The 60,948-nt window shown below is 45.9% G+C and overlaps 1 protein-coding gene across 1 annotated transcript; it reads right to left on the bottom strand.

Annotated features, from left to right (window-relative positions):
* Positions 1 to 22,300: 22,300 nt before the first annotated feature.
* Positions 22,301 to 23,734, bottom strand: LOC122931644 (protein ZBED8-like). The gene has a single exon (XM_044285720.1). It carries the CDS (start codon positions 23,732 to 23,734, stop codon positions 22,301 to 22,303), a length of 1,434 nt encoding a protein of 477 aa, XP_044141655.1.
* Between the last annotated feature and the right edge of the window lie 37,214 nt (positions 23,735 to 60,948).

Here is a 60,948-nt window from a genome sequence, read left to right as displayed (position 1 = left end):
GTCAGTCACCAGACGGAACTTTCTCCCCAAAAGATGGCCAGGAACTCTCTCTCCACTATACTGTACCTAGTCTCAGCTGGGGTGAGATTCCAGCTGAGGAAGACAATGGGATGCTCCTCACCGTTGACTTCCTGAGACAGTACAGCACCAAGGCCTACTTCGGAGGCATCAGTCTGTACTATAAACTCCTCTTTGAAGTCGGGCGTCGCTAAAACCGGGGACCCACACAAGGCCGACTTCAAAGCGGAGAAAGCCTTTTCCGCCTGCTCATTCCAGTGGACAGTCACTGACTTGCATCCCTTCAAAAGGCCTGTTAATGGTGCAGCGACTATAGCAAAATTGGGGACAAACCTCATATAGTACCCCACCATACCTAGGAACTTCTTTACTTGCCGAGTAGTGACAGGTCCGGGCCAATTCCTAATTGCCTCAATTTTGTTCACCTTAGGTTACATACCCCAGGTACTTGGTCTGTTTAGAGGAGAGGCTGTCAGCAATTTTCACTGTGGCAGCCGCTTCCCCTGCTTCAGACCGAGGGGCCGAAACCGCTTCCCCTAGGAACCCTGGTCGTGGGTTTCCCTTTCCTTCCATGGCTTCCAGATTCACATGGTACACCTGCTGCAGCTTTCGCCTCCCTGGCTTGTGTACTTTGTAATATACCTCTCCAGTTTTCTCAAGTATCTTGTAGGCCCCCTGCCACCTAGCTAGGAACTTACTGTCTACAGTCTGTACCAGAACCAACACCCGATCACCCAGGTTAAAGATTTGGACACGAGCCTGCTGATTATAGACCCTACTCTGGGCTCGCTGCGCTGCCTCCATATGCTCCCTAACCAGAGGTAACACTGTTTCTATCCGTCCCTGCATCTGGTTGATGTACTCAACAACACTTTTGTGCGGTGGTTGTTCCCACGCCTCTTTGGCGACGTTCAACAAACCGCGAGGTTGTCTGCAGTATAGCAGTTCGAAGGGCGAGAACCCGGTAGAGACCTGGGACACTTCTCGCACTACAAACATGAGATAGAGCAGAAGAAGGTCCCAGAAGCTCCCATCCTTAGACACCACTCTTTTCAACATATTTTTTAACGTCTGGTTAAACCTCTCTACCAGGCCATCCGTTTGCGGATGATACACGGATGTCCGTAATTGTTTTATGTGGAGCAACTTACAGAGTTCCCTCATGACCTTGGACATAAACGGGGTCTCTTGGTCAGTTAGAACTTGCTTAGGCATACCCACTCGAGAAAACATCTCTATTAACTCTTTAGCTATGAGTTTGGCTGACGTATGATGCAGTGTCACCGCCTCCGGTTACCGGGTGGCGTAGTTGAGGATGACCAGGATGTGCTGGTGCCCTCTAGCTGACTTCGGTACTGGGCCTATGAGATCCATAGCGATCCGCTCGAATGGAACCTCAATAATCGGGAAAGGGACCAGGTGACTACAAAAATGTGGCTGGGGGCTGGTTATCTGGCAGGTTGGGCAAGACTTGCACAAACCGGATTCCAAAAAAGTTGGGACACTATACAAATCGTGAATAAAAACTGAATGCAATGATGTGGAGGTGTCAACTTCTAATATTTTATTCAGAATAGAACATAAATCACGGAACAAAAGTTTAAACTGAGAAAATGTACCATTTTAAGGGAAAAATATGTTGAATCAGAATTTCATGGTGTCAACAAATCCCCAAAAAGTTGGGACAAGGCCATTTTCACCACTGTGTGGCATCTCCCCTTCTTCTTACAACACTCAACAGACGTCTGGGGACCGAGGAGACCAGTTTCTCAAGTTTAGAAATAGGAATGCTCTCCCATTCTTGTCTAATACAGACCTCTAACTGTTCAATTGTCTTTGGGCCTTCTTTGTTGCACCTTCCTCTTTATGATGCGCCAAATGTTCTCTATAGGTAAAAGATCTGGACTGCAGACTGGCCATTTCAGTACCCGGATCCTTCTCCTACGCAGCCATGATGTTGTGATTGATGCAGAATGTGGTCTGGCATTATCTTGTTGAAAAATGCAGGGTCTTCCCTGAAAGAGATGACGTCTGGATGGGAGCATATGTTGTTCTAGAACCTGAATATATTTTTCTGCATTGATGGTGCCTTTCCAGACATGCAAGCTGCCCATGCCACATGCACTCATGCAACCCCATACCATCAGAGATGCAGGCTTCTGAACTGAGCGTTGGTAACAACTTGGGTTGTCTTTGTCCTCTTTGGTCCGGATGACATGGCGTCCCAGATTTCCAAAAAGAACTTTGAATCGTGACTCGTCTGACCACAGAACAGTCTTCCATTTTGCCACACTCCATTTTAAATGATCCCTGGCCCAGTGAAAACGCCTGAGCTTGTGGATCTTGCTTAGAAATGGCTTCTTCTTTGCACTGTAGAGTTTCAGCTGGCAACGGCGGATGGCACGGTGGATTGTGTTCACTGACAATGGTTTCTGGAAGTATTCCTGAGCCCATTCTGTGATTTCCTTTACAGTAGCATTCCTGTTTGTGGTGCAGTGTCGTTTAAGGGCCCGGAGATCACGGGCATCCAGTATGGTTTTACGGCCTTGACCCTTGCGCACAGAGATTGTTCCAGATTCTCTGAATCTTCGGATGATGTTATGCACAGTTGATGATGATAGATGCAAAGTCTTTGCAATTTTTCGCTGGGTAACACCTTTCTGATATTGCTCCACTATCTTTCTGCGCAACATAGTGGGAATTGGTGATCCTCTACCCATCTTGGCTTCTGAGAGACACTGCCACTCTGAGAAGTTCTTTTTATACCCAATCATGTTGCCAATTGACCTAATTAGTGTTAATTGGTCTTCCAGCTCTTCGTTATGCTCAAATTACTTTTTCCAGCCTCTTATTGCTACTTGTCCCAACTTTTTGGGGATTTGTTGACACCGTGAAAATTTGAATCAACGTTTTTTTCCTTTAAAATGATACATTTACTCGGATTAAACGTTTGGTCTGTCATCTACGTTCTATTACAAATAAAATATTGACATTTGCCTTCTCCACATCATTGCATTCATTTTTTTTTCACAATTTGTTTAGTGTCCCAACTTTTTTGGAATCCGGTTTGTAATACTCTTCAACCTCTCTGAACACACTGGGCCAGTAGAACCGCTGTAAAATCCGGTCCTTCGTTTTCTGCTGGCCCAGGTGTCCCCAAGAACATGTTGGAGGGCTAAATCCAACACGAGCTTGCGATACTCCTTGGGCACCACCAGCTGCTCAATATGCTCACCCCGTAGTTGATTTACTCGGTACAGCATCTCCTGTTGAACCACAAAACAGGGGAACATAGACTCGGACCCCGATTGTGGCGGCTCAACCACTACTACATTTTCCCAGGCTCGAAATAGAGTCGGGTCCTGGCGCTGTGCTGTACCAAAATTATCTCCGGAGATGTTGAGGTCTGCTAACTCCGGACCCGGCGGCAAGTCCTCCACGTCTCCTACCATCACACTTAGTGGGATTGTCTCCACCGAAGTGGCGGTCACCCCTACCGCTGGCCCTTCGGACTCAGGTTCCCAGGGTTCTGGTCCATGAGCCGGGCCACTCTGCTAGGGTTACATCTGTCTCATGTGTATTGGTGACTCTCGCCTCAGGCCAGAGTTACGGGAAACCGGGGAAGTCTCTCCCAATTATTAATTCGTCAGTGGAGTAGAAGATCGGACCTTTTTTTTGGCGCGTAAGCAGATGGACTCAGAACCAGGATAATATTGATGAAGAAAGGAGTTTTATTCAAAGTCAACGCGTTTCAGGGGCGAACAGCCCCCTTCATCAGGACAATAAAAGCTTATACATAAAACCTGTTTTAGTGTGATCTCATATTTAAAAACTCTGTTTTGGCATGCTGTGTTCGGGTATAGGGAAGGGGGCGGGAGGAGAAGGGAAGCAGTGGCATACAGTAGTAAGTTGGTGGTTCATTGTACGTCATTCACAATGTTCCTAATTCAATGATTCTCTATGTCAGCGCTCAGGTTTGTGGTCTTATTGTGTTACGTGGGGGTCATCTCGTGATGTCACTTTGCGAATGCAGCTGATGTGATAGCTTCTTTTTAGCTGCTGTTAGAGCGGACCTGGAGGGGGACGGAGACGGTAGACGGGAGCCATAGGGTGTGTGCTCATGTTGAGGCTTCTGCCCCCAGTAAGTCTCATATGAGGGTGCAATGTCTGTGGCAGTTCGGACCTAGGAGGGGGTGGAGACAGTTGGCGGGGGCCGTAGGGTGTGCATATCTGTTGAGGGTTCTGCCTCCAGTATGCGGCTGCAATGTCTGTGACAGTTTGGACCTGGAGGGGGTGTAGATGGTAGGCGGGATCAGAGGGTGTGTACTTCGGGCGGGGGTTCCGCTTCCGATAGCTCAGGTACAAGGTTGCGATGTATGTGGGCGGAGTTTGGCAGAGCCAGGGAGCAGTGGGGATGGTAGGCGGGGTGAATAAGGTGTGATACTGGCAGGAGTTATGCCTACCGCATCTACATGTGTGGGGCCGTGACGTTTGTGTGCGGTATATCATAGTATGTCAGATTTGTGCGTTCTCTTGGATGTCCAGTGATCTTTAACCCCTTAAAGACGTAGGACGTACCGGTACGCCCTATTTCCCGAGTCCTTAACTTTAAATAGATATTCTGGCGCTGCGGGGGTTAATCGCAACGGGATGCCGGCTGAAATCATTCAGCCAGCATCCTGTCAACGCCGGGGGGGTCATGTGACCCCCCCCCCCGTAATGGCGATCGCCGCAAACCGCAGGTCAATTCAGACCTGCGGTTTGCTGCGATTTCTGCATTTTCTGATCCCCGCGGTCCCTGACCGTATGGGGTGTTTCTGTAAACTACAGAATGAGGGCCATAAATAATGAGTTTTGTTTGGCTGTTAACCCTTGCTTTGTAACTGGAAAAAAAATATTAAAATGGAAAATCTGCCAAAAAAGTGAAATTTTGAAATTGTATCTCTATTTTTCATTAAATCTTGTGCAACACCTAAAGGGTTAACAAAGTTTGTAAAAATCCGTTTTGAATACCTTGAGGGGTGTAGTTTCTTAGATGGGGTCACTTTTATGGAGTTTCTACTCTAGGGGTGCATCAGGGGGGCTTCAAATGGGACATGGTGTCAAAAAACCAGTCCAGCAAAATCTGGCTTCCAAAAACCAAACGGCGCACCTTTCACTCTACGCCCCGCTGTGTGGCCGTACAGTAGTTTACGGCCACATATGGGGTGTTTCTGTAAACGGCAGAGTCAGGGCAATAAAGATACAGTCTTGTTTGGCTGTTAACCCTTGCTTTATTAGTGGAAAAAAATGGGTTAAAATGGAAAATGAGGCAAAAAAAATCTCAAATTTCATTCCCATTTGCCAATAACTCTTGTGCAACACCTAAAGGGTTAACAAAGTTTGTAAAATCAGTTTTGAATACCTTGAAGGGTGTAGTTTATAGAATGGGCGTTTTCTATTAGGTGGTTTCTATTATGTAAGCCTCGCAAAGTGACTTCAGACTTGTAGTGGTCCCTAAAAATTGGGTTTTTGTAAATTTCTGAAAAATTTTCAAGATTTGCTTCTAAACTTCTAAGCCTTGTAACATCCCCAAAAATAAAATATCATTCCCAAAATAATTCAAACATGAAGTAGACATATGGGGAATGTAAAGTCATCACAATTTTTGAGGGTATTACTATGTATTACAGAAGTAGAGAAACTGAAACTTTGAAATTTGCAAATTTTTTCAAAATTTTTGGTAAATTAGGTCTTTTTTTATGCAAAAAAATTAATTTTTTTGACTTAATTTTACCAGTGTCATAAAGTACAATATGTGATGAAAAAACAATCTCAGAATGGCCTGGATAAGTCAAAGCGTTTTAAAGTTATAAGCACTTAAAGTGACACTGGTCAGATTTGCAAAAAATGGCCAAGTCCTTAAGGTGAAATAGGGCTGAGTCCTTAAGGGGTTAATCGTCCCTTTATGTGTATATGGGGCGTCACTGGGTATTCTATTATATTAAAATTACATCAGTTTAAAAAGTGAGGTTATGAGACTACTTTTTTCTATTTTTATAGTATGGGCATTTTCGGTCATGGTAATATCCATGATGTTTGCATTTATTGTTATTTAGGTATTTATTTTTTTAATTATATGGAAAGGGGGGCGATTTAAACTTTTATATATTTTTTATATTTTTTTTATCTAAAAAATGTTTACATTTTGTGATCATTATGTGCCTCATATATGAGCTTATTACATTTTTTTTTATAATTTTGGTTTATCAGGAATTTATAATTAGCTTATTTTGCTCACTTTTCCTCATTTCCTATCCTGGCCTGCCATCTGGTGGCCAAGATAAGAATTGCAGTTTGAATACTGTTAGCCCATTCAGTAAGGCTTACAGTATTCAGCGCAACTATTTATGCCCGGATTGGACACATGGGGCATAGGTAGGAAGCACAGTAATTAGCCGCAGGTCTCTGCTGTATGAAACAGCAGAGATCTGCCGGCCGTGATGCCTGCTGCACGTGCGAGCGAGCGTCATGCTTACACATCACACCAGAGCCGAACATGTACGGCGTTGGTAGCCTAAGGCCCCTTTCATACGGGCGAGTTTTCCGTGCGGGTGCGATGCGTGTGGTGAACGTATTGCACCCGCACTGAATCCTGACCCATTCATTTCATGGGGCTGTGCACATGAGCAGTGATTTTCACGCATCACTTGTGCGTTGAGTGAAAATCGTAGCATGCTCTATATTGTGCGATTTTCACGCAACGCAGGCCCCATAGAAGTGAATGGGGTGCGTGAAAATCGCATAGCATTCACAAGCAAGTGCGGATGCGGTGCGATTTTCACGCATGGTTGCTAGGTGACAGTCTATTCACTGTATTATTTTCCCTTATAACAGGCATCATCAAACTGCGGCCCTCTAGCTGTTGCAAAACTACAACTCCCAGCATGCCCGAACAGCCTACAGGTATCAGCCTACAGCAGGGCATTGTGGGATTTGTAGTTTTACAACAGCTGGAGGGCCGCAGTTTGAGGATGCCTGCCTTATAACATGGTTATAAGGGAAAATAATAGCATTCTGAATACAGAATGCATAGTATAATAGTGCTGGAGGGGTTAAAAAACAAAACAAAACTCACCTTCTCCTCTTGATCGCGTAGTTCCCGATCTCTTTACTTCTTGAATGATGAGCTGTGTGCTAAAGTACCTGTGGTGACGTCAGATCACATGCTTCATCACCACGGTGATGGACCATGTGATTGGAGCATGTGATCTGATGTCACCACAGATCATTTAGCCCACAGCTAGTAAAGAAGAGACCGGGAACTACGCGATCAAGAGGCGTTCAGAATGCTATTATTTTCCCATGTTATAAGGGAAAATAATACAATCTTCAGAACATCAATCCCAAGCCCGAACTTCTGTGAAGAAGTTCGGGTTCGGGTACCAAACATGCGCGATTTTTCTCACGCGAGTGCAAAACACATTACAATGTTTTGCACTCGCGTGGAAAAATCGTGCATTTTCCCGCAACGCACCCGCCTCTTATCCGGGCCAAAAATAAGACGCCCGTGTGAAAGAGGCCTAAGGGTTATAGAGTGATAGCTACAGCATTCCCATAACAGTGACATCCACAGCGCCCTCATAAAAGTGACTTCCACAGCGCCCCCAGTGGCATCCACACTGCCCTCAAATGCCATCTACAGTGCCCCCAGTGACATAAAGTATCCCTCAGTGCCATCCACAGTGCCCCCAAATACTATACATAATGCTGCAGGAGCGGTCACGTGTCCATGTAGAGGACCGTGGAAACGCAAGAGTTGCGAAGGGTAAGTGTTAGGCTACATGCACACGACCGTATTTTGTTTCAGTGTCCGATCCGTTTTTTTTGCGGATAGGATGCGGACCCATTCATTTCAATGGGTCCGCAAAAAACACGGACAGCACAACGTGTGCTGTCCGGATCAGTATGTCCGTTCCGTTGCTCCGCTTAAAAAATAGTGCATGTCCTATTTTTTTCTAGTTTGCGGACAAGGATAGGCATTATTACAATAGATCCGCAAAAAAAACGGATCCGCAAAAAAAACGGATGCCATACGGAATGTCATCAGTTTTTTTTTGCGGACCGCAAAACACACACGGTCGTGTGCATGTAGCCTTCTTGTAATAATCTTCGCTCCACAGGTTATTTTTAAGGACCAATTTTAAAGTAAGGCATGGAGAACCCATTTAACTTTGGAGATCATTTCATCTTCAACTTGTTTAACTCTTCACAGTAAGGCCTCATGCACACGACCGTTGTTCGGGTCCGCGTCTGAGCCGCACTTTTTGCGGCTCGGGTGCGGACCCATTCACTTCAATGGAGCTGAAAAAAATGCGGACAGAACTCCATGTGCTGTCCGCATCCTTTGCTCCGTTCCGTGGCCCTGCAAAAAAAAAAAATAGCATGTCCTATTCTTGTCCATTTTGCGGACAAGAATAGGCATTTCTACAATGGGCCGCCCTTTCAGTTCCGCAAATTGCGGAAGGCACACGGGCGAATTATTTTTCTTTGCGGACCGCAAAAAATGAAACGGTCGTGTGCATGAGACCTAACAATAATTTTGACCAAACTTTTTTGCATACCACTGTACAGTTGTGTTCAAAATATTAGCAGTGTGTTTAAAAAAAAAAGTTAATAAAGCGCAAAATCCTTTTAATAGCTTTTATTTCCATACACACAAATGCATTGGGAACACTACACATTCTATTCCAAAACAAAACATGAAGAAAAATTATATCAAATTTGTGCTGTTCCTCTAAAAAAAAATTAAGAAAAGTGATTGTTGGCTGAGTCCTTGCCATTTTGGCTATTCTTCTATCCATTCGAATGGTCTTTCAGCTTTTGGTTGCCATTTTAAAGCATTTGCGATCATTTTAGCTGAGCAGCCTATCATTTCCCCAGTCGTCTCCATGACACCACATGCTGAGATCGACTCCCTCCTGATTGGACAGGAAAAACACAGAGAGGTTAAAACCCCCACCCCCTCCTCACATCACCAGTGTTTTTCCTGTCCCATCAGGATAGGAAGCAGAGAGGTGCATGGAGCTCGTCTGGGCTCACCTGGATTCTTTCATCTGCAGGCCGAGGTCGGATCTGCAGTGCAGCTCTCCCACTACAGCTTTGTAGTGGCCCCTGCGAAGATTCCCTCTGCGGCGGTCCCGGAGGGCTTAATGCAGGGGGAAGAAGGAGTGCGGCGGATCGGCACTGTGATGTGTCCCTTCCGTCCGGCAGGCTGATGACGTCAGACGCCGGGGGCGGAGCAAAGGCGCGCTGACGTCATCCACATGCGCCACAGGTCCTGAAGTCAAAGGAGGACTCCATAAAAACTCACAGGACCTGTGGCTCACGTGGACAGCGGAGCATTTCTGGAGCGGTCGGGAGTCAGAATGAGTGCCCCCCTCACGCCGGGCTCTGGAACCGAGCCTGCAGCAAACCCTGGGACCGTGAGTAACCTGTTCTCAGGCACATGCTTTGTATAGGTGGTTCAGTCTGCTCATCCTTTCCTCCCTTACCGTTTCAGGGAGAAAAGGATTCGGCTTCTACAGCTAAAAAAGCTAGGAAGTGTGGTATATGCTGCAAAAGGTTGTCTAACACTGGATCCAAGCCCCTGTGTAAAGAATGTACCTCCAGTGTCATCAAATCTGAGTCGTCTAGTTTAATTGAAGACATTAGGAAAGTAGTTAAGGAAGAGGTCCAGCTGGCCTTAACTGCCAAGGAACCTTCTCCCCCCAAAGCCCCCCTCAGGACGCCCGTAGCATTAAATCGCTTATCCTGGATTCCGACTCTGAGGGGCTGGCGGTCTCAGACTCCGAATCAGTGCAAAAACACCCGGCATCTTCAGACGAAGAGGGTGAATACAAGCGCTTCCTGTTTAATCCCGAAGATATTGATGAACTTATCAGGGCTACCATTCAGATGGAGATACCTAAAGCTCCTAAATCTACCCAACAAGAAATTTTTGGGGGTCTAGGAGAAAGGAAAAAGGCGGTTTTCACAGTTCCAGATAGCGTCCAAAAACTAATTCGGTCCGAATGGGAAAAACCGAATAAAGGATCCTTTATCCCAAGGGGAATCAAGAGGCGTTACCCCTTTAGCCAGGAGGACTGTACGGACTGGGAGACCATACCGAAAGTAGACGCGCCAGTGGCTAAGGTGGCAAAACATACGGCGTTACCATTCGAGGACTCAGCGCAGCTAAAAGATCCTCTAGACAGGAAAGCGGAGAGTCTCTTAAGAAAGACCTGGGAGACTACGGCGGCCCTTCTCAAACCGGGCGTAGCCTCTACATGTGTGGCCAGAACACTAAACCTTTGGCTAGAACAGCTGGAGATACATCTGGTCAATAAGACACCGCAGGATCAAATTCTAGAGAGCTTGCCTCTGTTAAAGATGGCAACCTCCTTTCTAGCAGGCGCAGCAGCCGAATCGGTTAAACTATCCGCCCGTACAGCTGTTCTCTCAAATACAGCGAGGAGGGCACTATGGCTTAAAGCGTGGTCAGGAGATATTACGTCTAAAAATAAATTAATTGCACTTCCCTTCCACGGTCAGTACGTTTTCGGAGAAGATTTGGATAAAATCCTAGAAAATGCGACAAATAAAAAGAGGGGTTTTCCAGAGGAGAGATATAAACGAAAAAGGCAGCCCTTTCGTGACCGATTCTTTCAGCCCGAGAATAAAAAAGATAAAGGGAAGACTGGGAGGTGGAGCTATGCGAAGGGAGGCAGGGGGAGAAGTTTCCTCTTCAACCCAAACCGGGCTGAAGCCTCCACATCCAACAGCAAGCAATGACGCCATACCAGTGGGGGGAAGACTCAGCTCCTTTCTGGGATCTTGGGAGCACGTAACAAACAGCCGGTGGATTTTAAGTATTATAGAAGAGGGTTACTTGATAGATTAACTCTCTTCCCCTCCACAGAAATATGTGATCACTACCCTTCCCCCATCTCAAACTACTACCTTAAAAAACGACATAAAGAACTTGTTAACCTTGGCCGCCATAGAGCCCATTCCAAAAGATCAGACAGGGCTGGGATTCTATTCCCGTCTCTTCATTATAAAGAAACCAAACGGGAAATCCAGAGTGATTATAAATTTGAAACACCTAAACAAATACGTGAGATATCAAAAATTCAAAATGGAGACCCTGAAGTCAACAGTGAAGCTCTTAAAGAAGGATGCAGTGATGGCGACAATAAATTTAAGCGACGCCTATTATCACGTCCCAATTCACAGGTCGTCAAGGAAATTCCTAAGGTTCGCGATAGAACTGGAGGGAAATATTCAGCATTTCCAGTTCAAGTGTCTCCCCTTTGGGATCTCGTCTGCCCCAAGGGTTTTCACCAAAATAATGGCGGAAGCCTTGACAACCCTGAGAGAAAAGGCAATTTGTGTCATCCCCTATCTGGACGACCTACTGGTAGCGGCAGACAACATAGAGACCCTGGAAACCCATCTCAGGTTAGTCCTGGATCATCTACAGAACCTAGGTTGGCTCATCAATTGGGGGAAATCGGATTTAATCCCATCCAAACGGAAGGTTTATTTGGGCATAACTTTAGACACAGTTTCCCAAAGATCCTTTCTTCCACCCCAAAAGATAGTAAAACTTCAAACAGCCTTGAGGAAATTCAAGAAGGAGAAGTTCTGTTCAATAAGACAGGCCATGAAGGCGTTAGGGAGTCTTTCAGCCTGCATCCCAGCAGTAGCCTGGGCACAGTTCCATCTAAGGCCGCTCCAGAAGTTCATTTTAGACAAATGTAACAGATCACAATTAACTCTAGAGAGGAAAATATTTCTAGATGCGGAGACCAAAAAATCACTAAATTGGTGGCTCAGCAAATCCAACCTAGAGAAGGGGATCTTTTGGGCACAAGATCTCCCCCTAGTCATTACGACAGAGTGATTTGGCGCCTGGTACGTGTTTCAAACTTTTTTTCACGGGTGTGAAGGGCTTTTCTTCATTTGTCCTCTCTACACCACCTATATCTCTTCACAAGTGGACAAGGGTAATCCTTGATCCACTGAAACACTTGAGCTGCCTATCTTGTTCCATAACTTCAGATGAGCATAACTCCTATATTGTTCTGTATAGAACCCTTCTCTGCCCCCTGGCGCCTCTGATAGCCTCTACTCTAGGTACCTATTTTGCGACTCCTGGTGCACTTTTAGACCAGGGAGTTCAAATTGTACCATAATCCTCTTTTTGTATTTCTACATTCTGCTTTACATTACGACAGATGCCAGCCTTCACGGTTGGGGAGCGGTCGTCCAGGGAAACTCTTACCAGGGAACATGGGGGAATTATGTGAGACAACAATCCTCGAATTTCAAGGAGCTGAGGGTAGTGTGGGAAGCACTGAAACGCACAAGTCAGTTGGCGGAAGGTCGTCACGTACTAGTCTACTCGGACAACGCTACAGCCGTGGCCTTCATCCAACACCAGGGAGGCACAAGGCACCGCCTACTACAGAGCCTGGCAAACAAAATCTTTTCCTGGGCAGAAGACAATATACAATCTCTTTCAGCGGTTCATCTGAAGGGAGTTTTAAACATTCAGGCCGATTACCTAAGCCGGCACAGTCTAGACCACGGGTGTCAAACACAAGGCCCGCGGGCCGAATCCGGCCCGCCAGACCTCGTCATGTGGCCCGCGTAGCCGCCGCCGGCCTTCACCTTTTATTATCACTTCCTGCAGGCGGCCCCTGCAGGAAGTGATAATAAATCGCATAAGGAGCGCTGTGTATTACCGGTACTTACAACTACAAGCGCTCGCCGAGAGGAGGGAGGAGGGAGGCTGGGAGGATGGGTGCTGGCAGTGTGAGTCATACGTCACGCGCCTGCGCCGCCCACTTTATGAATGAAGCAGGCGGCGTGGGCGCATGACGTATGACTCACGCTGCCAGCGCATGTCCTCCCGGCCTGCCTCCTCCCTCCTCTCTGCCTACCGAGCGCTTGTAGTTGTAAGTACCGTAATACACAGCGCTGATTATGCGATTACATACAATTAACTATTAGACATAGGATTATACAGTGAGCCCGTGTAGTAGAATACAGTCACTGCACGGGCCCCGCTGTCATTATAAAAGCAGATGCCGGCCCCTAGCCTGTGTATTGAGGGTCATTCACTACAGGGACACTTATGGAGGGGATCTGTGGATGACACATAGCATAAGATGCTATATATGTGTCATACACAGATCCCCCCATAAGAGCCACCACAGATCCCCATAAGAGCACCCACAGATCCCCCATAAGAGCCACCCACAGATCCCCCATAAGTGTCACCCACAGATCCCCCATAAGTGTCACCCACAGATCCCCCATAAGTGTCACCCACAGATCCCCCCATAAGTGTCACCCACAGATCCCCCATAAGTGTCACCCACAGATCCCCCATAAGTGTCACCCACAGATCCCCCATAAGTGTCACCCACAGATCCCCCATAAGTGTCACCCACAGATCCCCCCATAAGTGTCACCCACAGATCCCCCCATAAGTGTCACCCACAGATCCCCCCATAAGTGTCACCCACAGATCCCCCATAAGTGTCACCCACAGATCCCCCATAACAGTGTGTCACCCACAGATCCCCCATAACAGTGCGTCACCCACAGATCCCCCATAAGTGTCACCCACAGATCCCCCATAACAGTGCCATCCACAGATCCCCCATAACAGTGCCACCCACAGACCACAATTAGTTCAAAACCCACCAAAAGCACACCTTTTGGTTCAAAATATTTTTTTTCTTATTTTCCTCCTCAAAAACCTAGGTGCGTCTTATGGGCCGGTGCGTCTTATAGGGCGAAAAATACGGTAACCCTTACAGTTCTGGAATGTGTTGGATAACACTGACAGCATTATGTCAGTGTTATCCAACACATTCCAGAACTGTAAGGGTTACATAGCATCATAAATCAGTATAATGCTATGTGACCCCAGTCAGCGCTTGCAGGTCAAGCTTTCAGAGCTAGTTATTACTTACATTATTACAAAAAACAGTAATAATTGAATGCAGTGACAATAATTTATGATAATAAAGAGTGGACACATAGTCCTACAGATACAACCGGCCCTTTGAGGGTGACCAAACTGCTGATGCGGCCCCCGATGAATTTGAGTTTGACACCCCTGGTCTAGACCCAGGGGAATGGATGTTAGCACCAGAAACCTTCCACCTGATCACAAAGAAATGGGGCAAGCCGACGATAGACCTGTTTGCATCCAGGAGAAATCATCAACTAAACCAATTCTTTTCCCTCATCCCCAGGGATCATACTCGGGCAGTAGACGCCTTCAACCAGAGCTGGACAACAAACTTAGTCTACGCGTTCCCCCCATTTCCGCTTATCCCCAGAGTACTACAGAAGTTCCTAAAAGAAAAATGTACACTAATCCTGATAACCCCCTTCTGGCCCAAGAGAAGCTGGTTCTCTCTCTTGAAAGCCCTCAGCATGGAAGCTCCTCTCCCTCTACCTCGGAGGCCGGACCTTCTAAGTCAGGGGCCTATCACTCACCCAGACCTAAAAATACTAAAATTAACAGCCTGGATTCTGAAGAATCCAACTTATTAATGTTTGGTTTATCTAAAAAAAGTAGTGAACACCTTACTCCTTAGCAGGAAACAGAGTACCAATGACAAGTATCTAAAAATATGGAAGAAATTTGCTGATTGGTCTGGAACCGCCTTCAACCAGTTCAGAGCCAACATCTCGCTAATCCTCGATTTTCTTCAGGAAGGGCTAGATTTAGGTCTATCCCCCAATACCCTTAGGGTCCAGGTATCGGCTCTAGGAGCACTCTATAATACCAAGCTAACAGAACATCCCTGGATATCCAGATTCCTTAAGGCAGCAGATAGGATCAGACCTACAATTAGAAACATGGTGGCACCATGGAACCTCAATACAGTACTAGGGGGTCTAACCTCCGACCCGTTCGAACCTCTGGACTCTACCCACATCAAATGGCTTACCATTAAAACTATTTTCTTGGTGTCAATAACCTCATCCACAAGGGTCTGTGAGCTACAGGCCTTGTCCATCCAAGAACCATTCCTTGCAGTATTTGAGGACAAATTAGTTTTCAAACTAGATCCGACTTTCCTCCCCAAGGTAGTTTCGACATTCCATAGGTCTCAGGACATCGTTCTTCCCTCATTCTGTGACGACCCTGAAAAATGATCAGGAAATCACTTACCATACACTAGATGTTCGGAGAGCGGTCTTAAAGTACCTGGAAGCCACCAGTCATTGGAGAATAGACAAAAATTTGTTTGTCCAATTTTCAGGTCCTAACAAGGGGAAGAAAGCGGCGAAAAGTTCCATCTCCAGATGGATTAAGATGGCCATCTCCGAAGCATACAAAGCTCAGGGGAAAGAGGTCTCTGCTTCCCTAAAGGCACATTCTATGAGAGGCATGGCCGCCTCCTGGGCGGAAAAAGCTTCAGCCTCCTTACAACAGATTTGCAGAGCAGCAACCTGGAAAAGAGTTCATACCTTCACTAAGCACTACAGGCTAGACTTAGCCGCTAATGATGACCTAAGATTCGGACGTAAGGTCCTGTCGGCAGTCGTCCCCCCTTAATGGTATCTTTGATATTATCTCAGCATGTGGTGTCATGGAGACGACTGGGGAAATGAGTATTACACTCACCGGTAATCCGGTTTCCTGGAAGTCTCCATGACACCACATACATCCCACCCTTTTTGTTTTTTCTGCTATTAGCTATTATCCTTTCATCCTGGGGTTCTTCGTTAAAATACACTGGTGATGTAAGGGGGGGTGGGGGTTTTAACCTCTCTGTGTTTTTCCTGTCCAATCAGGAGGGAGTCGATCTCAGCATGTGGTGTCATGGAGACTTCCAGGAAACCGGATTACCGGTGAGTGTAATACTCATTTTCTGCACTTCTTTATATGTTTTCCCCTCTCAAATCAACTTTTTAATCAAGTTACGCTGTTCTTCTGAACAATGCCTGGAACGACCCATTTTCCTCAGAATTTCAGAGAGAAATGCACTGTAACCAGCATGTACAACATTTGCTGCCTTGCTTCCTTAAATAAGGGCAATAATTGCCACCTGTGTGTCAAAGAATGAATGACCTCACTAATTGAACTCAACACTGCTATTATTTTGAACATGCCCCTTTCAATTAGTGATTCAATTACACAGAATCAGCATGTCATGACTGTTGGGTCTGTTGGATTTATATTACTCTACTACACCTGCTAGTAAATTATTTGCCATGTAGAAATATAATTTACAATAACAGTGAATGGTCAGGTTAGTGGTGTCTGACTGCTATTATTTTGAACACAACTGTATGACTGCTTTAGGTTGGCATCATTTTGTATGTCATTTTTTAGAACGTTAGAAGCTTATAATTTTTTAAGTGATTTTTCAAATAAGGCCCCCCAATACATCATCATGCCGCCAGCATCATATCTGTATTATCCAATACTGCCAGCATCATACTTCTGATTACCCAGGTTCATACTTTCGTCCTAGAGCTTAGAAATCAGGTTGTTGGGTCGCCCCTATGTAGAGGGGATTTAATTTTTGGTATTTATTTCCATTTAAAATAATTTAAATAAAAGGTGTATTTTTTTAACTTAGATTTTTGTATTTTTATTTAATAAAACTTTTTTTTTATCATTTAACAGTCCTACAAGGGGATTTAGATAGGTGGTCATTTGATTGCTTCTATAATTTTCTTGTACTGTTTAAGCAGTACAACAGAATTACACTGTCAGTGCTATACTGACAGTCAGCAGCAGGCTGTGCCAGAGAGGCAAAGTCTGACAGAATACACAGCAGACAAGCAAGCCTCGAATAGACTTCAGACTGTCGTGCACAGGCATCGGTTTGCAGGGTGCCGTCGGTATACTACTTTTCATTGATATCATTTTGCTAAACACCTTTTGATCACTTTTTGATAAAAAAAAAAGCAGCAATTCTGTTATTGTTTTTTATTGTTCACCATATGGGATTCACTACATTATAATTGTGTAGTGCGGGTCATTACTGACACGGTAATACCAAATGTATGAAGGGAATTTTACTTATGCATTTTTTACATTGAAAAGCGTTTTTTCCAGTGCAATGTATATTTTATTTTACTTGGATTTTTTGTTTATTTGATCAAACTTTTTTATTACTTTTACTTTTTTTTTTACTATTTAACCCCTTACGGACAAATGGCGTACCGGTACATCATGGGTTTAAAACGCGATTGCGGCGCCGGGGGTTAATCATTCAGCGGGCATCCTGTCACAACACCGGGGGGGGGGGGGGGGTCATGTGACCCCCGTATCGGCGATCGCAGAAAACCGCAGGTTAATTCAGACCTGCGGTTTGCTGCGTTTCCGATCCGTTCGGGTCTCCGGTGACCTGATGAACCAGAAAGACTGTGATCGGTGGTGTGATTACAGCGTTTGATGACCGTGGGAGGGGGGCTTATAAAGCCTACACCCCTCCCACAATCATAGGCTGCAACAGCCTTGACAATTATGGTCGTGGCTATGGATACTGGAGCTATCGAAGTGAACCCAGGAAACCTGAACGTATCTTATACTAAGTAGGCCTGGATTGTGCCCATAGCCGTGAAACGTGGGTAGCCTATAAGGGGCCAAAAAGCAAGGCAAAAGGTAGATTTTGTATTTATTGAAGGGTACATGAATTACAAGGCTAGTTTGCGGGAAACGTCTGATATTTCCTGATGTGGATTGGGAATGTACCTGGTGAAGCAAGATGACTCCCAACGTCCCATCTTCCGAATTATATGACTGGGAACGTTATGCTTGGAGGCTGCGGAAGCCACCCTGATCCGAAACGAGTGACCTGAAATGGTTTTGGGATCTACACCTAGGCCGGTGACTAAAAGGCGAATATGTGAAATGAATTTCGCGGTCGTGAGGGGCTTGGATTTGAAGGGTAGCAGCGGACTGTCCGGGGAGGAATGACCTAAGGAGCTGATTAATTGGTTGAACACCTGGACTGGGCACCATTTGTTGAAGGACCTGAAGTACTTGACTGGGACTGGGGGCCCTGGATGAAATTTTTTAGAAAGCTGTTCCAACCGGTTTTATAGTTTCTAGCTGTGTTAGGTGATAGTGATTTTTGTATGAGGGATTTGGCGGATGAAACGATTTGCGCTAGTCCATGCGTAGTGTGTTGAACTCCGGAGGGGACAATCCTGCTGGATCCGCCTCTGGCATGACGTGGAAAAAACAGTTTAAATGAAAGCGTGACAGTGCATCAGCTGCGGAGTTCTGGACACCCTGGATATGTCTGCATGAAATTTGAAAGTTGTACTGTTGGGAGAACCAAACTAATTTGTGGACGAAAGGCATGATGTGGCGGGATTTGGACCTACCTTTGGTAATGATATCCACTACCGACTGATTGTCCGTAATGAACGTCACCGGGGAGTTTGCCCACTGCCTGCCCCAAACTTTTGCGGCCGCTACGATTGGGCAGATCTCTAGGAGGGGGGAGGATCTGAGGTACTCGCTGAGCGAAGAAATCCTGGGGGGCCACTGGCCCGCGAGCCACTGGGTGATGTAGATGGCAGCGAAACCCCTGGAGGCAGCGACGTCGGAAAAAATCATGGGAGAAGAGGGACACCATTGAGGGACGAATAGGGAGATCCCATTCCAGCGGGTCAGGAAGGAATTCCACATGGCTAGATCCGCCATCGCGTGTGCGTCCAGGATAATCGGGGAGTCCTGCTCTGCGGCAGTTGGTAGCAGATCCAGGAGTCTGGACAAGAAAGCCTTGCCCTGGGGCATGATCCTGGTGGCGAAGTTCAGCATGCCTAGCAGGGATTGTAAGTCCTGCTTTGAGACGACTCTGCAACCCACAAATCTGGGAATGACCTCCGTGATCTTTGACAGCTTGTCCTCAGGCAACCTCGCTTCCATCTTGCGGGTATCTAAGAAAATGCAGAGGAAAGTGATGGTGGTTGAGGGTCCTTCGATCTTGGTAGGGGCGACAGGGATGTTGAGATTGTCGAAAAACCTGGAGTAGGCCATCAAGTTTGCAGGGCAGAACGTCTGGTTGCTCTATTAAGAGAAAGTCATCCAGGTAGTAGATAACCATGGGGCACCCGCAATGGTTGACCAGGACCCAGTGGAGGGCCTGGGCGAACTGGTCTAACAACCACGGACTATTTGGAGCCGAAGGTGAGGCGATTGGCGAAGTAGTACAAGTTGTCCCATTTAATGCCGTAGAATTATCAGAGTTGTGGATTGATGGGCAGCAGCTTGAAAGCGTCCGCCAGGTCAGCCTTGGACAGTAAAGCCCCCTGGCCTGCCAGAAGGATGAGAGCGATGGCTTCGCTGAGAGAAGAGTACTTAATCGAGAATTCCTCAGACGGAACCAGGGAGTTGAGGCTGGGAATGTGGGAACCATGAGGAGCTGAGAGGTCGTAAATTAATCTTTTTTTATTGGAAAATTTTTTGGTAACGATGCCGATAGGGTTTATCCTCCAGTAGTCAAACGGGACGCTGGAGGAAAGGCCGATGAGAAAACCCTTCTCCAGTTCCGCCTGGACCAGAGGACCCACTGAAGCGGCATCAGAAATGGCTGTCACGGCTGAGGATGGGGGAAATCCTCAGCCGTGCGATGTCGGAGGATGTCCGGTCGCTACTTGGCCAGGACCACAGAATTAGGGAGCAGGTCACCTGCTATTGCGTCCCTAACGCTGACCCTGTCTCCTGTCAGTATGAGCCGACCTTGATGGTAGGAGGGCTCATACGCTGGAACCTTATAGTCCCTACAAGCCCTCAAGTCGGCCCTGAACTAGAGAACAGAGTAAGATAACCCACTCCACCAAGACACGGAGGAGCAGGAGTCTCACTGGCCAAGCAGCATGAAGAAGGGAACATCAACAGGCCTATGGATATGAAAGGTGCTGCACTAGTTCCAGCCACCTGCCACAGCCTTCCTGACTGGGTCCGTGTGTAGGCAAGCTGGAGTCCACAAACAATACAAAAAGAACTCAGCACACACACATCCACACACAGGAACCCAGATCCATAGCTGCACACACACAGGAACCCAGATCCATAGCTGCACAGAATAATAAAGGAAAACATAAACTGAACATCACACAAACTTAAACCTATGACCGGAAGGGTGGCCCTTACAAGAAGGAGGAAATCACAGGAGGCTGCTACAGCAAGGCATGACTGAAGCAACCTACTGAGCCATGGTAAAGTGAGAGGCTTTAAAGGCCTAAGAGGCCACACCCAAGGGTCAGACACACCCAGTGCCTCACACACACACACTGGGAAGGGAGTTAACCCTTCCAGCACCAGAGAAGGGAAACACCACTTAAAGGAAAAGTGTCCAACAGTACCAACACACTGTGGTTGTTGCCGCTGGCAACGACATGGGTGGCAACCGTGTCCTGGGAGATAGCCCGGGGGCCGGGACACTGCCACCACATGTACAGACAGCCAAACGTTGCCACGGGCAACCACAGTGCAGGAAAAGTGTCAGTGCACACAACACACTACACAGAGTGCACACAGACAAACAACACAGTGAACACAATACACACACACCTAACATAGGGGTTGCTAGGTGCAACCGCATGCACAGCAGGAAAGCTGCCACATACATAGCGTTGTCAGCGGCAACCACAGGTGAGGCAAATACCACTGCCCTCGCCTGTGATTGACAACAAAACCAAATCGCTGACAATCTCATGCGGTTGAAGAGTCACGGTCATAACCATGGCCGTGACAATGGCGGACCTGAGGCTGGGGCCTTCCCAAGATGATTGAGGAAGGGCCACGAGACCAGTGTGGAATCCTTCCTTGAAACCGTCGATGAGGAAGCGAACCTGGTTGGGATTGGGATGGTCACGGAGAAGTGCGGCTAGTAGGTCTACGTTGACCACGCCTAGTCACTTATTCCTGGCAGATCTATTTGGGCAAACTGACAGTGGGTGGGCCCTGAAACAAGTGGAGCAGACGTGGAGTGTTCTGCACTGGTTGTAGTTGCAGGTAGCAAAACTGTAGTTGTTCCATACCTGACTGTTTTCTAGGAAGACTATGGGTCGACCCAGCTTGTCGGTCACCGAGTTGTGTCTAGGCTGGGCCCCCGAGGAGCCTGCCGCAGACCTGGGCACAGACGATGGAAGGCTAGGGTTTGGGCACCAGTCTGAAGCATGCAGAATGGACTGGCATGACGTGTAAGCGGGGGCTTTGAGACCGAGAGGTGGTGCTGGCCACGGTGCTGAATGCCGCTGTCCAGGGTGCTGATTAGTGCAGGGAGAGAGGCGCGAGATTCAAACTTCCAGTGCTCCTCTCTCCCCTCCTCTTCCTGTTCAGCACCTGCACCCTGCAGCACCGTCCTCACCAGGCTCCTGAGATCCCCCTGATTGGCACCCATCACCCTCCAAGTAGGTTAGGGTCAGTGAGGGAGAGGCACCGTTAGGCAGAGATAGAAGGGAAAAGTTAGTTAGGAACAAAAAAAAAAAAACTGTATCTAAATTTATTGTTTTTTAGCTTTGAGACCCTAGACCCCCCTGCCACTTAGCCCCCCCACCAGCCACTTGTCATCCGCATCCTCCTCATCATCATCTGATAACGATGAGCCCCAAAGGCGGCGGAGACGCCGCCAGGCGGAGCCAGGGGCCCCACATGCTAGGGACCTTGTGGCCCACCCTAGTACGAGCAGCCCTGGGGCTCGTACTGGTTTCCCGGCCCACCAAATAAGCCCACTGGAGCCCCCTACCGGTGAACTTAGCTGGTGTCCCCAAGTGGATTTTGAGCCCGAGATTCCAGATTCTCACAGTGGAGTTTACTGAAAGGGACTTTGTTAGTTTTTTTTTTCAGTGACCCATTTGTGAATCTGATGGTGGAGCAGACGAACCTGTACGCCCAACAGTTCGTTGCTCAGCACCCAGGCTCCTTTTTGGCTAGACCCGGTGGCTGGACGCCGGTCAGTGCAGCCGAGATGAGGACATTTTGGGGCCTTGTGCTGCACATGGGTCTAGTGCAGTAGTTCTTAACCTTGTTGGAGGTACTGAACCCCACCAGTTTCATATGCGCATTCACCGAACCCTTCTTAATTGGAAAAATTAAATATGATTTTTTCAAATTCAAAACATAGGTATATATTTATACATAGGTGCACAACGTGAATAAAACCATTAAAGAACAAAACCATAAAGAACAAAGAACAAAACCATTAAAACATGATTTTCACACAAAAATAAAAACATAATAATGAATATTTACTGCAAATCAGTGTGACTTCTGCTGTTGTCTTTCAGAGACCAGGTCAGAAATGCGCGGCTTTACCTTGGCAAGTGCCACTCTCATGTCATTTTCGCAACAAAGTCTGTTCCTTTTCTTCGTTTTTATGTCCAGCATCCTTGAAAAGGATTGCTCGCAAAGATATGTTGTAACAAACGGTATGAAAAAGTCCAGAGCTTTCTTAGCAATAACAGGGTACGTTACCATTTGTTGACACCAAAACGTTGAGAGCGTTGTTGTTCTGAAGAGTTGCTGTTGAACCTGGCTCTGCTGAAGTTCAATGATTTCATCAAGGTATTCATCATTGACATCTGTTGTCTCAACACTAAATGTGAACGGCTGTCTCACCCATGCTGGATATGACTCTCTTGTAGGGAAGTATCCATCAAGAGACGTTGCAAGCTCAACTAAGTGCGTGGCAATTGCTTGCTTCAGTTCCGTGGGTACAGAAATGTCTCTGATTCCAGATACATCTTCGATCTTACTTACACAGTCGTCTAGCAGGGGAAAGTTTGCGAAGTTATCGTTCTCTATTCGTCGTTTCCATAACGGTAGCTTTTTTTGAAAAGCCTTCAGGTTTTCTTCCGCTTCGATGATGTTGACTCCACCGCCCTGCATCTGTTGATTGAGATGATTTAGAGCTGCAAAGATATCAGTCATGTACGCTAAAATGAGAATGAACTCAGAATCTTTGAAGCAATCTGCATGACAATGTTGGTGCTCTTGCAAAAACAGGGCTAATTCCACACGCACGGCAAAAACACGATTCAACACCTGTCCCCGGGATAACCACCGAACGTTGGAATGGTACAGAAGTAACTCAAATTCAGATCCCATTTCTTTACACAGCTCCCTGAAGATGCGGTGCCTCAGAGCACTATTTTGCACATAGTTCACACATTCCACTACAATTTTTAATACTTCTGCCAGTTTTGGAGGCAAGGTTTTTGTTGCCAATGCATGCCTATGCAGAATACAATGCGTAACAATGATGTGTGGTGCATCGGCTTTCACTAGCGCACCAAAACCAGACTTTCTTCCCAGCATGGCTGGAGCTCCATCCGAACAAACTGCAGAAACCATATCCCACGAAAGATTGTTGTCTTTGAAGAAGTCATACACAAGTTTCTTCACATCGGCTGCCTTAGTTGTTGTTGTAAGAGGCTTACAAAATAAAAACTCTTCCTTTATCACGTCGTCTTTCACATAGCGCACGAATACTGCAAGCTGGCTTAGATTGGAGACGTCTGTGGTCTCATCGAGTTGAAGGCTGAATTTTGCCGGGCTTGAAATCAGATCTGCAACTATTTGAGCCAAGATGTCTTTGCTCATGTCCTCTATTCTGTCGCTGATGGTGTCATTTGAAAGAGGAATTTGGGATAACTTAACTTCAGCCGCTTTTCCCAGCATGATATTCGCCATCTTCAACACAGCTGGTTTCACCAATGGTGTGGGGTTTGCCCTGCTTTGCGATCAGGTAAGCAACTTCGTACGATGCTATGAGGATCGGTTTGTTGATGGGTACAAAGCCGAGAACAGGCAGACTAGCCTTTTCATCGAATCTGGCTCTCCTCACCTTGAATTCAGCCAGCGTTGTGTTCTTGTATTTTCCATCTCCATGCAGCTTAAGGAAGTGTTCTCTTAGTTTTGCCGGTGCTAGACTAGAATTGCTCAACTTGGCATTGCAAATCATACAGTTAGGACGCTGACTCCCATCACGTTCCGTTACACATGTGAATCCATATTGTACATATTCGTCCGACCACTTTCTTTTTTTGCTCGACATAGTTAGTATGAAGGGATAGGCCAAGCGATGTTGCGTGATCACCTGCAGCCAATGATGGACAAGCGGGGCGAGTCGGGTGTGTGTCTTGACCTCCAGGGCCGGACTGGGGATACAAAGCAGCCCTGGAAAAAAAATCTGTCAGCCCCATAAGTCACTGCGCCTAATATACTACTGCCCCCCTCTCCACTATCTAATACACTGATGATCCCCCTTCCCCTAATACACTGATGATCCCTCCTTTGCCTAATACACTGCTAACCCCCTTCCCCTAATACACTGCTAACCCCCCTCCAATACAATGCTGACCCCTTAACCACTTCAGCCCCGCTAGCTGAAACCCCCTTCATGACCAGGCCACTTTTTACACTTCGGCACTACACTACTTTCATCGTTTATCGCTCGGTCATGCAACTTACCACCCAAATGAATTTTACCTCCTTTTCTTCTCACTAATGGAGCTTTCATTTGGTGGTATTTTATTGCTGCTGACATTTTTACTTTTTTGTTATTAATCAAAATGTAACAATTTTTTTGCAAAAAAATGACATTTTTCACTTTCAGCTGTAAAATTTTGCAAAAAAAAACGACATCCATATATAAATTTTTCGCCAAATTTATTGTTCTACATGTCTTTGATTAAAAAAAAAATGTTTGGGCAAAAAAAAAAATGGTTTGGATAAAAGTTATAGCGTTTACAAACTATGGTACAAAAATGTGAATTTCCGCTTTTTGAAACAGCTCTGATTTTCTGAGCACCTGTCATGATTCCTGAGGTTCTACAATGCCCAAACAGTAGAAAAACCCCACAAATGACCCCATTTCGGAAAGTAGACACCCTAAGGTATTCGCTGATGGGCATAGTGAGTTCATAGAACTTTTTATTTTTTGTCACAAGTTAGCGGAAAATGATGATGATTTTTTTTTCTTTTTTTTTTTCTTACAAAGTCTCATATTCCACTAAGGCCCCATGCACACTGCCGTGTTTCACAGCCATGTGCGGGTCGTGGAACCGCGGCCTGGATCCCTCCTGAGAGCAGGAGCGCACGGCGTCACTAGTTGCTATGACGCCGTGCGCTCCCTGCTGCCGCCGCAATACAGTAATACACTGGTATGATCTATACCAGTGTATTACTGTACTGTGTCGGCAGCAGGGAGCGCACGGCGTCATAGCAACCAGTGACGCCGTGCGCTCCTGCTCTCAGGAGGGATCCAGGCCGCGGTTCCACGGCCCGCACATGGCTGTGAAACACGGCAGTGTGCATGGGGCCTAACTTGCGACAAAAAATAAAAAATTCTAGGAACTCACCATGCCCCTCACAGAATACCTTGGGGTGTCTTCTTTCCAAAATGGGGTCACTTGTGGGGTAGTTATACTGCCCTGGCAATTTAGGGGTCCAAATGTGTGAGAAGAACTTTGCAATCAAAATGTGTAAAAAATGACCGGTGAAATCCGAAAGGTGCACTTTGGAATATGTGCCCCTTTGCCCACCTAGGCGGCAAAAAAGTGACACACATCTGGTATCGCCGTACTCAGGAGAAGTTGGGGAATGTGTTTTGGGGTGTCATTTTACATATACCTATGCTGGGTGAGAAAAATATCTTGGTCAAATGCCAACTTTGTATAAAAAAATGGGAAAAGTTGTCTTTTGCCAAGATATTTCTCTCACCCACCATGGGTATATGTAAAATGACACCCCAAAACACATTCCCCAACTTCTCCTGAGTACGGCGATACCACATGTGTGACACTTTATTGCAGCCAAGGTGGGCAAAGGGGCACATATTCCAAAGTGCACCTTTTCGGGTTTCGCCGGTCATTTTTTACACATTTTGATTGCAAGGTACTTCTCACACATTTGGGCCCCTAAATTGCCAGGGCAGTATAACTACGCCACAAGTGACCCCATTTTGGAAAGAAGACACCCCAAGGTATTCCGTGAGGGGCACTGCGAGTTCCTAGAATTTTATTTTTTTTGTCACAAGTTAGCGAAAAATGATGATTTTTTTATTTTTCTCTTTTTTCCTTACAAAGTCTCATATTCCACTAACTTGCAACAAAAAATAAAAAATTCTAGGAACTCGCCATGCCCCTCACAGAATACCTTGGGGTGTCTTCTTTCCAAAATGGGGTCACTTGGGGCGTAGTTATACTGCCCTGGCAATTTAGGGGCCCATATGTGTGAGAAGTACTTTGCAATCAAAATCTGTAAAAAATGACCGGTGAAATCCGAAAGGTGCACTTTGGAATATGCGCCCCTTTGCCCACTTTGGCATCAAAAAAGTGTCACACATCTGGTATCGCCGTACTCAGGGAGAAGTTGGGGAATGTGTTTTGGGGTGTCATTTTACATATACCCATGCTGGGTGAGAGAAATATCTTGGCAAAAGACAACTTTTCCCATTTTTGTATACAAAGTTGGCATTTGACCAAGATATTTTTCTCACCCAGCATAGGTATATGTAAAATGACACCCCAAAACACATTCCCCAACTTCTCCTGAGTACGGCGATACCAGATGTGTCACACTTTTTTGCTGCCAAGGTGGGCAAAGGGGCACATATTCCAAAGTGCACCTTTCGGGTTTCGCAGGCCATTTTTTACACATTTTGATTGCAAGGTACTTCTCACACATATGGGCCCCTAAATTGCCAGGGCAGTATAACTACGCCACAAGTGACCCCATTTTGGAAAGAAGACACCCCAAGGTATTCCGTGAGGGGCACTGCGAGTTCCTAGAATTTTTTATTTTTTTTGCAAAAGTTAGCGGAAATTGATTTTTTTTTGTTTTTTCTCACAAAGTCTCACTTTCCGCTAACTTAGGACAAAAATGTAAATCTTTCATGGACTCAATATGCCCCTCAGCAAATACCTTGGGGTGTCTTCTTTCCAAAATGGGGTCAGTTGTGGGGTGTTTGTACTGCCCTGGCATTTAAGTGGTCTCCGCAATCATTACATGTATGGCCAGCATTAGGAGTTTCTGCTATTCTCCTTATATTGAGCATACAGGTAATGAGATTTTTTTTTACCGGTTTGTCTCTGCCACAACTAAGTCTAAGAGCTCCGCAGTCAAGAACAGCTCAAAAAATCCCAGGGCCGAACCGATCTGAGCTGTCTCAACCCGAACTCCAGACTGGGCGGTGAAAGGGGGAACTACAGGTGCGGCTGAAGTTGGGGACTGCCAATCAGGGTTTGCCAGCACCTCTGGGATTCTAGGGGCTCTACGGGCACGTCTTTGCGGTGGCTGCGACGGGGTCACTACTGCACGTGCCACCGTACCAGCTTCAACTGCCCTTCTGGTGCTCGCTACTTCACCATGTTCTACAGCAGTGCTGGTACTAGGTCCAGGAAGGGCTGGGCTGCTGGTGTATGCCTCACCACGTAATCCGACAGCACCAGCCCCACTCTGCTGCTCTTGAAGCGGATCCTGCGCAACCTGCGGTCTAGCGACACGGGGCCGGGTACGCCTGCTGCTATCAGGGACCTCAGCCTCCTCGTCCGAACTTTGGGTCAGAGAGCCACTGCTTTCTACAGGTTCGTATTCTGACCCGCTGGATTCATCAGATGAGGGTTCCCACTCCTCATCCGACTGGGTCAGAAGCCTGTAGGCCTCTTCAGAGGAATACCCCCTGTTAGACATGTGGGCAACTAAATTTAGGGGTATTCCCTGAGACTACCCAAGAAAAAAAAAGCAAGCCTGTCTTACAAATGGGAGGCTAGCGAAGTACCGGAGGCCGCTGCGGTTGATAAAAAATATCAAAACTGATTTTTTTATCGTCGCAGTGCGTGTAAAGTGAATGTGCAGCGATCAAAAAAAAAAATTTTTTTGTCACTGCGGTGGGGCGGGTGTGGGCGAACGCACGTGTGGGCGACCGATCAGGCCTGATCGGGCAAACACAGCGTTTTGGGTGGAGGGAGAACTAAAGTGACACTAGTACTATTATAGATCTGACCGTGATCAGTTTTGATCACTTCCAGATACTATAAAAGTACAAATGCTGATTAGCGATACGCTAATCAGCGAATAACGGACTGCGGTGCGGTGGGCTGGGCGCTAACCGATCCCTAAACTACCTAACCAAGGGGCCTAAACTATACTGAAACCTAACGGTCAATACCAGTGAAAAAAAAAAGTGACAGTTTGCACTGATCACTTTTTTCCTTTCACTAGTGATTGACAGGGGCGATCAAAGGGTTAATTGGGGTGATCTGGGGCTAGTATGTGGTGTAGTGGGTACTCACAGTGATGTGTGCTCCTCTGCTGGAACCAACCGACCAAAAGAAGGAGCAGAGGAGCACAGCAGCCAAATAACCCCATCATATTTACTAATATGTGGGGTTAAATGGCTGCTGATTGGATTTTTTAAAAATCAGCAACCTGCCAGCCAATGATCGTGGCCGGCAGGCTGCTGACGAAATACTGTGCTGCGAAAAGCCGGCCCGCGATGCGCATGCGCGGGCCGGCTGTGACGTAATCTCGCGTCTCGCGAGATGACGCGCCGATGCGTCCAGGAGGAACAAATCAACCACCTCCCGGACGCATCGGTGCGTTAGGCGGTCGGGAGGTGGTTAAATACAATACACAATAGGTCCTCCAAGCCCCTTTACTCTTACTGTAGTACAACAGGTCAGCTTAGCTCAGTAATGCCGGTGTCTGTGTGCAGGAGGGACAGGATGCCGCCGCCGCCACCATGCTGTGCAGTCACTAGATCCGCCGCCGCGCAGCCGCCGGATATGATGTCATGTCGTCATATGCCGCTCACATCCGGCAGCTGGCGGAAGCAAAATCATTGCGCTCGCTCGACTCTTCTGATTATGAGCCGCAGCGGGCGCAAAAGGAGTCTGAGTAACAGGAAATAAATATTTTCCTGTCTTGTGGCAGCCACCTATCAAAGCGGCCCCCCAGGGCCGGCGGCCAAACCCGCGAGACTGACTCACCGAACCCCTGGGGTTCGATCGAACCCAGGTTAAGAACCACTGGTCTAGTGCAAAAGCCCACTTTAAAGTATTGCCATGACATGCTCCCGGTTTGAGGCCATCCGGAAATGTCTGCATTATTTAGATAATGCAGCATGTCCCCCTCCCAGGTGATCCTGCCTATGACCGTCTGTATAAGATACGGCCGGTCATCGATCACTTCGGGGCCAAATTTGTACAGGCCTACGTACCTGGAAGGGAGGTTGCGGTTGATGAGTCTCTCGTTGCGTTCAAGGGGAGACTCAGTTTCCGCCAATACATTCCCACTAAGTGGGTGAGGTATAGCGTGAGGCAGTCCTCAAGGACCTGTTTTTTTCAGACCGGGAAAGAGCAGGTAAGAGTACTTTGGGAATTGGAGGCGCCCGGATCGTCCCTGGCCAAAATTTTCCAGGTGTGGTCCCCCATACTGGAAAGAAGGGACGAACCCCAAAAAGATGCAGACTGTGTCACAAGAGGGGGATACGGAAGGACACCACCACTCAATGCGACACGTGCCCCGATCATCCGGACCTCTGAGTTATCGATTGCTTCAGGGAGTATCACACTTACATGGAGTACTAAATTTTTATAACCCCCAACAGTCCCCTAAAAACTATGGCTCTCAGACTTTGGAGACATGGAAACAATTTTTTTTTTTCTCCAAAAATATTAGTTTTAGTGCAGGCATCCTCAAACTGCGGCCCTCCAGATGTTGTAAAACTATAACTCCCAGCATGCCCAGACAATCTACAGCCATCAGCAGGGCATGGTGGGAATTGTAGTTTTACAACATCTGGAGGGCCGCAGTTTGAGGATGCCTGCTTGGTGTCTCTAAAGTCTGAGAGCCATACATATTGGGCATCGCCGCGTCCGTAAAAATCTTCTCTATAAAAATAACATTTAACCCCCCCCCTCCCGATGAACAGCGTTAAAAAAAGAAACGTGTAAAAAAAAAAGCAATTTTTTGTCACCTAACATCACAAAAAGTGTAATAGCGAGCGATCAAAATGTCATATGCCCCCTCAATTAGTGCCAATAAAACCGCCATCTCATCCCGCAAAAAATGAGCCCCTACATTAGATAGTCGCCCCCCCCAAAAAAAAAAAAATGTAGCTCCCAGGCTATGGAGATACTGAAATAATTTTTGGGGGTTCCTAAAATGATAATATAGTGTAAAATGTAAATACATTTTAAAATGTAGACATATTGGGTATCGCCGCGTCCGTAAGAATCTGCCCTATAAAACTAACATTTGACCAAACCCCTCGGATGAATAGCGTTAAAAATATAAAATAAAAAGAGTGCCAAAACACCAATTTTTGGGCAAAATTTCCATTTGAATACTTTTTTCCGGTTATGAAGCAAGGGTTAACAGCCAAACATAATAATAAATATTTATTGCCCTGATTCTGTAGTTTGCAGAAACACCCCATATGTGGTCGGACATGGCTATATAGCCACACAGCAGGGCATAGAACGAAGGGAATGCCATATGGTTTCTGGAAGGCAGATTTTGATGGACTGGTTTATTTACACCATGTCCCATTAGAAGCCCCCCTGATGTAGCCTAGACTAGAAACTCCAAAAAAGTGACCCCATCTAATAAACTACACCCCTCAAGGTATTCAAAAGTTACTTTACAAACTTTGTTAACCCTTTAGGTGTTCCACAAAACTAAATAGCGAATGTAGAAACAATTTTAAAATTTCAATTTTTTGTTACCTTGCCTCAAAAAAGTGTAATATAGAGCAACTAAAAATCATATTTACCCTAAAATAGTCCCCAAAAAACAACCATCTTATCCCGTAGTTTCCTAGATGGGGTAACTTTTATGGAGTTTCTACTGTAGGGGTGCATCAGGGGGCTTAAAAGGGTACATGGTGTAAATAAACCAGTCCAGCAAAATCTGCCTTCCAAAAACCATATGGCATTCCCTTTCTTCTATGTCTTGCTGTTTAGCCAAATAGTAGTTTACGACCACATATGGGGTGTTTGTGCAAACTACAGAATCAGGGCAGGCTGTTAACCCATTTTTTCCAATAATAAAGTAAGGGTTAAAATGGAAAATTTTCCAAAAAATTTAAATTTCTAAATTGTTTCTCCATCTGCCATTAACTCTTGTGGTACACCTAAGGGGTTAACAAAGTTTGTAAACCCAGTTTTGAATACCTTGAGGGGTGTACTTTCTTAGATGGAGTCACTTTTTGAAATTTCTATTCTAGGGGTGCAACGGGGGGCTTGAAATGGGACATGGTATAAACAAAACCAGTCCTGCAAAATCTGCCTTGCAAAACCCATATGGCGTTCCCCTCCTTCTATGTCCTACCGTTTGGCCAAACAGTAGTTTACGACCAAATATGGGGTGTTTCTACAAACTACAGAATCAGGGCAACCCATATTGAGTTTTGTTTGGCAGTTAACCCTTGCTTTGTTCATGGAAAAAATTGATTATATTGGAAAATGTAAAAAAAAAAATTGAAATTCTTACATTTTATGTCCATTTGCCATGAAGTCTTGTGGAAAACCTAAAGGGTTAACAAAGTTTGTAAAATCAGTTTTGAATACCTTGAGGGGTGTAGTTTCTAGAATGGGGTGGTTTCTATTATGTAAGCCTCACAAAGTGACTTCAGACCTGAACTGGTCCATAAAAAGTGGGATTTGGAAAATTTCTGAAAAATTTCAAAATTGGCTTCTAAACTTCTAAGCTATGTAACATCCCCAAAAAATAAAATATCATTCCCAAAATGATACAAACATGAAGTAGACATATGGGGAATGTAAAGTCATCACCATTTTTGGGGGTATTACTATGTATTACAGAAGTAGAGAAACTGAAACTTAGAATTTGCTAATTTTTCCAGTTTTTGGGTAAATTTGGGTTTTTTATGCAAAAAAATTAACTTTTATGACCCAATTTTAGCAGTCATGAAGTACAATATGTGATGGAAAAAAACTATCTCAGAACGGCCTGGGTAAGTAAAAGCGTTTTAACGTTATCAGCACTTGGACACTGGTCAGATTTGCAAAAAATGGCCTGGTCTATAAGGTGAAATAGGGCTGTGTCCTTAAGGGGTTAACAGTCCAAGAATGGGACTTTAACCACCTCAGCCCCCCCTAGCTTAAACCCCCTTAATGACCAGACCACTTTTTACAATTCTACACTACACTACTTTCACGGTTTATTGCTCGGTCATACAACTTACCACCCAAATGAATTTTATCTCCTTTTCTTCTCACTTTATTTTTTTTTTCCTTACAAAGTCTCATATTCCACTAACTTGTGACAAAAAATAAAATTTTACATGAACTCGCCATACCCCTCACGAAATACCTTGGGGTGTCTTCTTTCCAAAATGGGGTCACATGTGGGGTATTTATACTGCCCTTGCATTTTAGGGGACCTAAAGCGTGAGAAGTAGTTTGGAATCCAAATGCGTAAAAATGCCCTGTGAAATCCTAAAAGTACTCATTGGAATTTGGGCCACTTTGCGCACCTAGGCTGCAAAAAAGTGTCACACATGTGGTATCGCCGTACTCAGAAGAAGTAGGGCAATGTGTTTTGGGGTGTATTTTTACATATACCCATACTGTGTGTGAGAAATATCACTGTAAATGACAACTTTTTTACATTTTTTTATACAAAGTTGTCAATTTATTGAGATATTTCTCTCAACCAGCATGGGTATATGTAAAAATACACCCCAAAACACATTGCCCTACTTCTCCTGAGTATGGCGATACCACATGAGTGACACTTTTTTGCAGCCAAGATGCGCAAAGGGGCCAAATTCCAATGAGTACCTTTAGGATTTCACAGGGCATTTTTACGCATTTGGATTCCGTGAGGGGTATGGCGAGTTCATGTAAGATTTTATTTTTTGTTACAAGTCAGTGGAATATGAGACTTTGTAAGAAAAAACAAAAAAACAAAAATCAATTTCCGCTAACTTGTGCCAAAAAAAATATCTACTATGAACTCACCATGCCCCTCAAAAGTGATCTTTATAGCGCTGCATTGATTTTACGGGGTTTTTGCAGTGTTCAGAAAATAAAAATTCTGTCACTGCGGTGGGGCGGACTAAACGCAAGTGTGCGCACAAGATCAGGCCTGATTGGGCTAACATTGCATTTTTTGTAGACCCTATAGAACAAGTCCTATTCTTGTCTGCAATTGCGGACAAGAAAAGGCATTTTCTATATAGTTCTGGCAATGTGCGGATCCGCAAAATGCGGAAAGCACATTGCCGGGGTCCGTGTTTTGCGGATCTGCAAAACACATACGGACGTCTGAATGGAGCCTTACAGGGGAGTGATCAATGACGGGGGGGTGATCAGGGAGTCTATATGGGGTGATCAGGGGTTAATAAGTGACAGGGGGGGTGTAGTGTAGTGTGGTGATTGGTGCTACTTACAGAGCTGCCTGTGTCCTCTGGTGGTCGATCCAAGCAAAAGGGACCACCAGAGAACCAGGTAGCATGTATATTAGACGCTGTTAACAAAACAGCGTCTAATATACTTTTTTAGGGTTAAAAAAACAGGAATACAGGAAATCTCGCGTCTCGCGAGATGACATGCCGTCGCGTTAAGGAGGAATAACCCGGCCACCCGCAGGACGCATCCCTGCGTTAGGCGGTCGGGAGGCGGTTAATAGGCAATCATTTGATTGCTTCTATAATTTTCTAAGTGTTATACTGACAGTCACCACCAGGCTGCGCCAGAGAGGTGCTCCTGCTAGAATACATGGCAGGTAGGCTTGAGCGAATCAAACTTCGGATCATAGATCAACTATCAGCAATAATTCGTTCAAACACGTTTTATTACTGTACGAAGACTTATCTACGATCCAAAGCTCGATTCGCTCAACAATAGATGCACTAGATGCAACTGTCACTATGTTGTCTAAGGGGTTAAACAGCCCTGATCAGCGCTTCTGCCTGTCCGGGCCATTATAGCTGGAGGTGGCTCTCATGGCAGATCTGCGCCCCTGCTTTTTCCTGCACAGGAGACCAATGCACTTCTTAGACTGGGATGCCATAAAAGCCCAGCCTAAGGCCCCATTGAGACCATTGTAAAACTATAAAAAGGCATATTGGTGGTCACTAAGGGTTTACTATTAACAATATCGTTGGAAACCAGAATAGCCTATATAGAATATCTTGACCAGGGGTGTTGCTAGGGTCTCAAAAGATCCGGGGCACAAGCCCCAATAAATATGTCCCCCCGCCCCCCCCCCCTTCCCCGCACTACAGCAGCACTTACCTGTCACATCCAGGGCCTCCAGGTGACGTCTCCTCTCTGTCATTATCTTCTCCACTTGGTCTGGACAACTTCTCTCAGCCGCAGAGTGTGACACACAGACATCTTAGCTTCCTCACATTCTATCATTATCCCCCAACTGGAGTCCCCACAGTGTTATCCTGCTGCTTGCTGTGCCAAAACCTCCCCCCCCCCCCAAATACTATCCTAAAGAAACATTACTGTCCCCCATAGTAATAGTGCTCCTCATAGTCCCACCAATAGTAATTCCCTTCTAGAATACCCTTATTAGTAACACTGCCCCAACCGTGATAATGCTCCTTAACCACTTCAGCCCCGCTAGCTGAAACCCCCTTCATGACCAGAGCACTTTTTACACTTCGGCACTACACTCCTTTCACCGTCTATCGCTCGGTCATGCAACTTACCACCCAAATAATTTTTACCTCCTTTTCTTCTCACTAATAGAGCTTTCATTTGGTGGTATTTTATTGCTGCTGACATTTTTACTTTTTTTGTTATTAATCAAAATGTAACGATTTTTTTTGCAAAAAAATTACATTTTTCACTTTCAGCTGTAAAATTTTGCAAAAAAACACGACATCCATATATAAATTTTTCGCCAAATTTATTGTTCTACATGTCTTTGATAAAAAAAAAATGTTTGGGCAAAAAAAAAAATGGTTTGGGTAAAAGTTATAGTGTTTACACACTATGGTACAAAAATGTGAATTTCCGCTTTTTCAAACAGCTCTGACTTTCTGAGCACCTGTCATGATTCCTGAGGTTCTACAATGCCCAAACAGTAGAAAAACCCCACAAATGACCCCATTTCGGAAAGTAGACACCCTAAGGTATTCGCTGATGGGCATAGTGAGTTCATAGAACTTTTCATTTTTTGTCACAAGTTAGCGGAAAATGATGATTTTTTTATTTATTTTTTCTTACAAAGTCTCATATTCCACTAACTTGCGACAAATTCTAGGAACTCGCCATGCCCCTCACGGAATACCTTGGGGTGTCTTCTTTCCAAAATGGGGTCACTTGTGGCGTAGTTATACTGCCCTGGCAATTTAGGGGCCCATATGTGTGAGAAGTACTTTGCAATCAAAATCTGTAAAAAATGGCCTGCAAAATCCGAAAGGTGCACTTTGGAATATGTGCCCCATTGCCCACCTTGGCAGCAAAAAAGTGTCACACCTCTGGTGTCGCCGTACTCAGGAGAAGTTGGGGTATGTGTTTTGGGGTGTCATTTTACATCTACCCATGCTGGGTGAGATAAATATCTTGGCAAAAGACAACTTTTCCAATTTTTTTATACAAAGTTGGCATTTGACCAAGATATTTCTCTCACCCAGCATGGGTATATGTAAAATGACACCCCAAAACACATTCCCCAACTTCTCCTGAGTACGGCGATACCAGATGTGTCACACTTTTTTGCAGCGTAGATGTGCAAAGGTGCCCAAATTCCTTTTAGGAGGGCATTTTTAGACATTTGGATCCCAGACTTCTTCTCAAGCTTTAGGGCCCCTAAAAAGCCAGGGCAGTATAAATACCCCACATGTGACCCCATTTTGGAAAGAAGACACCCCAAGGTATTCAATGAGGGGCCTGGCGAGTTCATAGAAAAAAAAATTTTGGGCATAAGTTAGCGGAAATTGTTTTTTTTTTGTTTTTTCTCACAAAGTCTCACTTTCCGCTAACTTAGGACAAAAATTTTAATCTTTCATGGACTCAATATGCCCCTCAGCAAATACCTTGGGGTGTCTTCTTTCCAAAATGGGGTCAGTTGTGGGGTGTTTGTACTGCCCTGGCATTTGAGGGTCTCCGCAATCATTACATGTATGGCCAGCATTAGGAGTTTCTGCTATTCTCCTTATATTGAGCATACAGGTAATGAGATTTTTTTTTCCGTTCAGCCTCTGGGCTGAAAGAAAAAAATGAACGGCACAGATTACTTCATTCGCATCGATCAATGTGGATGAAAAAATCTCTACCCAAAAAAAAAAGGAGGGGAAAGGCGTCTGCCAGGACATAGGAGCTCCGCCCAACATCCATACCCACTTAGCTTGTATGCCCTGGCAAACCAGATTTCTCCATTCACATCGATGTGGATGAATAAATCATTGCCGGGATTTTATTTATTTTTTTACATACAAAGTGTTTGCCAAAGCATAGGAACGCCGCCTCCTCCTCAGCTCGTATGCCTTGGCAAACGTATCTGTTACTGCAGAGTAGAAATCTCATCTTGCAGCGCCGCATACACCGACTTGCGTGTAATCTGACAGCAGCGCAATGCTTCTGTCAGAATGCACATCAGTGCTGCAGCTGGTCGATCGGTTGGTCCACCTGGAAGGTAAAAAAAAAAAAAAAACAGGCCGCAACGCAATAATTTTATTAACTTTGCAACAGAACATATAAACGTTAACTTTTTTAACTGAACATTAACCTTTTTGCTTACTGGTGTTTTTTTTAGTTTTTTTTTTTTACCTTTATAGAACAAACCTCTCCTTCCCCATGGGTCAATGTGCAAAGCGCAAATCGCCCAAAGATGTGGCGAAGTGCGTTATGCACTTTGTCCCATGTGAAAGGAGACGTTTGCAGCAGCTGTGTGAGTGAATGGGCCCTAATAGCCCTGTGTGCCTGTCCTGGTGAGATGATCCCTATGCTAATAGTGTACCTGTGAGTGGTACTTCTGGAAACACTCTCCAAAGCATAGGGCAGGGTGGTCAGGACAGTCAGGACAGAAATAGCGGGTGTCACGCCTTATTCCACTCCTGCTACAGACACGACATCTTTTTCGGGGTGACGGTTGGGTTGAGGTACCAGGAACGACATTGGGGAAATGTCGCTCGTGTAGACGGCTAACTACATTGGTGGATGGGGCCACGGAACCTCCTGGATACAGGAGGTTCTCGATGATCTCTTCCTGAAATTTGAGGAAGGATCCAGTTCTCCCAGCCTTACTGTAGAGAACAAAACTATTATACAGAGCCAATTGAATTAAATATACAGACACCTTCTTATACCAGCGTCTGGTTCTGCGGGAAACTAAATACGGAGACAACATCTGGTCATTGAAGTCCACCCCTCCCATGTGAAGGTTATAGTCGTAGACTGAGAGGGGCTTTTCAATGACACGGGTTGCTCGCTCAAATTGTATTGTCGTGTCTGCCTGAATGGAGGAGAGCATGTAAACGTCACGCTTGTCTCTCCATTTCACCGCGAGCAGTTCTTCGTTACACAGTGCGGCCCTCTGCCCCCTTGCAAGACGGGTGCTAACGAGCCGTTGGGGGAAGCCCGCGCGACTAGTTCGCGCGGTACCACAGGCGCCAATCCGTTCTAGAAACAAATGCCTAAAGAGGGCCACACTTGTGTAAAAATTGTCCACATAAAGATGGTACCCCTTGCCGAATAAGGTTGACACCAAGTCCCAAACTGTCTTCCCACTGCTCCCCAGGTAGTCAGGGCAACCGACCGGCTCCAGGGTCTGATCTTTTCCCTCATAGATCCGAAATTTGTGGGTATAGCCTGTGGCCCTTTCACAGAGCTTATACAATTTGACCCCATACCGGGCGCGCTTGCTTGGGATGTATTGTTTGAAGCCAAGGCGCCCGGTAAAATGTATCAGGGACTCGTCTACGCAGATGTTTTGCTCTGGGGTATACAAATCTGCAAATTTCAGGTTGAAGTGGTCTATGAGGGGCCGAATTTTGTGGAGCCGGTCAAAAGCAGGGTGGCCTCTGGGACGGGAGGTGCTGTTATCACTAAAGTGCAGGAAACGCAGGATGGCCTCAAAACGTGCCCTGGACATAGCAGCAGAGAGCATGGGCATGTGATGAATTGGGTTCGTGGACCAATATGACCGCAATTCATGCTTTTTAGTTAGACCCATGTTGAGGAGGAGGCCCAGAAAAGTTTTAATTTCGGAAACTTGGACTGGTTTCCACCGGAAAGGCTGGGCATAATAGCTTCCCGGGTTAGCGGTTATAAATTGTGTGGCATATCTGTTTATTTCGGCCACAACTATGTCTAAGAGCTCCGCAGTCAAGAACAGCTCAAAAAATCCCAGGGCCGAACCGATCTGAGCTGTCTCAACCCGAACTCCAGACTGGGCAGTGAAAGGGAAAACTACAGGTGCGGCTGAAGTTGGGGACTGCCAATCAGGGTTTGCCAGCACCTCTGGGATTCTAGGGGCTCTACGGGCACGTCTTTGCGGTGGCTGCGACGGGGTCACTACTGCAAGTGCCACTGTACCAGCTTCAACTGCCCTTCTGGTGCTCGCTACTTCACCAGGTTGTACGGCAGTGCTGGTACTAGGTCCAGGGAGGGCTGGGCTGCTGGTGTATGCCTCACCACGTAATCCGACAGCACCAGCCCCACTCTGCTGCTCTTGAAGCGGATCCTGCGCAACCTGCGGTCTAGCGACACGGGGCCAGGTACGCCTGGTGCTATCAGGGACCTCAGCCTCCTCGTCCGAACTTTGGGTCAGAGAGCCACTGCTTTCTACAGGTTCATATTCTGACCCGCTGGATTCATCAGATGAGGGTTCCCACTCCTCATCCGACTGGGTCAGAAGCCTGCAACTAAATTTAGGGGTATTCCCTGAGACTACCCAAGAAAAAAAAGCAAGCCTGTCTTACAAAGGGGAGGCTAGCGAAGTACCGGAGGCCGCTGCGGTTGATAAAAAATATCAAAACGGATTTTTTTTTTATCGCCGCAGTGCGTGTAAAGTGAATGTGCAGCGATCAAAAAAAAAAAAATAATTGTCACTGCGGTGGGGCGGGTGTGGGCGAACGCACGTGTGGGCGACCGATCAGGCCTGATCGGGCAAACACTGCGTTTTGGGTGGAGGGAGAACTAAAGTGACACTAATACAATTATAGATCTGACCGTGATCAGTTTTGATCACTTCCAGATACTATAAAAGTACAAATGCTGATTAGCGATACGCTAATCAGCGAATAACGGACTGCGGTGCGGTGGGCTGGGCGCTAACCGATCCCTAAACTACCTAACCAAGGGGCCTAAACTATCCTAAAACCTAACGGTCAATACCAGTGAAAAAAAAAAGTGACAGTTTGCACTGATCACTTTTTTCCTTTCACTAGTGATTGACAGGGGTGATCAAAGGGTTAATTGGGTTTCAGGGGGGTGATCTGGGGCTAGTGTGTAGTGTTGGTGTACTCACTGTGTAGCCTGCTCCTCTGCTGGATCCAACCGACGAAAAGAACCAGCAGAGGAGCAGGCAGCCATATAACAGATCATATTTACTAATATGATCTGCTATCTGGCGCTCTGATTGGATTTTTAAAAAATCATCAGCTTGCCAGCCGCGATCATTGGCTGGCAAGCTGATGACGATTTACTCCCTGACGAAATGCCGGCCCGAACTGCGCATGCGCGGGCCAGCATAGCGCGTCATCTCGCGTCTCGCGAGATGACGCGTATATGCGTCAGTCTGCGCAGCGATGCCGCCTCCGGACCGCACATCTGCGTTAGGCGGTCCGGAGGCGGTTAAAGGGAACCTGTCACCCAAAAAACGGATACTTAACTGTTAATAGTACCTTATAGTGCTGCAGAGTAGTTTCCTAATGCACTTTTTCATCGTTTAGCCGCATCTAGCTTCCTTGAGAAATCAATGTTTTATTCAGCCGCTGCCCCCTGCTTCAAGTCAGGTTTGAAGTCAAGGGGGCAGCGGCCTAGGCGTCTCGAATGCTGCTCTCCCCGCCTCCTGCTGCCTTTATTGACACGCCGGATCTCAGTGCCGGGACCGCGCTCCCAGCCCGCATGCGGAGTAAAGGGCTGCTGTAGCGCGATCCCGGCTCCGGCTCATACACTCAGCCGGCTTCAGTTTCTACTGTGCATGCGCCCGCCAGCCTTACATACTAGCGCAGTTACAGGAGATGCCGGGCGCATGCGCAGTAGCGAAACAGAAGCCGGCTGAGTGTACGAGCCGGAGCCGGCTGAGTGTACGAGCCGGACCCGGGATCGCGCTACAGCAGCCCTTTACTACGTATGCGGGCTTGGAGCACAGTCCCGGCACTGAGATCCGGCGTGTCAATAAAGGTGGCGGGAGGCGGGGAGAGCAGCATTCGAGACGCCTAGGCCGCTGCCCCCTTGACTTCAAACCTGACTTGAAGCAGGGGGCAGCGGCTGAATAAAACATGGATTTCTCCAGGAGGCTAGATGTGGCTAAACAATCAAAGAGTGCATTAGGAAACTACTCTGCAGCACTATAAGGTACTATTAACAGTTTAGTATCCGTTTTTTTGGTGACAGGTTCCCTTTAACAATGCCCCCATTATTAGAAGAGCCCTCCCATATTAATAATACCCTCACAGAGTCCCCAGTAGAAATAAGGCCCCCTATTGTTCCCCCAGTGGTAATAAAGCTCCCTACAGACCCCTCAGTAGTAATAAGGCCCCCATAGTGCGCTTAGTAGAAATAAGGCAGCTCTATAAGACCCTCCTATAGAGCCCCCAGTAGTAATAAGACCGCCTATAATGTCCCCTGGATTTGCAGTGCCCCCTGCAGTTGTAATCCTCCCTCCACCATACAGTCCCATGTAAATAACATCAACTTCTCCCCAGCCGCCTCCAACGCACAATCCCATGTAAACATCACCCCCTAAGGCTACTTTCACACTTGCGTTCGTGCGGATCTGTCCTGTACTTGTACAGGACGGATCCGCACCGATATAATACAAACGAATGCATCCGTTCAGGACCAAATCGTTTGTGTTAGATTTGAATTTCTAAGTCCCAATACGGATCCGTCCCGACTTACATTAAAAGTCAATGGGGGACGGATCCGTTTACAATTGAACCATTTTGTGTCAAAACAAAGGGATCCGTACCCATTGACTTACATTGTAAGTCAGGACGGATCCGTTTGGCTCCGCAAGGCCATGCGGACACAAAAACGCTGCTTGCAGCATTTTGGGGTCCGCCTCCAAAATGGAACGGGGGACCGTACGGAGCCGAACGAATGCATTCTATCTTTCAATAAATCTTTATTGATTTTTTCATATATCAAAGTAAAACAATGGACAAAGGAATCGTACATATTACCCGCACATCGGGTCATATTGAATTAGTGTGTACATTATTCGTAGGAGCAAAATAGTAACAAGTACTCCAACATTGCATCCAAATGACAATTGGTATAGCCTCAGTACAATCCAATGGCAATGTCTAATATAGTGAACACGGGGATTAACCAAAATGAAAAGAAAAGGAAACGAAAATGGCAGAGATTACAGAGAAGGCCAGAACCTAGGGGTGTACATCATAAACGGCAATCCGTACAAGCATTCCAGTGTGTACTCTTCTAGCGCCCATTCATAGTGTACTGGTGACTCTTAGTCAATCCTTGGATGGGTTGGTCCATTGCGCCCACTCCCTTTCAAATCTGCGAAGCGCAAAGCCTTTGTGTGCAATCATTTTTTCAAAAGACCTAGTGATGTCTACTGAGTTGATGATTTCCTGTACAGTCGGGATCGTTGTGCTCTTCCAATACCTAGTAATGGCCAACTTTGTGGCCAGGAACAAATGCATAGCTATGGTCCTAAATTTGTACGGAATCTCCGTAATGTTAATAAAAAGTAAGGCCAAAGCTGGGTCCTTGTCTAGCTTGCGGCCAGCTACTTTTACCACTAGTTGAAAAATACTAGACCATAAATTATTTAGTAAGGGACAGCTCCATAGTATGTGTATAAGAGTCCCCCTACTACCGCATCCCCTCCAGCACAGTGGCTCCACACCAGAATAAATACAGCTCAATCTCTGAGGAGTAAAATACCATCTAAGTAGGGTTTTTGAGTAAGCTTCAAGGTGGGATAAACATTTCAATCGTTTAGTTGCATAAGTGATAGCTGTGGACCACTGCGCTGGGGGGATAATGCGATCCAGGTCGTGCTCCCATGCGATGATGGGCGATGTTTTTAGAAAGGAGTTTTTGTTGCCCAGGTACGTATATAGAGGGCGAACGAATGCATTCTGAATGGATCCGCATCCATTCAGAATACATTGGGGTTAAACTGATGCATTTGGGGCTGCTTGTGAGAGACCTGAAACGGATCTCACAAGTGGATCCCCAAACGCAAGTGTGAACGTAGCCTAAACATTAAGTCCCATGTACATAAACATCATTCCCCCCCACCATCCACTTTCAACATACAGTCCCATGTAAATAACATCCCTCCCTCCCCCAGCCACCTCAAGCACACAGTTCCATGTCAATAACATCCCTCCCTTCAGCCCTAAAATACATCCCAGTTAAATAACTACAACTCCCAGCATTGCTCTGCCTCTCCCTTCACTTACCTCTCCTGTACAGACATCACCATTAGGCTCCTTCTCCTCTTCACTTCGGTGTCTAATCCTGCACTGGTCACATGATGGTGACATCATCCAGGTCATCCTATCACAGCCTGTTTTGCTGATCACATGACCTGTGATGTCACCACAGGTCCTTCACCTCTTCCCAGTGTAAGATTCAATTGTATTGCCGTTCTGTGTACGACAATACAGTTGTATCTAGCAGGCAGTACATTCGGGGCATGGGACAAAACATCCGGGGCCCAGGCCCCGAATGTTTTAACCTAGCGACGCCCCTGATCTTGACTATTTAAAGATGTTTATTGTCAACTAGACTATAATTAACCCTTTGAACCCCGGGCCAGTTTTCACCTTCCTGCACAGGCCATTTTTTTGCAAATCTGACTTGTGTTACTGTCAGTATGGGATCTGCATCTCCACGGCAGGGTGGCAGATCGCTGTCTACACATTGCATCACTATGGGTCCCACTATTGGCTTACCTTGTAGGAGACGCAGGTGCCCGCCAGCATACCGCCACATCCGTCCTCTTTGCCAGGTGTCATCTGATGAGCTATAGCACGCGCGCGTGCACCTCTCCCTTTCTTATAGGAGTAGGCAGCTGGTTCCTGATTACCATCCCCACCCGGAGGCGGGACTTCTTTGTATTTAAGGCAGCTTCACTCATCATGAAGTGCCCAAGCGTGGTTGTTGTACCTCTTGACTCCCGCTGAAGCATGCCACTGTGTCCGTTTATTGGATTTCCTGGATTCTGACCTCCGCTTCATTTGACTACGCATCTGCCTGCTGTCTGTTTATTGGACCACCTGGATTATAGACCTCTGTACTGCCTGACAACGAGACCGCTTATATCTGCACTGCCTGATTACGCATCTGTCCATCTCCTCCTGTAAGTCTGCCTGGATCCAGACCCTGCGCTGCCTATGAGACTGCTTATATCTGCATGCTATATTGCTCTGAACTTTGTGTTGCCTGTACCTGTCAAGTGACTTTTGAATACTGTCTGCCAGTAAAGACCATCTGTTCCTTTATTCTGCCTTTGTTGGACTCTGTTCACACTACTGCAGGTAGCTGCATTCAAGGTAACAGGTGCAGACACCAGGGTCCTGTCTCTGAGAGTCAGCAGTCAGCAATATTGGACTAATTCCAGTCCTCTATCAGCTGACACAGAGGATCCACATCCTCTGGTCGTAACAGTACGCTTGGACCATGGATCCCGCTGGCTCTAAACCAGGAATGTCTGAAGTACTACATGAACTTGAACAACAGCGTACCACCCAGAAACAAGTGATAAATTACTTGCAGCATGTAGCTGCTCGCCTGGACTCCCTTGCTACAGCACAGTCTGCACAGGCCCCTACTGCTCCTGCTGTCCCTGTTGCGGCTGCAGCACTGCCAAGCGTTTCCGGACCACGATTATCTGCTCCGCCCCGTTACAGCGGCAACCCAAAAGCCTGTCGTGGATTTCTTAACCAGTGTACAATTCACTTTGAACTGCTTCCTCATCACTTTCAATCAGACCGCGCTAAAGTGGCGTTCATTATCTCTCATCTCGAGGGTGAGGCTCTGGCCTGGGCGAATCCAATATGGGAGAGATCTGGTCCTATCACCAATAATGTGGCACTATTTATGGGTTCTTTTAAGAGGGTGTTCGAGGAGCCAGGTCGAGCTTCTTCTGCGGCCTCCTCTCTGCTGCACGTCCGTCAAGGGAGCTGGTCGGTGGACCAATATGCGATTCAGTTCCGCACCTTAGCGTCTGAAGTTTCGTGGAATGAGGCTTTGGTGGCGGCCTTTTGGGAAGGTTTGTCGGGACGTATTAAGGATGAACTTGCAGGTCGTGATGTGCCTACCTCCCTTAAGGCTCTAATCTCTCTGGCTATTAAAATCGACATACGGTTTTCAGAGCGAGCTCGGGAGGCCCGTCGAGAAAAAAGACTTCCACAACAACTGTTTAAGTCTAATATGTCTCAACCTCCATTACGCACCTCCTTTTCGGATCCTGAACCCATGCAGGTGAATTCCACTCGGCTCTCGGATGAGGAACGTCGTCTTCGCATGTCTTCTGGACTCTGCCTCTACTGTGGTGGTCCGGGTCACCGTGTCCGCAACTGTCCCCAGAAGTCGGGAAACTCCAATGCTTAGGGTCTTTGGGAGAGGCGGCCCTAGGCGAAAACTGTTCCACTCTCCAAATTCCTGTGACTCTGGTTCTTGGGGGCATCAAGGTCTCCATATCTGCTTCCTTGGATTCCGGGTCTGCGGGGAACTTCATACACCAAGCTATGGTGAGTCAATACCACATTCCTGTACGCCTGCTTAAAAATCCCCTGCTGGTGACTGCCGTCAGTGGACAAGTACTGACTGATCCAGTCCGGTTCATCACTGAGCCGTTGGAACTGTAGGTAGGGTGGTTACATGTTGAAAAGATTTCTCTATATGTGCTCCCTGAACTGTCCCATTCCCTTTTGCTGGGGTTGCCCTGGCTTAGGATGCACAATCCAGTAATCGAGTGGAGCTCTGGAGAGGTTCTTCAATGGGGTCAGCTGTGCCAAGGCAAGTGCTTATGTTCTATTCAACGAAGGGTCCCTATATCCCTCCCTAAAAACCTGGAGGCCTTGCCGGTGGTCTATCATTCCTTTGCGGATGTGTTCGATAAAAAAGAGGCTGAGACACTACCTCCCCATCGCCCCTATGACTGCCCAATTGATTTACTATCTGGGACTTCTCCTCCTCGGGGTCGTGTTTATCCTCTGTCTCCTGCTGAATCGCAGGCAACAGCAGATTACATTAAGGAGAACCTTGAGAGGGGTTTCATCAGGAAGTCTTCCTCACCTGCAGGGGCAGGATTCTTTTTTGTGAAAAAGAAAGATGGGTCTCTTCGCCCCTGTATAGACTACCGTGGTCTGAATAAGATCACCATCAAGAATAAATACCCTTTACCGTTAATTTCTGAATTATTTGATAGACTCCGTGGGGCTCGGATCTTCTCTAAGCTGGACTTGCGGGGGGCATATAATTTAATACGGATTCGTGAGGGTGACGAATGGAAGACAGCCTTTAATACCAGGGATGGCCATTATGAATACCTTGTGATGCCCTTCGGGCTCAGTAATGCCCCTGCTGTCTTCCAGGAGTTTGTCAATGACATTTTTCGAGATCTGCTCTATTCTTGTGTTGTTGTCTATTTGGATGATATTCTTATTTTTTCCAGAGACATCAGAACTCATCGCAGGCATGTGCAGATGGTCTTACAACGCTTACGAGAGAATCGTCTGTACGCTAAATTGGAAAAGTGTGTCTTTGAAAAGTCGTCCCTGCCCTTCCTGGGGTACATCATCTCGGATCAAGGTCTCAAAATGGATCCTGGAAAGGTGGCAGCAGTGCTCGACTGGCCCCGTCCCTCCGGCCTGAAGGCAATACAAAGGTTCCTGGGTTTTGCCAATTATTATCGTCAATTCATCCGTAATTTTTCTACCCTGACAGCTCCTATTTCTGGCCTGACCAAGAAGGGTGCCAATCCCAAACTATGGTCCCCTGAAGCAGAGACCGCATTTTCCTCCCTCAAGCAAGCCTTTTCTTCAGCTCCAGTCCTTAGACGCCCAGAACCCAACAAACAGTTCTTCTTGGAGGTGGACGCATCCTCCGTGGGAGCCGGGGCCGTCCTGTCACAGAAGAATGCCTCAGGTCGTATGTCTCCTTGTGGTTTTTTTTCTAAGTTATTTTCTGCTGCTGAAAAAAACTATTCTATTGGGGACAGGGAACTCCTAGCAATTAAGTTGGCTCTAGAGGAATGGAGATATCTTCTGGAAGGTTCTAGCCTACCGGTCATAATTTACACCGATCATAAGAACCTCACCTATTTGCAGACAGCTCAACGACTTAATCCTCGTCAGGCCCGTTGGTCTCTCTTCTTTGCCCGATTTAATTTTCAATTGCATTTTCGGTCTACTGACAAAAACATCAAAGCGGACGCTCTCTCCAGGTCCTTTGAAACCACAGATTCAGAAGACGAACCCCAGTTTATCATTGAACCAACTAAAGTAGTCCCAAAGGCTCCAGTTAACCTGTCCAAGGTTCCCCCAGGTAAGATCTTTGTTCCGGAATCTAAACGAAGGAAGGTTTTACGGTGGGGGCATGCATCCAAGATTGCCGGCCATCCAGGTCAACGGGGGACCTTGAATCTCATCTCCAGACATTACTGGTGGCCATCCATAACCGCGGATATTGTAGACTTTGTGGCTACCTTGTGTGCCCAGAATAAGTCTCCCAGACTGAAACCTGCAGGTTTATTATTGCCTCTTCCGGTGCCTGAGGTCCCCAGGCAGCATATTGGTATGGACTTCATAACCGATTTACCTGTCTCTGAGGGCTGTACAGTCATTTGGGTTGTCGTTGACCGTTTTTCTAAAATGTCGCACTTTATTCCGCTTCCAGGTCTGCCATCTGCTCCTCATCTTGCTGAGCTATTCATTTTACATATCTTCCGCCTTCATGGATTTACCCTCCATATCGTCTCGGATAGAGGAGTACAATTCACCTCCCGGTTCTGGAGATCTTTATGTAAGTCTCTGAATGTCTCTTTGGACTTTTCTTCTACCTATCATCCACAGTCTAATGGCCAGGTGGAACGCATGAACCAAATATTGGTCAGCTTCCTGCGACATTTCACCAATGCCCATCAGGATGACTGGGTGAAGCATCTTCCCTGGGCGGAATTTGCTCATAACAATAGAGTCAACCAAGCCACAGGTAAATCTCCATTTTTTGTGGTCTATGGACGACATCCAAGTGTTCCTCTTCCCGTGCGGCCTTCTTCTGGAGTTCCTGCGGCAGATTCCTGTGTGGAGCAGCTGTCTCGGGTCTGGTCTGACACTAAAGTATCGCTTCGGAGAACAGCGGACCAGATGAAAAGGTCTGCGGATAAGAGGCGCAGACCTCCTCCTCAGTTTGCCATTGGAGACAAGGTATGGCTTTCTTCTAAGAATATCCGTCTCAGACTTCCCTCTTACAAACTGGCTCCGCGATTCTTGGGACCTTTTTCTGTGATCAAGAAAATTAATCCTGTTGCCTACAAGCTCAAACTACCTGCTACCTTGCGGATTTCCAACTCATTTCATGTTTCATTACTTAAGCCAGCTGTCTTTAACAGGTTTTGCAAAGGCACTTCACAGAACCCTCCTCCTGTCACTATGGATGATGAGTTTGAAGTTAAGGACATTCTAGACAGGAGGATTATCAGAGGTAAGACCTTCTATTTGGTGGACTGGAAGGGCTACGGGCCTGAAGAAAGGTCATGGGAATCTGCTGAGACTATTCATGCCCCTCTGTTGCTGAAGAAATTTCTCTCCAGGTCAGCCGTGAGGAGGAGGGGGCGTAAGAGGGGGGGTACTGTCAGTATGGGATCTGCATCTCCACGGCAGGGTGGCAGATCGCTGTCTACACATTGCATCACTATGGGTCCCACTACTGGCTTACCTTGTAGGAGACGCAGGTGCCCGCCAGCATACCGCCGCATCCGTCCTCTTTGCCAGGTGTCATCTGATGAGCTATAGCACGCGCGCGTGCACCTCTCCCTTTCTTATAGGAGTAGGCAGCTGGTTCCTGATTACCATCCCCACCCGGAGGCGGGACTTCTTTGTATTTAAGGCAGCTTCACTCATCATGAAGTGCCCAAGCGTGGTTGTTGTACCTCTTGACTCCCGCTGAAGCATGCCACTGTGTCCGTTTATTGGATTTCCTGGATTCTGACCTCCGCTTCATTTGACTACGCATCTGCCTGCTGTCTGTTTATTGGACCACCTGGATTATAGACCTCTGCACTGCCTGACGAGACCGCTTATATCTGCACTGCCTGATTACGCATCTGTCCATCTCCTCCTGTAAGTCTGCCTGGATCCAGACCCTGCGCTGCCTATGAGACTGCTTATATCTGCATGCTATATTGCTCTGAACTTTGTGTTGCCTGTACCTGTCAAGTGACTTTTGAATACTGTCTGCCAGTAAAGACCATCTGTTCCTTTATTCTGCCTTTGTTGGACTCTGTTCACACTACTGCAGGTAGCTGCATTCAAGGTAACAGGTGCAGACACCAGGGTCCTGTCTCTGAGAGTCAGCAGTCAGCAATATTGGACTAATTCCAGTCCTCTATCAGCTGACACAGAGGATCCACATCCTCTGGTCGTAACAGTTACTTTATGTGGTAATTCTGAGATAGCTTTTTCGTCACATATTTTACTTCATGAAAGTGGTAAAAGTACCAAATTTACCAAAAATGTTGAAAAATTAGCAAATTTCAATTTCTCTACTTTTATAATAGTAATAACTTCAAAATTAGTTATTACTTTACATTTCCTATATGTCTTCATGTTTGGATCATTTTGTGAATGCCATTTTATTTTTTGGAGACGTTAGAAGACTTAGAAATTTTGAAGCAAATCTTGAAATTTTTCAGAAACTTTCCAATACCAACTTTTTAAGAACCAGTTTAGGTCTGAAGTCACTTTGTGAGGCTAACATAATAGAAACTATACCCCCTCAGGGTATTCAAAACTGATTTTACAAACTTTGTTAACCCTTTAGGTGTTTCGCAAGAATAAATGGAAAACTGAGATGAAATTTCAGAACTTCACTTTTTTGGCAGATTTTCCATTGTAATAAAAAAAAATCTGCTAACAAAGCAAGAGTTAACTGCCAAAAAAACTCAATATTTATTGTTTTGATTCTGTAGTTTACAGAAACACCCCATATGTGGTCGTAAACTGCTGTACGGGCACACGTCAGGGCGCAGAAGGAAAGGAACGCTATATGGTTTTTGGAAGGCAGATTTCACTGGGATCATTTTAAGCTGCCATGTCACATTTGAAGACTCCCTGATGCACCCCTAGATTAGAAACTACAAAAAATGACCCCATTTTGGAAACTACGGGATAAGGTGGCAGTTTTGTTGGTACTATTTTAGGATACATATGATTTTTGGTTTCTCTATATTAGGGTATTTTCATACTTGCGAGTGAAATAAAGTTAAAAAAAATATACATCTATAGCAAACGTATTACTAAAATGTCCAAAATTCCCCAGGATTAGTACCTTAGGGGTTTGACATAAATAAGTCACTTTGAAAGAGTTTTTAATATTTTGGCACCAAATAGGGTCTAAGGTGCCCCATGAAAAATAATATCAAATACATGTAAGTTATCACACACATTAGTTATACAAGATGCACAGGACTATAAGACGCACCTAGGATTTGGAGGAGGAAAATAAGAAAAAAAAGACCTTAGAGCAGACCCCCAATCATCATCAGACCCCCAAATCAGATCCCCATTCTTCATCAGCCCTGAGATCAGACCCCAAAATCAGATCCCCAAGCTCCATCAGCCCTCAAATCAGACCCTCAAGATCCATCAGCCTCAGATCAGACCCTCAAGCTCCATTAGCCTCAGATCAGAACCCCCCAGTCTACATTACTCAGATCATATCTGAGATCAGACTTAAAAAAAAAAAAATCTTACCTCGCTTGCTCCGAATGGCACTGCCACTCAGTCAACGCTCCCTGTTCTTCTTCCGCCCTATACAGCACTTTAACCTGACGTTGCACAGCGTCAGTTCATAGTGTGCATCTACATGCACTACATCCTGACGCAGGACACACTGCAAAGCGGGACCCGGAAGAAGACCAGGGAGGGTGAGTAAAGCCATGCAGCCCTTCCCTCATCGCTCTCAGCATGCTGATAACAGCTTCCATTAGCAAATTGCATTGCCACTTTAACTTCACTTTTGGGAGGTAAAAAGTGTGTCTTATAGTGTAAAAAATATGGTTGATAGGCCCATTGCTAAAACTGAAAAATTTGCAAGGTAAGGAAGGCAGGTGAAGCGGTTAAAGAAATTTTGCCAGTAATTGCACTTACACTACGTTCCAAATTATTCTGCACAATGGATTTAAATATCATAAAGATGAATTTTTTTTGTTTTTCATTCAAACTCATGGATGGTATTGAGTCTCAGGGCTCTTTGGATCACTGAAATCAATCTCAAAACCTGTGATAATTAGTTTGCAAGGTGAGCCCAATTAAAACTACTTAAAGGGGTTATCCAATGACTAATGTGAAAAATGAAAATCAGGCATCATATAAGACATGACAACCTCTTTCTAACAAAGCTAGAGGCAGCCCTGTACCTCACATGGATCCAGAGATCTCCACATTCATTGCTCTCTTAGGCTACATGCACACGACCGTATGTGTTTTGCGGTCCGCAAATTGCAGATCCGCAAAAAAAACGCATGGGGTTCCGTATGGCATCCGGTTTTTTTGCGGACCCGTTTTTTTTTGCGGATCCATTGTAATAATGCCTATCCTTGTCCGCAAACTGAATGGGTCCGCATCCTATCCACAAAAAAAAGGAACGGACATGGAAACAAAATACGGTTGTGTGCATGAGGCCTTAGATTTATATCAAGCTGAAAGCTCAAGTGGAGTGTCTATTCTGCTGCAGATAAGGGGGCGAGTCTCAGATATCCCTATCACAGCTCAGAAGGCAGTTGTAGGATGAAACTGAGCATGTGCGGCCTTCTCAGTAAGCAGGTCAAAGAAATAAGAAAAAAACTAACAGCAGGTGACGCTATACAGATACATTTTATTAAATAACTCTGTTGCTATGCAACATTTTTAATTACAAGCAATAACAAGAGTATTCCGATCAGATATTTTGATATTTCACAAAAAATTAAGCGTAATCATTATACTGTGGAGAGATTTGTGGCAGATTCAGAGCACAGACAGGTTTGTGCAGATAAAGGCATAATGAGGAAGGTTTCTGCCAGACATATTCATCGGATTAAGAAAGCAAACAGGCATTTGAAGCTGCTGGTGCCTCTGGAGTTCCACAAACTATTTACAAACTAAACCTCGCAGCTCGTTTATAGACGTAATCAATAACAATTAATTACATTTAGTCACATGATCACTAAACGTCTTTTTTACACATGCTCTATTATTAAAACTTAACTTTTAATTCTGAGCTGTAAATTAAATATACAAAAAGATATAACTTGTGAGACTAGGGGTGCACCAAAATTCCGGCGGCCGAAAATGGGCCTAATCCATTTCGGCCGATATTGGTACATATCGGCAGAAAATATGGTTGGTTATATACGTTCGGGCGGCCGGCCGGCGGCGCCCCTCATGCTGTGCCTCCTAAACGCTTGCCGCTCTAAAGAATCTCCGGCTCAGTGCTGCGCAGCCTGCTGTGTCTGCTCTGTGCTACTGCTGTTGTTAGTGTAGCGTGGCCGAGCTCTGTTCGTTCCGCGGTACAGGAGCTTTTGTTTCCTGTACCCGGCCGGACTGACAGGAAGTGCTCACTTAGTGTGCACTTCCTTTCAGTCCAGCCGGGTACAAGAAACAAATGCTCCTGTACCGCGGACCGAACAGAGCTCGGCCACGCTATACAGGCTACACTAGAGGTGACAAGGGAGGGGGAGGGGGGGTGTAAAATGAGAGTGACAAGGGAGGGGGGGTAGAATGAGAGTGACAAGGGAGGGGGGGGTAGAATGAGAGTGACAAGGGAGGGGGGGAGTAGAATGAGAGTGACAAGGGGGGTAGAATGAGAGTGACAAGGGAGGGGGTAGAATGAGAGTGACAAGGGGGGGTAGAATGAGAGTGACAAAGGAGGGGGTAGAATGAGAGTGACAAGGGAGGGGGGGAATGAGAGTGACAAGGGAGGGGGGGGGGAGAGAGTGACAAAGGAGGGAGGGGGAGAGTGACGAGGGAGGGGGAGAGTGACAAGGGAGGGAGGGGGAGAGTGACAAGGGAGGGGGGGGGGGGAGAGTGACATTTATTTTAAAATAACCACTTTGGGTGGCATTGTGTGTATAATATCTATGTATCTGTTTAACTTTATATTTTAATTCACTTTCCTTTTTTTTTACTTAAAAAAAGTATTTTAAAAGTATTTGGGCAAAAAGGCAGTTTCGGTTTTCGGTCAAGGGCATCCTGAATTTTCGGTTTCGGACCAGAATTTTCATTTCGGTGCACCCCTATGTGAGACCATTAAAAATCTCTATCTAGCGGAACAGTACCCTACACTCTATTTTAATATATACAGTGTACTGAATCGCTGCTCATTTCTCTGCAGCGATGCAGAAATAAGGCACAAGTGTAGCCAGCTAGGTGCGCACTAGTGCTGGCCACATATTGCCTACAATGTTGCTATTAGTATCTTGTGTGGGAATTCGCTCTGGTAGTTAGGATAAGCGGGAGCAGTAGAGAGACAAAATACAAGTTCGTAAATTAAAACTTCACTGTTTATTCACACATGGTGTTACTTCACACCCAATGGCAAGTTAATATAACAAAAGTCACCTTGGTGGTAGTTCTGCCTCAGAAAGTCCAAATACAGGCTTTAGGCGGCCTGTTCCCCTGACACACGGATCTCAGCTCTCCAGCCCAGCACAGGCCTCAGATCTCAGCACAAAGACATGGTTTCTGAGCCCAGTTACCTATTTAAAGACAACCAGGTGCTGCCAAAACCGTGAATGGCACTTAAAATCCAGTCCGGTATCTAACCTCACCTTGCTGTAAATCAGCCCAGCAGCACATGCTAGGAGAAAAATACCTGTTTTCCCAGACCAAACCTCTCACTGTGTCACACTTGTTAGCTGGTTCTAGAGTAAACTACGTCCTCTACTGAACTTAAAACAAACAGACAAACACACTGCCTCCCATGTTCTCAGGGGGGATAGGGCAGATATGCCTGTGGGGGCGGGGACCACTCTTTATTAGGTTGGTAGGTGATATCAGAGCATATGGGACCATTGGCGTTATGTCTCTCTCCCGGTATCTGCCAGGAGTGAAGTAAGGCTGTCAGTGATTCGTTCATCTTCCCCTGATATGCCGCCCATCTATATGACTCATATCTGCATCTCACCAGCTGAATCGCTCCCTCCGGAATCTAACAAGATACTAATAGCAACATTGTAGGCAATATGTAGCCAGCACTAGTGCGCACCTAGCTGGCTACACTTGTGCCTTATTTCTGCATCACTGCAGAGAAATAAGCAGTAATTCAGTACACTGTATATATCAAAGAGTGTAGGGTACTGCTCCGCCAGCTACTGAGTTTTTTAATGGTCTCACAAGTTATATCTTTTTGTATATTTCATTTACAGCTCAGAAATAAAAGTAAAGTTTTAATAATAGAGAGCGTGTAAAAAAGATGTTTAGTGGTAATCATAGGTGTGCCGGGTGTGCCTTGGCACAGCCTAATTAAGCCTTCTGGCCAGTGAATACTAATGAATCGCTTCTATTTTGGAAGCACTCATTAGTACCAGAGGAACAGGAAGCGGTGAACGCTATGTACTTACCGCTTCCTGGTCCTCGGCTGTCGGCTATGCAGGGCTGCGCACAGCATGAGGCTCTTTGTGATGTCACACTGTGCGCGCCAGTTCAGAGCACAGCCGACAGCAGGAGGAAGAGGATTTTGGGCAGCGAGGAGTGGCGGCGTACAGGAGCAGAGAGGTAATTGTTTTTTCATTTTATAAAAAATGAGGCTGCTGGGGGCATAATGGAGGCTAATTAGGCACATAATGGGGGCTAATGAGAGGCACAATGGGGGCTAATGAGAGGCATAATAGGGACTAATAAGGCATAAGGGATGATAATCGGGGCTAATGCGGCATAAGGGCTGATGATGGGGGCTAATGAGAGGCATAATAATGGCTGCTAATGGGGGCGAATGTAATAAAGGATATACAGTCAGGTCCATAAATATTGGGACATCAACACAATTCTAACATTTTTGGCTCTATACACCAACACAATGGATTTGAAATTAAACGAACAAGATGTGCTTTAACTGCAGACTGTCAGCTTTAATTTGAGGGTATTTACATCCAAATCATGTGAACGGTGTAGGAATTACAACAGTTTGCATATGTGCCTCCCACTTGTTAAGGAACCAAAAGTACTGGGACAATTGGCTTCTCAGCTGTTCCATGGCCAGGTGTGTGTTATTCCCTCATTATCCCAATTACAGTGAGCAGATAAAAGGTCCAGAGTTCATTTCAAGTGTGCTATTTGCATTTGGAATCTGTTGCTGTCAACTCTCAAGATGAGATCCAAAGAGCTGTCACTATCAGTGAAGCAAGCCATCATTAGGCTGAAAAAAACAAAACAAACCCATCAGAGAGATAGCAAAAACATTAGGCATGGCCAAAACAACTGGTGAGCTCAGCAACACCAAAAGACCCGGAAGACTACGGAAAACAACAATTCTTTCCCTGGTGAAAAAAACACCCTTCACAACAGTTGGCCAGATCAAGAACACTCTCCAGGAGGTAGGTGTATGTGTGTCAAAGTCAACAATCAAGAGAAGACTTCTCCAGAGTGAATACAGAGGGTTCACCACAAGATGTAAACCATTAATGAGCCTCAAAAACAGGAAGGCCAGATTAGAGTTTGCCATACAACATCTAAAAAAGTCTTCACAGTTCTGAAACAACATCCTATGGACAGATGAGACCAAGATCAACTTGTACCAGAGTAATGGAAAGAGAAGAGTATGGAGAAGGGAAGGAACTGCTCATGATCCTAAGCATACCACCTCATCAGTGAAGCATGGCGGTGGTAGTGTCATGGTGTAGGCATGTATGGCTGCCAATGGAACTGGTTCTCTTGTATTTATTGATGATGTGACTGCTCACAAAGCAGCAGGATGAATTCTAAAGTGTTTCGTGCAATATTATCTGCTCATATTCAACCAAATGCTTCAGAACTCATTGGACGGCGCTTCACAGTGCAGATTGACAATGACCCAAAGCATACTGCAAAAGGAATTAAAGAGTTTTTTAAGGGGAATAAGTGGAATGTTATGCAATGGCAAAGTCAATCACCTGACCTGAATCCGATTAAGCATGTATTTCACTTGCTGAAGACAAAACTGAAGGGAAAATGCCCCAAGAACAAGCAGGAACTGAAGACAGTTGCAGTAGAAGCCTGGCAGAGCATCACCAAGGATGAGTTTTAGGTTATTTTTTTTCCTTTTTTGACCTCACAGTACAAGTTAACGTTTTAGTATTTTAATTAACTAACTCGTGGTCACTCAGGACCTGTTTTTGGATCATGTACTGTCTTATAAAATTAAAACTTCACTTGTATTTGTTATTTTTAACATATATATAATATTATTACACTTAGAACATAACTGCTAAACTATAGACATTAAAACTCTCAGTGATGCGGTCTTATTCACTTTGTTCTACCTATATGCTCTGTATTTCACTGTTATAGCTGGCTTGTATCAATGGACTGAACAGCAGAGGGGTTGGAACTTGGGGGGGGGGGGGGACTGGAGGGGGTGAAGGATAGGGAATTGTGACGGATAGTGAATATAAGTGAGGTCCTTCATAAATAAGTTTATAGGTGGTGTTGCTTTCACTTTCGTTTGTGATTATTACAGCACCTGCCGCTCTTATTTTTCCTCCTCCTGCTCAGCTGCTACTCCTATTTCTCCTTTTCCCTCTCTACTGTTATATCACCTGTCCTATATTTTCTGATATTGCCGCCTGCTATATAACTTTGTCGATATGCCCATGTATTTGAGCGTGCTGCCGCTATGTCACTGCCTAACACCTCCTACACTCTGCTTCCCGACATGTTTCGCTGTGTAACCTTATCTTCAGGGGATAAAGCATGTGCGAGTGTTGGGGCGTGAACCGTCATAGAGTTTTAATGTCTCTAGTTTAGCAGTTATGTTCTAAGTGTAATAATATTATATATATGTTAAAAATAACAAATAAAAGTGAAGTTTTAATTTTATAAGACAGTACATGATCCAAAAACGTAAACAGGTCCTGAGTGACCACCAGTTAGTAAATTAAATCACCAAGGATGAAACCCAGTGTCTGGTGATGTCTATGCGTTCCAGACTTCAGGCTGTAATTGACTGCAAAGGATTTGCAACCAAGTATTAAAAAGTGAAAGTTTGATTTATGATTATTATTCTGTCCCATTAATTTTGGTCCCTTAACAAGTGGGAGGAACATATGCAAACTGTTATATTTCCTACACCGTTCATCTGATTTGGATGTAAATACCCTCAAATTAAAGCTAACAGTCTGCAGTTAAAGCACATCTTGTTCGTTTCATTTCAAATACATTGTGGTGGCGTATAGAGCCAAACATTTTAGAATTGTGTTGATGTCCCAATATTTATGGACCTGACTGTATATACATATACAGGTCCTTCTCGAAAAATTAGCATATTGTGATAAAGTTCATTATTTTCTGTAATGTACTGATAAACATTAGACTTTCATATATTTTAGATTCATTACACACCAACTGAAGTAGTTCAAGCCTTTTATTGTTTTAATATTGATGATTTTGGCATACAGCTCATGAAAACCCAAATTTCCTATCTCAAAAAATTAGCATATTTCATCCGACCAATAAAAGAAAAGTGTTTTTAATACAAAAAAAGTCAACCTTCAAATAATTATGTTCAGTTATGCCCTCAATACTTGGTCGGGAATCCTTTTGCAGAAATCACTGCCTCAATGCGGCGTGGCATGGAGGCAATCAGCCTGTGGCACTGCTGAGGTGTTATGGAGGCCCAGGATGCTTCAATAGCGGCCTTAAACTCATCCAGAGTGTTGGGTCTTGCGTCTCTCAACTTTCTCTTCCCAATATCCCACAGATTCTCTATGGGGTTCAGGTCAGGAGAGTTGGCAGGCCAATTTAGCCCAGTAATACCATGGTCAGTAAACCATTTACCAGTGGTTTTGGCACTGTGAGCAGGTGCCAGGTCGTGCTGAAAAATGAAATCTTCATCTCCATAAAGCTTTTCAGCAGATGGAAGCATGAAGTGCTCCAAAATCTCCTGATAGTTATCTGCATTGACCCTGCCCTTGATAAAACACAGTGGACCAACACCAGCAGCTGACATGGCACCCCAGACCATCACTGACTGTGGGTACTTGACACTGGACTTCAGGCATTTTGGCATTTCCCTCTCCCCAGTCTTCCTCCAGACTCTGGTACCTTGATTTCCGAATGACATGCAACAGTCCAGTGCTGCTTCTCTGTAGCCCCAGTCAGGCGCTTCTGCCGCTGTTTCTGGTTCAAAAGTGGCTTGACCTGGGGAATGCGGCACCTGTAGCCCATTTCCTGCACACGCCTGTACACGGTGGCTCTGGATGTTTCTACTCCAGACTCAGTCCACTGCTTCCGCAGGTCCCCCAAGGTCTGGAATCGGTCCTTCTCCACAATCTTCCTCAGGGTCCGGTCACATCTTCCCGTTGTGCAGCGTTTTCTGCCACACTTTTTCCTTCCCACAGACTTCCCACTGAGGTGCCTTGATACAGCACTCTGGGAACAGCCTATTCGTTCAGACATGTCTTTCTGTGTCTTACCCTCTTGCTTGAGGGTGTCAATTATGGCCTTCTGGACAGCAGTCAGGTCGGCAGTCTTACCCATGATTGCGGTTTTGAGTAATGAACCAGTCTGGGAGTTTTTAAAAGCCTCAGGAATCTATTGCAGGTGTTTAGAGTTAATTAGTTGATTCAGATGATTAGGTTAATAGCTTGTTTAGAGAACCTTTTCATGATATGCTAATTTTTTTAGATAGGAATTTGGGGTTTTCATGAGCTGTATGCCAAAATCATCAATATTAAAACAATAAAAGGCTTGAACTACTTCAGTTGGTGTGTAATGAATCTAAAATATATGAAAGTCTAATGTTTATCAGTACATTACAGAAAAGAATGAACTTTATCACAATATGCAAATTTTTTGAGAAGGACCTGTATATATATATATATATATATATACACACACACACGCGCGCACGTGAGCGCTTGTGCTTTAGGGTGCACACCCTAATGCAATAGGCTGCGCACGCCTATGGTGGTAATGTGACTAAATGTAGTTAGTCAGACATACAGACAAAAGTGAGATATATTTTCACGGGACAACACTGAAGATATGACACGTTAATACAATGTAAAGTAGTCAGTGTAGAGCTTGTATAACATTGTAAATTTGGTGTGCCCTCAAAATAACTCTGCATACAGCCATTAATGTCTAAACCATTGGCAACAAAAGTGAGTATGGCCAAATTGTGCCCAGTTAGCCATTTTCCCTCCCCGTTGTCATGTGACTTATTGGTGTTACAAGGTATCAGGCATAAATAGGGAGCAAGTGTGTCAAATTTGGTGTTATCGCTCTCACACTCTCTCATATTGGTCACTGGAAGTTCAACGCGGCACTTCATGTGACTTATTGGTGTTATAAGGTCTCAGGTGTGTTAAATTTGGTGTTATCGCTTTTACACTCTCTCATATTGGTCACTGGAAGTTCAACGCAGCACCTCATGGCAAAGAACTCTCTGAGGATCTGAAAAAAAAGAATGTTTGCTCTACATAAAGATGGCCTAGGCCAGGGATGGGCAAACTGCAGCTCTCCAGCTGTTGTAAAACTACAAATCCCATCATGCCCGGCTGTAGGTTGATAGCTGTAGGCAGACTGGTCATACTGGGAGTTGTAGTTTTGCAACAGCTGGAGAGCCGCAGTTTGCCCATCCCTGGCCTAGGCTATAAGAAGATTGCCAATGCCCTGAAACTAAGCTGCAGCATGGTGGCCAAGACCATACAGAGGGTTAATGTAACAGAGCGCTGAAGGCGCACTCGGTCTCCCATCAGCCGCAGACCTGCTGCTTAGCTTCGGGAGTGAGGATCTGTGTTTGGCCTCGTTCCCAGGGCGGCCTTGCTAGCTGGGAGTCTCCCTGCTCGTAGGTCTGCCTTGAGCGCCTAGCTGGTCACTTGGTGCTCGACTTGTTTGTCTGTCGGTCATGTGACGCTGGCCTTGTCACATGACCCCCACTCCCCACTATAAATACAGGCGGCCTGCTGGCTACAGGTAGAACAAAAACGGAAGGCGAGGCGGGTCAACTAGCCGAGGTCAGGCCAGGAGGTCATGTCAGAACAAAGGAAGAGGCAAAGACAAATCCGTAAACAAGCAGAGGTCAAAATCTGAGAGGTAGCGTCAAGGTACAGGGAGCAGGCAGAAGAGGTGTCAAGAGGTGGATTGAGGTTCAATTCCAGAGGTAGCTTAATAACAATAAAGTATACAACTAATAGGATGAAAATCACAGGCAACCTGTAGCCAGCAGGCCGCCTGTATTTATAGTGGGGAGTGAGGGTCATGTGACAAGGCCAGCGTCACATGACCGACAGACAAACAAGTCGAGCACCGAGTGATCAGCTCGGCGCTAAAGGCAGACCTAGGAGCAGGGAGCCTCCCAGCTAGCAAGGCCGCCCTAGGAACGAGGCCAAACACAGATCCTCGCTCCTGAAGCTAAGCAGCAGGTTTGCGGCTGATGGGAGACCGAGTGCGCCTTCGGCGCCCCGTTACAGTATCCCCCCTTTTACGAGGGGCCACTGGACCCAAGCATTGACACCTCTTCTGCCTGCTCCCTGTACCTTGACGCTACCTCTCGGATTTTAACCTCGGCTTGTTTACGGATTGGTCTTTGCCTCTTCTCATGTTCTGACGTGACCTCCTGGACTGACCTCGTCTAGTTGACCCGCCTCGCCTTCCGTTTTTGTTTTACCTCTTGTCCGCTTATTGTAACATCTCAGTGGCTGTCCTTTTCCCTGCTGTCTCTTTCTCTCTGCTTGCACTTAGTAGGTTAGGGATTGTCGCCTAGTTGCGCTCCGTCACCTAGGGCGGGTGGTGCAAGTAGGCAGGGACAGGGGTCCGGGTGGCAGCTCAGGGGGTGCACCTCCGCTCTATCTTGATTCCCGTGACTCTACCCGTGACAGTTAACAAGACAGGTTCCACTCAGAACAGGCCTCGCCATGGTCGACCAAAGAACTTGAGTGCAGGTGCTCAACATCATATCCAGATGATGTATTTTCAAAATAGATGTATGAGTACTGCCAGCATTGCTGCAGAGGTTAAAGGGGTGGGAGGTCAGCCTGTCAGTGCTCAGACCATACATGACACACTGCATCAAATTGGTCTGCATGGCTGTCATCCCAGAAATAAGTCTCTTCTAAAGATGATGCACAAGAAAGCTCACAAAGACAAGGAGACTAAGGACATGGATTACTGTAACCATGTCCTGTGGTCTGATGAGACCAAGATAAACTTATGTTGTTCAGATGGTGACAAACGTGTGTGGCGACAACCAGGTGAGGAGTACAAAAAAGAGTGTCTTGCCTATAGTCAAGCTTGGTGGTGAGAGTGCCATGGTTTGGGCCTGCATAAGTGCTGCTGGCTGTGGGGAGCTACAGTTCATTGAGGG

Source organism: Bufo gargarizans, chromosome 3, assembly GCF_014858855.1.
Source record: "Bufo gargarizans isolate SCDJY-AF-19 chromosome 3, ASM1485885v1, whole genome shotgun sequence".
In the NCBI taxonomy this organism is placed as follows: Eukaryota; Metazoa; Chordata; class Amphibia; order Anura; family Bufonidae; genus Bufo; species Bufo gargarizans.
The sequence above is the reverse complement of the archived record's forward strand: the minus strand, read 5'-3'. Positions and strand labels throughout refer to the sequence as shown.

What these genes read in the sequence shown, in the direction of transcription:
- LOC122931644 (XM_044285720.1), bottom strand. Translation starts at nt 23,734, where the DNA reads ATGGCGAATATCATGCTGGGAAAAGCGGCTGAAGTTAAGTTATCCCAA.